The 63,422-nt window shown below is 36.5% G+C and overlaps 1 long non-coding RNA gene across 1 annotated transcript; it reads right to left on the bottom strand.

Annotated features, from left to right (window-relative positions):
- Positions 1 to 30,051: 30,051 nt before the first annotated feature.
- On the bottom strand, positions 30,052 to 44,312 carry LOC122351403. The gene is made up of 3 exons (XR_006251751.1): positions 44,265 to 44,312; positions 32,602 to 32,704; positions 30,052 to 30,118 (listed from the first exon to the last, which is right to left on the bottom strand). It is a non-coding gene; the product is annotated as an uncharacterized LOC122351403 (long non-coding RNA).
- Between the last annotated feature and the right edge of the window lie 19,110 nt (positions 44,313 to 63,422).

Raw genomic sequence — 63,422 nt, 5'->3', positions numbered from 1 at the left:
CGTTATGCATAATCTAAATATTTCAATGTATGCTGCGTGGTCGTTAAATGGCTTCACATTATTATTGAACATTTGTGGCTATGTCTTTATAAATATCTTAACTTCTGCCAATTGCATCAGGATGAGTCAGGAAAGTATTATTAAAGAGAGATATTGCTTCTTGTTATTTCCTCTCAATGGAAATGGAAGGTCAAGTCAAGTTGAGTGTATTTTAGAGAATACAGCATTGATCGTCTTACCAAATGAACACGAAACTGTTCTATGCACACAAAAATAAACATTCTGAATATACATTCTATTTTCGAAACATAGTATGCCTTCTGAACACAATATTGTTTATGTGTTTCTGACTACCTGATATCGTGGCATTAACGTATCAATAAGCACATATCACTGCAGATTCCAAAAAGAAGAAACACTAGAGGCAGTAAAACTCAGACACATTTTATTTACATAGTTTCAATTAATAAAGCGTGATTTTCAAACCGTTACTTAAAGAATATCATGTTATGACAATATTAATAAGCTGGGATATTTGAAAACTGATGCTTTTAAACATTAGCATATCCAGCTTCATATATATGGATATATATTCATATCTGTCTTTTCATAGACGTTTGTTCAGTAGCTCAGTACAGAGATGTACTTGTACAAATGCATTTTTAGAATAGTTTTGCATTTGTTAACACTATAGGTTTTGAGTTGGATTTAGTGTAGGGCATATTTTTAAAATGACAGAGCATCAACTTTTAGCAAAGGTCTACGTATATTTCAGTTCTGAAACGTGGCAACACATACCTATTTCAACGTAACAAAAATGTGCCAGGGCTTACATATTGTACCCGTGTTTTTGCGCCACTCAGTGGATATTTCTCTTTGAAACTGTGGCGAAACGTCCAGTAAGCAAGTAAAAACAGTGTTGCACAAAAAGCGCACAGAGGTACATGTTTTTATGCGACCAGGGTTGTTTGACTACATTCAGATCAGTTTGTTTGGTCCTAATTTAAGATGTATGATGTCCTTGCTTCATTTATGGCTGTATTTATTGTTTAACACTCTAGATCTGAGCAAGCACCTCTTTAAATTCTCGACATGATTGTTGCTTAGATGACTAATGATTGAGTCAGTACATTCAAACACATCAGGACTGACAGCAGAATTGATTGAAATGCATGCAGTATAGGTTGTTTTCCTCATTAGTAAAGTTTGGTTCATGGAGAAATGGATAGTACTTTTGACATTATGCAACTGAAATTACATGCACTTGAATAAGATAGACTCTAATCTTATCAGTGGCCTGTATATACATAAAACTGTTTCGCTCTCATGGGTCTCACTTGTTTCAAATAACATTATTACTAATACTACTACTAATAATAAAAGTCCTAATAAAAGGTTTTCTTTATATAGCACTTTTTTCTGTGCTGTATAAATCATTAAATGGACAAGCAAATAGCAAAACCTTTGAAGTGTACTAACACCGTAACTTTAAGGTAAACACTAAAGACAACGCTAAACACTAAAGACAATGTAAAATGATCATTCATAAAGATTTTATGAACTACAGCAGTTCATAAAATCTGCATTAACGAAACCTCAAAAATTAATCAGATTCCAATATCCAGTGCATATGACTACTGTGAAAGCCGGGAACGTAAAAAAATGTGCCAAAAATTAGCATTTGTCACATTCCTTGACGGTAAAAAGAAACTTGTTACTGGGAATATAATAAATATAATACATTTAAATATAATAAATTCTTAAAATAGCTGTAGTTCAGCAACACTTGTGTCAAACATGCTTGCCAACAAATTACATCATATTTAATATCTGTAATATAGCAATAAGTTACCTAAAAAATGTAAAACAGCAGCGGTTGGAAGACTGGAATAAAAATACTGGAAAATGCACCATTGAATCGAAACAGAATTCCTGCGGTGGAATGCCTTTTTTGTGCTGTCTTTCTTATATTCTGGTGATATCATCCTTATCACAGCAGACAAGCTACATTAGCATACATATTGTGCCTCCATTCAGAGTCTCTAGGGAGAGCAAACATGTATGTTAAAAATACATCACCTCAGTCTGAATCAGTCTGCGGCCTTATGTCGAGACTCCTGAATCTAGAAGAAGTAGAGTGATCCTCTTAACATACAGGCAGTGACACTGATGAGCTCAGAAACAATTTCAGAAAAAAATGAACACAGGCCAGTTCTGTACATAAATTACAGAGAAAGGGTGGTGCTGTTTTGCTAAGGTGAATAAAAGTGATTTATAATTTGTTTTAAAATCTTACATTCATCACTGAGGGAATGTTCATCTGAGGGGAAAAAAGCAGATGTATAATCTCTATCAATATTCAGAGTGTGTATGTCAGAGTAACAGATTAATGTTTTGCTACTTGAACAAGAAAAACAAATCAATTGTGACGCTGAAGCATAATAAAGTGAGTGGGGGAGACACCAAAAATTAATCAACGATATTGATTGTCTAAAAGCCATTTCACATTCATGGCAACACACAAAGCAGACAGTCTTTCGCATCAAAAGGTTTTAATAAATGTCTTGCCTTACGAATTTAAAGTATATTTATATTTAATATATACTTAAAATTACATCTATATTAGAATAAATAATTACATAAATATTTAAATAATATTTCATTAATACTTTGCCTTAATGTAAGTATAATTCAATTCTATAATACTACAATACTACAATTATTACATAAATATTCTAATAAGATAAATAATTGAATATTAAAATAAATACATTTTTTAATAACCTCTTGCCTTACGTTTAAGTATATTTAAATGTGTTAGAATGAATATACTTCATAATATAATACATCATATCCCTTCTTCAGCTGGGCAAGCAAGGTCTCTCATGAAGATGTCTAAGGGTATACTTTAAATTGCTTGTATTTTTGATCAACATTTCGGAGTATTCTCCTTTCCATCTCCTGGGGTGTTTTGTCAGCATTTATAGAGGTGAAACTGGTGTGGAGAAACCCCAACCCCTCGTCCTCTAGGGATGGGTTTTGTAACGCATGCGCTAGTTTTGTCATTGTTTAATATCCATACTCCATGAGTAAAGCCAGCATAAGAAACCTGCCAACTGCCATGCTATTCTGGAAAAACCTAAATCCTTTCAAGTGGTTTAAAATTCAAATTGCACCAAATCATTCATTACATGCGCGTGATTCAGTGAATGCTCCCAGAAAGCATTTTTAGAGGCGAGTGAGACAAATGTGATGTAAGACGCAGTAACCCAATACAAAGCTAAAAGATTTGTATGTGTTCTGTTTACTGAGCATTGTCACATATTTGGTGGATTCTCCAGCACGTTTCAGAGTTTCGTCTCAGCTATCTAAATTATGCATGGCAGGGTGAGATAAATAAAATGTTCCTTTTTTTAACAAACCATTGAAAATTAGAAATTGCACCAGCAGAGTGCAAGTCAAACTTACTCAAAACTCAACTCTTATCATACGTTTCCAATTAATAACATCTGTGCTCGTAAGTAAACCTCCTCATCTCTGCTGGGATCTGTCCTATAACAGTTTACTGGCTGTTATTCAGACTTCTTACCATGAGTCCAGGCTTAAAATCGTCCCTTTCCTCTGAGGCAGCAGGGATTTTTATCGTTTCTGCATCAACATGATAGCATCTCCCCCAGAGCTCTGCCCTATCTTAGTTCATCTCATCCATCTACCACTGAAGGGAGTGCTGATCTTCCCGGCTGGAGTGTTTGGAGGTGTTCATGCACAGCTGTGGATAATGGAATATTTGCACCTCCCAAAACAAACATACTGACCACAGATGTACATTGCAATATCACCCCGGGCAAAACAGCAAAAAAAATAAAAATCTAATACTTAAAGAGCTTTTACTAAACACCAATAAGATCTAGTAGCATCCATCAGTGACAAATCTGCTGACAGATTTAACTTCCTTTTATTTGTAATGTCTCTCTCAAGGTGCAGTGTCTTTCTTCTTAGATTATGATGGATCAATATGAGTTGAGATTTATGTTTAGCGATGTCCAAATACACTTTTTGTTGTGAAAGTGCTCTGTAATTACGGGGTTCCTCGGTGTCTGCTATAGGAGCTGAGGCCCAGTGCTGTCTTTAAAATGCCTCTCATTGAAGTAAGATCTAAATACTTCATGTAACCTATATATAATCATGGTTAGTTTTCATCCCTTGCCAACAAGACTGTTCTGGTATTCATTCAAAGGACTGGCAGCTGATGCAATAAATAAATAATCCAGGTAATTTACAAATCAATAATTCATTATAGTTGATAACCAATAAATCACTAATGTTCAAATTTTATACCATCCGTTTTGCATTCACATAAACATACATTTTTATAAACAAGCCATTTAAAGGCTAAAATGAGTTTGATATCATATTTTGACATTTGGTAAAGAACACATCCAGTGGTGGTAACTAACAAATGACATTCAGTTGCTGCATTCATTTTTTTTTTTAAAAACACACACACCTATTTTGGTGAGTTAATGTAAAAACATAAGCTAAATTATTTAAAAAAAAACATGGTTGAAAAAAAGACATTTCTCAAAATATTTTCAATTTAGAGTAAATCATATAGGTTTAGAACAACATGAGGTTGTGTAAAAGATCGTGAAACACTGAATTTTCATTTTTGTGTGACTTGTTACCCAAGTCAGTGTTCAACAACAGCAAAGATAACCTAAGCGTTAAAAGGGTTAAATTAATTAAATAATAAAAATAAATGTGTATTTATATAACCAGGATCGTTCAATCGTGCAACCTCCAGAAAATTAAAAAACTACCTTAATCTATCAGCTTTCTGAGTGTGCAACATCCTGGGTCAGTGCTATAAGGTATAATGGCACTAGAATTCTCTTCAATTAATGGTAATGAAGTGTGGATAAAGATCAGAGCTGGAAACTCATATTGAAACTGAAGAGAAAGAGATATGTGATCTGTGGAATGGATGGCTTTCTGTATTATCATTGTGCCCATGTGCAATGCACTTAACCCTAGGTTACTCCAGAGGCTGTGCTCCCTATCAAGTGTACTGTAAATTGCATTGGATAAAAAGCATCTGCACATAATCTAATAATAACCTTTCTATATTGCCAGCAGCTAACAAAGTGTCCAGTACCAAGAGTGGAAAAATTCAGTAAATATGCAAATCAAGGAGCTTTCTGAATAGGCTATAGATGTCGTGTTGTAACACAAGCAGCACACTACGTCGAACAGTCGTGGTATTCGAATCCCAGAAGAGGACGTGACAGAGAGGAATATATCAAGTGACAGGAAGTGAGAAAATAACTATATTAAAGATGAAAGAGCTCCAACTGCATGTCTTTTCAAGCTCAGTGTGCCTGCTCTTAAATGAAACACCACAAGCTATGAATACAGCACATATGTGTAAGTCAATAAAATGAATTGACTGGAGAGTAAAAGCACTTAGAAGAATTCAATATGCAAGATGATCAACTGTGTGCACTAAAGTGGCACATATAATTTCACAACTCGATTCAAACAGCTCTTATATTATGATCTTTCACTTCTCTTCATCAGAAGAAAATAAATACAGTTAAGCTATGGAATCAATGTACTGCAGAAATATTTATTTCATCTCTAGGCTATTTTTATTTGGTTTGCTAGTAAGCATATCTAAACATTTATTAAACGAGATGGATTGCTTAACTCTCAAATACCTGAGTCTAGAATATGGTCACAGCATGATTTAGGCGTCCGATATTTATATTGCGTTCAAACGATTAATCACGATTAAAGTTTTTGTTTACATAATATATGGATGTGCACTGTGTGTATTTATTATATACGTATAAAAGCACACACATACACCTTATATTTTGGAAATATTTACAAGTATATATGTATATTTAAAATATAAACCATTTTTTTTCTTAAAAATATACATGCAAGTGTTTGTATTTATATATACTAAATAAATATACACAGTAAACACACATATATTATGTTAAATAAAAACTTTTATTTCTATGTGATTAATCATTTGACAGCACTAATTTATATATATATATATATTATAATTTATATATAATATATATATTATTTATTATATTACAATTTATAGGTAAAAATTTGTAAAATAACCCCACTGCTTCTCATTACCTTGACTGCGCATTACCTCATTTTACGTTAGGCAAAATTGTGTCAGAACTGTGTAAAATAATAACTTGTTTCAGAGAACATTGAAGTAAATCATTGTTTTTATCCCACTTTTATCCCACAAATTCCCACTTGTTTCAAGCATAAATCTCACAAAAACAATTTGCCAGTGGGGCTCTTAATTCAACACACATTCTTATATTATATTATCTGTAAACAAGCATTATAATATGCAATTTTCCTTCAAGTAAATGGAACTTGTTTTAAAGATGTTTAAATAGATATTTGTACTGGAAACAAGCCACAAATACTAAAATGGTTCGTCACAGTAATGTTTTTTTTTTTTTCCAATTCGGTCCAGTTGACTAGTTCTAATATACCAAATGGTAATTGTGGAAACCTGTGTCGGTACGAAAATAGCAGCACTCATAAGCTCAGAGCAAATCAGCCCTTTATGAATATACTTTGAGCTGTGGCAACGATTACACCAGTCAGCTAAGTAAAGCGGCAATTACCTGACATCCCCAAGAGATCTGGAAAAATACCCACTTGCGAACGTGGCACAACAAACCCATTTCATAATTGTCATTGTATCTGTTCATACAACAATTACCACCGCGTTAATGAAATCATCATCACTAAATGATCTCAATGGGCACAGCTACTACACTGATGGGGGATTTGTGGCATATGCCTGATGGCAATAAATTTTCCAACAAAAACATGCTTGGGGAAAGAAAAGATATACTTTGCCTGCTTATGCAACAACATGTGTCTACTGATGTACAGCGGGTGCATGAAGTGGGACGGTACTCACAGGAACAGAATACTAGCGATTCTGGGCTACTCTGTTCAGTACTGGTAATTATTCTTAGACGCCGCCAGCTCTCATAAACTATCGGCACTCTCTTCTGTTCTTGCTTGACAAGACAGTCTGGCCTATTGCTCCCACTAGACAAAGACTGTTAGTCACACAAGCCAGAGATTTAACTTTTATTGCTAAAGCTGGTGCATACTGTAGCTTAATCTTGGGAAATCCTATCCATTCACAGACTACACACACATAGGAAGTAATAAACAGGTGCCTGTATATTAAACTATAATAGTCAATCGAAAGGAAATTTTGATTGCTGATGCAGATATCTTAGAAAGAATGGTGTCTGAAAAGACCAAAAATATATTTCATTTAAGGATAACGAATAACATAACACAAGCAATTTAAACTCGGTAGTAAAAAATAAGCTGTAAAAATAAATAGATTTATATTTTAGATGGCAACTTTATTTGCTTTTGAATGTATGTGAGTCAAAGACAAATGAGTTTATTACTGCTTTAATTTGTTTGTTTAGTTTTTCAAACCAAAATATATAATCACACATTTTTAGCTGATTCGCTAAATTTACTCACTAAAATGTTTATTTAATGTAACAGTCTTGTCAGGCATTTTTACAACAAAAATCAGTTTATGACAAATTAACAGATGATTTTATTTCGCCCCAAATACTAATAAAGTTGTAATTTAAATGTTTTTTTGCAATTGTCAGTAGGATTTTTAGTTTTTTTGCAAATTTAAAACGCAGTACAATTTAATATGTTTCCTTATTCTTTTATACATTTTAATAAGTACAAGTCCGAATAAGAAAGTTTGAATTTTCACAAAAAATACTGTGTTATACTCAATGACAATATAACATTATTTAAATGATGTATTTATTTCATTAACAGTTTGTTCTCTAAAATTTTTTTGGAAACCATAAAAGTATACACTTACATTTAATGTGGTTTCTATGGACATAAAAATCACTTTTGTGGATTTCTTTAGGTGCGGAAATCTCAATGTCTTGGACGTACGTATGTGTGTGTGTCTGTAGTATAAATATTAAAATAATATTTTCCCACTTCAAGCTCAGCGTACAGCCATGTAGCGAGCAAGATTGATTGTACAAATATCCGTTGAGTAGTTACTGCGACTGGAATATGATTTTGTGGAATATCCACTTCAAATGTCATTTCATTAAGTGCAGATGCAGCTCTTCTTGTGATTTTCAATACAGCATCTAGGATTTGGGGCTTAATAGATGCTAAAAAAAAAAGCCAGCGACATAAGCAGAGGTCACAGGAGACTGATGGTGCAGTAATGGGGGAGATAGAGAGGGAAAGACACAGGGAATCAGATGGCAGCGTGTTCAGGACTGAGTGCCTTCCTTGGTATTGACAGCAGATCAATGCCTGTGGTCGTGTATAGGGGGTATGTGCGGATATAAACAATACAGCCAAATGCTGTGTTGAAGGTGACTGTTTGAAGATGACCCCAATGCTGCTGGAAAGCATCCACCTCTCATGCCCTTTGTGCTCAGCGAGCATAAGATATCACGTTCAAACACAGAAAGGAGGCGTCAGCCTTCAATCCCGCGACAAAATCAAGAGGAGGAGAGAAACAGAAATCAATGCAAGACAACCTAGAAGAAAACAGGAAGCTACTCACTATCTCTCCCTGATGCAACCAATACCTAAAGTGATAGCCTGCTTGGGCTGCAGTCCCAGGCTCAGACAGACTGATCAATGCCTGGTGTCCCGCATTAACTCCAGGACCCACGTCTCTTCTGCCAGACTGAACACGATACTCTGTGGTCAAAGAGTTTCATCTTACAATTCATCTCGCAACAATGAAAATGTTTGATCGTGAGAATCCATCTCCAGTCTAGACTTGGGCATACACAGAAACTCTTTCCCACAGAGGGTTACTGAACGGTTCCTTTCAGTCAATTTTACTACAAGAAAAATGTTGCGATTTTCACAGTTCAGTAATCATGGTTGTGAGGTGGTTTGTTAAATACTTGGTGCACTGTTATTAGGCATGCACAGATTAAAAATCTGTTTTGGAATTAGATGCACATCGGTTGTTGATTGGACCAATCTAACTTGCAGTTGATGTATAATGGGGAAGGGTTTAACAACATGTCCTGCTTTCTAAATAAAAGAGCCAATCACTAAATGATAAAGTCACTTAATGACTGTAGCTGTTGTTAGAAGCTCCATTCACATAGAATCACGACACTCATGACTAAAAATAGTCTTTTCTGACTAAATTTGAGCATTTATGAGCATTTCAATATAATGCAGTTTTTCGAGATTTCAAGATTTTCTCATTTAGACAGGACTTGGTTCCGGAATAGCTGCCTGGAAGCACTGCAAAAATATCCACTGAGTGAACAGACTTTCCTTAAAAGGGACTTTGTTTCTATCGAGGGGGAATTTTGCAACTTTGGTTGTATGGACAAAAATGTTCATCAAAAGACTTGCATTCCACCAGCTGTTTATATCAATAGAGCACAGTTACGCATTTGTCATTTTGGACACTTTACAACTCATACAAATTTATAGTATTTATGTCTTCAAAAGTGCCAATTAGACCTCAGATGAACTGCATTCCTGACCGTGGGTGGCAAATCAAGGCTTGTATTAAACAACATAATTCATATGGATTTCCTTTATTGTTTGAATCCTCATAGTTTCGATGGCATGGACTTTTTCTCAGATTACAAATTTCATATGACATGACATGGATACGTAAACAATGACAGATTTTTTTGGTATAAACTAATCCATTAAAAGGTACAATCAGAGGAAAAAATAGTTACACTTTTACCATTATTACAATTTCACTCCACAGGAAAACAAAGCGTAAAAAGCTTTGAATATCGTGTCTTTAAAAGAATATGACAAATGTGTGGGACATTTTGGAAGCACCCCCTTAGGCCTGTAGATTTTTGTCTTTTTCCTCAAAGCAATGGATATCACATAAAAGAAGTGTCAAAAAGAGAAACAATTGGTTCAAATTGAACATCTAATTCAGATGTGCCAAAGGTACACCCAGGCCACACAGTCATTGGCATGTAAAGTGGCTGCAGACTTGCTAGGTGGCAGCGACCCATCCTTGGTAATGGAGGAAGAAACAGCCAGCCAGTGTGCACTAGACAGATGGTTCCCCTCCCAGAATACATCTCATTTAATGATCTCATTCTAGTGGGTGTCATGCTCTCCAGCTTTGCTGTTGCTGGCAATTCTCAGCCTGAGTGGAATCATCTATGTATCATATAATTATAACGACCTGCGTCCGGCCCCGCGTTGTCACGCTGGATCTCATGAAAGTAAATGGAGCTTTATGGCGATAATGCTAGAGTGAACATATTCCTTGTCTCCCTCGTCGCCAAGCACTAAAATGTTTTGCCCGTGGTTAACCATCATAAAAACAGAAGAATAAAGTATGGAATGAGGAAAAATAATGGCTTGATACACTTATGTAGCTCCCTTCTTAAACAAAGTAATTACACACTCCAGTCGGCATGCTGTTGAAATGACACACAGTACATACCACTCCGTAATACATATTTGCATAGAGAAAATATCACCGGCCATCAACAAAGGTGGACTCGGGTGGCTTTTAAGTCCTGTTTGCTCAAGAATTGCTATTTGCAGTTTGATTTCTCCGTCTTTTCCGACTGCCAAGTTGCTCCCCCACCCCAGCCCCACCATCCTCACCCGCAAAATGCATCAGCCTTCCTATTTGTCTTGGTAATAGCTCTAGGTAAAGCTTTTACTCTCCACACAAATTACCACTATAATATGCTCTGTTAATCTATCTAGTCAGGCCTCAAATTTAAAAAGGGACATTTCGCTGAATGGAGGAATTTTCAATTGCCGGCAGATATTAGATTATTTTCTTCTTGATGGCCTGATGTGCTCTTTTTTTCATTCGGATTTTGGCTCAGTAATGGGCTTGTGTGGATATTTCATTCACCACACTCTATGCAGCTGACTGCTGAATAGGCAGGAAATGGATGTGATTTTATGGCAATTGACTGAATCAATAATCTCCATTTGTGGCTGCGCATTGTTGTGGTACGTCTTACTGCAAATGAAACCTTTATGAGAAGACAACTGAATAATAGCTGCTTTCTCAAAAGCGGCACTGTAAAACCTCTTTTTAACCTTCTTTCGACATGCGGCAAGTTTCACAAGCACACTTTATATGATTCAAATAGATATAACAAGAGGCTCCTACAAAACTGCTTTCATTTACATATGTATTCATGCTAGAGAGGGAAATGGGCACATTTGCATTGCGTGTATACTATTCTGTTTCATCCCTAATTCTTCAAATCCCTTCATAAACAGGATACTTGTAACTCCTAATCCACATCGTACAGGAATCCCAGCAAAGAGCACTAATCTTAAATGCAACAAAAGCTGACTACAAAGCCCTTTCATACTGCAAGCTCTGCATTAGTCTTTCAGTACATACGGTTGACAAAATGCCTTTTAATTTTCGGTGGTGGCCAAGAACAAGCAAGACAGGGCAAGGACAGTTGTTTTATTACTCCATCAAAACTACCAAAAGATAGATATAAGATATAAACCCAAACCAATCCAATCCAACCTAGTCAAACAAACCAAATCAAGATGAAGAAAAATAACAGATTAAACGGGCTTACTATAAATAAATAAATCTGCCCTGCTAACGAAGTAAAAAGACAAAAGAACTGTATCAAACTACCGATTGTTCCCAAATAACACTAGCCTCTATATATACGTATGTAGCCTCTAAAAAAACAAGAATTAAAGGCACTTCAACAATTAAACCCAAAATAACTATAGTATTGACAACAAAACATACATCTTATCATTAACTAACATAATACATAGATATATACATAAAATAGATGAACAAATATAACAATGAAATTAAATTAAATGAAGGATCCTCCTCAGAGTCAGAACAATGATAGTACAGTCCAATATCCTCTGGTACAGTACAAGTTAGGGAACTGAAGCCCCGCCTCTCCCTTTGTTCGGTAACATATGAGCTGCATTTCACACCACTTTTAGACACGCAATCGCAAAGTTTGCATCAGTGGGATGTCTTAAAATGAAGCTCAAAGAGGCTGCATTTATGTGATAAAAAAACAGAAAATCTGTAATACTGTAAAGTATTATTACAATTTCAATCTGTTTTCTATTTGAACATATTTAACAATTTTATTTTGTTTCTATGATTACAAAACATAATTACTCCAGTCTTCAGTCACATGATCCTTCAGAAATCATTTTAATATGCTGACTTGCTTATTAATGTTGAAAACAATTGCGCTGCTTAATATTTTTTGTCAAAATCATGACAATTTTATCCGGCTTCTTTGATAAATATAAACTTCAAAAACACATAATTTTTTAGAAGTAGATTTTTTGTAACATTTTAAATGCCTCTATCTTTTCTGAATACAATAAACGTAAAAAAAAAAAGTGTACATATCCCTAGATTTACTGGTAAAATAAACCTGGTAAAGAATTTGATATTAAAATTTATATTAAAAATATAATGAGCAAAACAAAGTGTGCCTAGAGAACTATTTAGGCTTTAACAGCACCAACTTCCAAGTAATATCATTGTGTTTTTGTGTCATTTGAAGGACCAAGAGCCCCAGGAGAAATTCCATTGACATTTAAAAGGGAAACTTTTAAAGAAAATCCATATAATCATGTGTGGTTATATACAGCGAATAAGCCACACTCTGCAAAGTCAGATATGCCGCTCCAGTGTGGTGTGTAATATATGCAGGGGTTACACTGAGGCAGCTATGGAGCTAAATAGGAAATGATGGTGGTACTGTGGAACATCAATCAGCGTTCCTCCGCCAAGAGTGCATATGCTGCATCTTCGGTGTGGCCGACTACAGTGATGAGAACAACTTTTGTGCTGTGAGCTGACAGGTAAGACTGAGCGCATGCAAAAGTGTCAGGAGAGAGAGGGAAAGAAAACGAGTGACAGAAACAAAGACTGAGGGCCCGTGAAAGACTGTCTCTGTACATCATCAGCGCGCTTCATTTCCAGCACTTTGCTGGCGAGACGCGTGAAGCTGTCAGGAATCTTTACAAATAAGAGTGCGTTCTGAATCAAGATTGGACCACTCGGGCCCCTGGGCCCTCAGGACTGAGGAAGGGGAGAAAAGAAAGATAGTCAGAGCAAAGAACAAGTCAGAACAGACAGGCTTTGCCGCAGCAGGGCGAATTGGAAGCGAGGTAGCTCCTGGACACACTTTCAGGCTTCTAAGAGGCAGTTTTTATTCTATATTGATTTTCAAATGCTTTTCTTGCTGTCTTGTTATCCCAGTTCCAAACAATAGGGCGTTTTATCCAGAGACCACCAGGGTTAGATCAGCTCGCTCTCTGGTTTGAAATGCACCGGGTCTTATAGATCTCACCGATCTATGCTTCACAACACGAATGATCTGCAACACCAGTCTGTTCACTCTTGCTAAGTGAAGCGTTTTAGGCATTTTGAGGTATCGATGAAATACGGAAAAATGTGAATCGTTTTCCCAGCAGAATCCAATATTAAAGCACACAGATCTATTGGCGTCAGGCCTTTCCTCAAGTACAAAAAGACTGAGTCATAATCTAAAACATGCATGAATTATTTTGCTTCATTAACCTCATATCTCGACTCAAACAAAGTGATGTTCGGCAGATCACCATTTTTACTAGACAACAGAGAACATGCTCTTCCACCAGCTTGTTCCCAGGGGGTAAAGAGCCAGATACCCTACTGTTTGATCATAGTTAAGATGTCATCCAGTCTGTAAAGCAGTCTGATCCATTACACATCCTCCAGATATAAAACAGCCTGATGAAATACTTAATGTCTGTGCCTTGCATTGTCTCCATCTTCTTTTTCATTAAAATGATCTATTTTTACTTTCTTCGCCATTCAATAACCTGGTATCAATGCACTGTCTCCCCAATGACATTTCCCTCAGTAAAATCTGAAAAACTGTTGAGAAAGCCAGTGTACTATGAATGCTCATTGCTCTTTTATTGATCCCATCTTGCCCAGGCTCATGCAGATTCGAGCCTGGCTTTCTCCCTGCAGCAACCAAAGGAGTCATACTTTTTGCCACTGCCGATTTTGTCCCCACTGCTTTATGAAATAGCTTGCAGCAGGGATGCGTCTAATGTAGAGGAAACATCCACTATTGTCGAGGTTTTCCATTTAGTTTTTGTATGTTATAACAACGGTTATCAATACTGATGGAATCAACTACTGGAATCAGCTATTCTGCAGCTCTCATTCCATTCGAAAGAAACCACAAAACAAAATGCAAATGTCCCTGCTCCAAATATACTAACAGCTGCATTGCTGAGGTTAAAGTGCCCCTATTATGCCATTTTTAAGGCGCCTACAATAGGTTTACATGCATGCAAGGTGGAAAAAAGGCTTTTGTTTTCTAAAAATATGTGTATAAAATATGAATTATATGCGTTCGTACCAGTTCTAAGCTTTAACTCTGCAGATGGCCCAGTCTGTTGTGACTGGTCTACCGTGTACAGCGTGTCAGAAACGATAGGCCCATTGCCATGGTTCTGTATTTTGAACATGCAATTATTTATCATACTAACAGGTTTTGATTCAGAGAAGTACCAAATAAACTGGGTACTAAACCATTGTTGTGTGTATCCTGTGCTGAACTCCCTGAGATTAGAGAAGCAGTCGTCAATAAAATTAAGTGTTTCTGGCCGGGGTCATTCTAATACCAACGACTCATTTAGGCTAAAGAGTAGATTCTTCATTTTGTGAGACAATGACTTTATTTATTGTGCACTTACAACTTTGCATATGATTTACATTCACATACAGCTACATTAGATACTGCATAAAAGGCAATAATGGAAATGGCATAACAAGAACTCAACCACAATGTCACAATCTAACACTTCTAAAATTCTAACAATAAATAATAACAAAACAAATGAATCAATGAATCAATATTACTTACCATTGCATATATATTTAGCAACACTTTTTGATCTAAAGTTGTACTAAAGATTTATAAATTAACAATGAATGACAATAAATAAAAAATCTCTCTATCTACCGTTGTTCATTGTATTATATATAAATAAAATATTGTTTACAAACTGAACAAGAACAAATCTTCTGCAACAGATCAGAGATCTGCTACAGATCTCGGGATCTCAGGAACTTTTTATTAATTTAAATCACTAAAATAGAAGCCTAAACATATTAAATTGTGTATACTCTAATGAATATTCATTAGCTAAACAGTTGTGATGTCACAACCAGTGCATCTGTCCCACCTCACAACTGTTCTCAACTACTTTTTAAAACCAAGTGACACCCAAGTTAGGAACAATGACAGAATTTGCCAAAACAGCAGCTGTTCCCTTGTACAATGGCTGTATAAATAAGCAGAAGGTCACCGGCGGTGAGATAAATTTTGTATCTGCTGTAATACAGGAAAGCTCTTCGTCCTAATCTAGCAGACAGAGCAATCACAACAGTGCAGTAGACAATCCTCTCCAAATAAATGCTGCATGAGTGTGTCTGAGCTGTGGAGGAACTGTTCTGGTTTTGAACATCCATCTACAAGAACATGTATTATTTTCAGTCTCTCACACACCACTGCATGACAGGCGTGCTGCTGCGCTACAATTCTGAAGGCAGTTCATGAAAATTGACTGCAATGTGCTCCTTTTCACTTCAGTTCAACTCAGTAGAGGAGGTGAAGCACTTTAAATTCATGTGAAGGGCAGTCACTCTCCCTGTGTGTGGTATAAAATTGCATAACAGTAATTTATCAGGTGCCATCTCTTGGAGACAGAAACGAGGGCCGGTCACGTGATCTATCAGCAGCTGGTGGATCCTCCCCCACACTCTCTCCGCTGCACGCGCAGCCATCAGTGCCATATAAATCACCTCCGAGACACCGGGCCGTTTTTCATTTCTAGTAAAGTGGCCATTTTGTAGCAAACTCCAAGCATGAGCAATTTGCACACTGGAATATGAGTTTGTGTCATTCGCGGACGGATTGATTAAGTGAGCGAAAGACCGCCCACCTTCCACTGAGCGGTGTACATCAACCTCGGTGGATCTGCTGGGCCCGGGAAAGAAGAGGAAAGGACCTTTGGAGAATTCCAGGCGAGGTTAAATGCATTTTAATGGGTCTCATTCACGCTGTACTTCAAAAGAACGTGATTTCAGGTGCAGAACCACTGGCCAGTGCTGGCTGAAGGCGAGGCGCTCAATTTCGCCTGAGTAGCCAAACGATTCGATCTAATTATGCTTGTTGCGGTAGAGCACTTGAGAAAACCCAGTGGGGATTCTACACACATTTCAACACCACAAACACCTTGAGATTTAGGTGCGAGAAAGACTGCACCAGTCTTCTCATCAGGGAGCCCAACTACGCTAATCAACATGTTGCTAGCGTGAAATACATTATCTGCATTCAACAGATAAGCTTTAACTCTTCATTTTGTAGGGTCAGTATAGTACTTTTTTGTGAAGTTATACCGTGCCTCACTGTAACCAATTTCACAATGATTTCCATAAAATGTAACAGTGCTATTAGCAACAGTGCTAACGCTTATGAGATGAAACACAGCATGATAGCATCTGAAGAGAAATGCCGACTAGTTCAGCCTGTACCCAAAGCCACCTTACTTCAAAAAGTGACATTAAAAATTATTTTGAATGCCTTCATATCTTTTAAAATGACATTTTAAAAATTCCTTTAATATTGATAATACTATTCCTTTAATTGAAGTCATACAGTGGAATAAATTACATTAAATTGAATCAGTGAAAATTAAAAAATGCTGCTTAGCTCAATCAATACCCTCATCTATGCCATGCTTCAGATAAGGTGTATGTCGGTTTGCAATGTTCTGAACGCCTATGCACAGTTGTTCTCTTACCATGCACTCATTGTACAATAACCCTGCAATGATATCAAATCCATTTGAGTTAAAAACTGAAGCAGTTAATTTTCCTGTGCATGTGCTAATTATCGGGAGGTGGGCACTCTGCGCTGCAGCAGACACATCATTAAGTTTTAACAGGACCAAAGGTTATCCAGCCTCCAGCGATTCAGACAGATTGGCAAGGTGTGGACACTTAAAACACATCCATTCCATCTGAGATTAAGTTTACACTGAGCGCCTCCCCCTGCTTCTCGGTAGAGTGCTAATGAAGTCTCTATTTAGTGAGATCATCTATTTCAGTGACACCTGCTAAAAGAGCCTGCCGCCTTTGTGCCTCTAAGCAACAGCTCAGGGCAGCAATTCCTGCTATGACCCACAGAGGGCCAGTTCATGTCCCGTTTTAATTAATAAAAGCCATTGATTGATGGTAATGATCAATGGTTAACACACATCTTTGATTTTATGGCTTCGGCAAATGAAGTGTCACTGATAAAACTTAATATGATGGATTTCTTAAGTGGGTGAGGCAGTGGAGCGAGTTAGAATCATCATTCTCAGAAAAACATTTTGATTGCATTCAAATGTGAACTTCTGGATTCTCTCATTTCGTTCTGTGCTATTAGCTGCTGCCTGCTAAGAGCAACTGCTGAAATTCAACGTTCAGGACAGAAGCGTCATGCCTACGTGCCCCCTCCAATTTTAAGAGTCAAGTGGAAATTCAACGTAACTTCCAAAAAAATATACTGTACGTTTCACAATCCATAACTCAAAAAGCTGTAATGATATGAAATATTTTTTGATTCTTTTTTATTTTTATACATTAATCTGCATTTAATAATACTTTAGAAAATATATTATTGCCATCAATGTCAAAAACAAACAAAAATAATCTCTCTGAAAAACAAATTTCTTATAATTGTCTTGGCTTTCACATTTTATTTTTTTTAGCATCCATGCTAAACAAAAGCTTAAATTTCCTTTAAATAAAAAAAAAAATAAAGTGTATTAAAAATTTTATGTGAATAATATAATATAATATAATATAATATAATATAATATAATATAATATAATATAATATAATATCATTTATGGTCCATGACACCCCTGTCCTGATTGAACTTGAACCTCTCAAAGACAAAAAAAAAAACAAACAAACAAAAAAAAAAAAAACTCTGTTGATATTTATTGGCATGTTAAAAGGCATCTCAGATTCACTATTGCGAGCTGGGGTGAAGGGAAAGATCCTGGATTTATTTCTAATTTTTTAATCAATAAACTTCTAAAACAACATTCCCTCAACTGATGCTTTCTGTTTTATCTGTACTCCCCCCTCTGACACAAAAGAGTAGAGAGTCGCAGTGTAGGCGGCAAAACAACATCAATCCTGGTACGGTGCCAGGATCTGTCTTTATACCAGCACCCATGAAAGCAGACTGAGGCACAGAGGCTCAGACCAGAGGCTATCTATGTGACTTTGGTGTGATCAAAAAAACTCTTAAGTACATGCATAAAAGCATACATTGATTTTCAAACACTCTGATACAAGCATAAAGGAAACAGTTGTAAAGAAAAATCTATGAAATATGCAGCACAGCACACACAAAACTCTTTTTCTTTGATATTTTAGTTGTAGACCTTGATCAGAAAGCAACAGGAAGCCCCGATCGGCTGCGCTTCCATGTACCCATCTCTAATTGATGCTCTGAGACTCTGAGAGATCTTAATTTTGGGATAACCCAGAGCATAACATTGACTTAAACAAGAAGCAGAAAGATAGGTTAACATCACCTGAAGCTGCCATGGTGTTTTTACCAGGTGCATTGTCCAAATGTTGGTCACTGCATGCTTGTGTTGATTTTCTGCACTAATGATTTTTTCATGAGTCTTTGAAGCTATTTTTGAACCTCACTTTGAAATCCTGCACTCCAATCAAGATCCACAAGTGCTTAATGCATAATGGGCTTCATTAAAAGAGGAATTTGATGACAGAGAACTTTCCACTGAGCATGCTCAGTAGGGGTCTTCTCAATTACAGACCAACTTTACAAGTACAGTGTTAAACAAAACAGTCCAGCTAATGGAATTAGAATTAATGGGTAGTTCTGTAGAGGGATAGAGACCTAAAAATGAAAATTCTACCATGATTTACTTCCCTGCTCGACACAATTGTTGTTTTTTCTTCTGTATTGTGGCCAAGTGGAACAGAACAAAAAACAAAACAAAACAAAATAAAAAGTAGGACGGGGATTCTATTCATCTGTTGTTAATTGGATGGAGGCAGTTCACCCTTTGCCTGCAGTTCGACTGACATGTGACATGACTAATAATAATGCCAAATCTTCCAACAAACAAACCAGAGATAAGAGTTGGTCATATTGGTAGACTTAAACTGTTTTGATATCTTTCCACTGATAAAACTAAATAAATTCTGATGTACATTCATGTTTATTTTGTGCTTTAAGTAAATATGAAACGATTGGTTCACATGCTACTTATACTGAGGTGCTACAGCACATCTGTCACAACACATTAAAAGCCACAAATGGTCAAATAAAGCTATAGCTTGAACTGAGCAGCAAAACTATCTTTAATGTGCGATTACTTTAGTTTGACTATTATATTATATATTTTTAATTTTCATACAGGTACATATAATTAAAACATTATGTTATTAAGCTCAGACTCTGATATTACAGCAGACAGTCTTGACGGTTCACATAATTTGGCTCTTGACTGTATTATTGTTATTTTATTTTTTTATCCTACAGATCACAGACATTCGGACTGGAATAGTTTTCTCACAGGATCACTGAGTTTGCGGAAAAACAGTAGGTAATTTGCTCTGGAATTAGAGAGGTTGTGTGGGAAAAACACAGGCATGGCAAATAGAGAGGGGAATAAAATCGCCAAGTAGCCTGTGAAACACAAATTTCTCTAACAACTAAAAAAAAAAAATTGTCCCGTTCAAATAGGGCTGTTGTGATAGTTTTATTATAAATGCACAGAGAAGAGTGACCAGTACATTCTTCAATCTTTCTTGACAAAGGGAGAAATGAAGGCGTATAGTTTTGGAGCAACCTAAAAGATTTTTAGGTGAACTGGTTCTTTAATGAGGACTTCTGAACTTTTGTCACTTTGTGTTCAGCAGAAGTTCCTCATACAGGCCTGCTGTGATGAGCGCCGTACTGACGGGCAGTTCGAAGCGGTGTGAGATCTCCCAGTGTGGCCATCTTCCAGCTGGATGCTGCAGACTCTTACAGCCAATCTGTCAGCATTTACATCCCAGGGCAGTTCATCTCGCTCTTGCTCTTTCTTTCCTTCTCATCTCAGTCTATCTTGTGTTTCTTTACTTGTCTGCTCCCTCACGCTTTTTTCCCCCCTTTTACCCACAATCTCGCTCCCTCTCTTCATCTTGCTTTGCTCAATCTGTCTCTTTCACACCACGGATTCATGAGCAGGTTTTTTTTTAAGAGTTATTGTACTGCTGGTCCTCTCTTCTCTGTTCCTCTCAGTTCACAGCCTTTTAGAGCAGACGTATGAAAAATCATGACAATTGAGCCAAAGGAGTTTCCACAAACAGCACAAAACGAGTGATAACTGGTCTGGCTGTGTAGCTGCGGGGCTGAGTGAAGGCCTGGCTCTCTGAGTGAGTAATTGCTCAGGCTCTCTGGCCGAATTGAGGGCCTTGCGCAAGCTGTCTGTTATGTGATGTAGGAGTCAAATGGCATGTCTGTGTGCGCGAGTGTGCACGAGGAGGAAAAAAAAAATATGAGAGAGAAATGGAGAATGTGTGAGAGAGAGAGAAACAGAAAGAGACAAAAAACTGTGAGGAGAACAAAGGGTGAAATGATACATTACAGTACATGCCATGTTGTAACTGCAGGGCTTCTATAGCCTGGCTCACTAAGGATTCAGCCCTCCTCTCTCTCATTAAGACATCAGTGTAATTTGGCAAATGTAGCATGACGACATGCGGCAAGTAATATCCTAATGATCGCACAATGGGCTTCACAGAGCCTGCAGAATGTCATCAATCTCAGCCCACAACACTGATGACAGATCACTGGAGAAAGGCAAACAATTATATAAAACAGCATAGTTACCAATCAAATGATAATGCACACAGTACTGCGCATCCAGACATGCCTATTTCTAAACAAGATACAAATTAATATTTCCTGAATCCTGTTAATTAGATGTTTGTGAGTGGTGTAAACACTGATGGGGTGGGATTGGTTTGTCACAAAGCTAGTGAGTTGAGGAATGCAAACATGAATGCAAATACCGTCCAAAACTTCGGGGGCGCTACATTATCCACATTATTAGTGCATAATCAAATTAATATACAGTACATCTGCAACCACTTCCACCATGCTTTGATGCCAGTGGCAGCAGGACAAACCAAAAATATTAATACTTAGAAAACTCCAAAAACTGTATTTCCCAGTCTTTCTGTCTCTCCTTGATTTGTGTTGATCTCAGAACTCTTGCTTTATAAATATTTACAGCGATAGCATCGACCAACATGCCGGTCGGCCCCATCTTTGTGTCTGAATGACTACAGAACAAAGAGGAGAGAGAGAGAGGGAGAGAGGAAAAGAGAGAGAGTTGGTAGAGCATATATCTTTCCATGCCTCGCTGCCCACTAACAAGTTTAATGCTTCCACAAAAACAAAGGTGCTCAGTTACTGTCTACACTACAGAGGGAAGTCAAAGAAAATGTATCCTGGGGGCAAAAGCAAAGGTAAAATACAGCAGTACAGGTGAAATACTGTGGGTCCAAGCAGTCTCTGTACTGTTAAACAAAAGACAATTTTCACAACACTGTTTTGATTTGCAACCTTTGTTTTAGAGCTGTTTTAGTGACAGAGGATCCATCTCTCTGTATATCACTAATCGCAGTCCGAAGTCATTGCTGTTGTACGTAAAACAGCGACAATAGGATAATCTATGTATTTTAGACGAAATTCATACTGGTGTCACGACTAAATAATGACAATTTTCACTTAAGGGTAAAATGTCCCTTTAAGAGCACAGTCGGCATTACAGTACGTGGAAGGCATACATTAAGTTAATAGCATATCGTCACCCCTGCCATAAAGATAACGGTGCTCATGGGACAAGTGTCTCCCTTCTAGAGGTCCTGAGAGGGTGTGACTTCTTTTTCGACCAGCAAATGACATAATGTCTCCATTTGAGAATAGCTGAGTCTACACATTACACTTTACAATCGTATCCACACCATTTTCATTTTAAAGTATCCCCAACATGGCTGAATTTTTTGCATTAGAGGATTAAGAATCCGTTCAAAAATGAACATTTGGTATTTTTTAGTATAAAAGTAAACCTTCCAGTTCAGCACAGTGCTTAAATTGGGATGTCAGGGGCAAGGAATCCATTTATTGCCCTGAACATTTCCATTTAAAAATGACTTGGGTGATGAATGTAAGACTCACGGCGTGTGCAGATGGCCCCAACATGACGGACTACTCAAATGCACACTGCATTTATCAGACTTTTCTTGGGGAATATTTTTTCTCTCGCCCCCTCTCTCTCTCTTGAGCACAGCTCAACCTTGCCCCTGAAGCTTTACGCCTTATGCCTTATGTTGTAACTCTGTCTTTAACCTCGTTCCCCAACTGCAGGCGACTGATAAGAGCAGATGAGACCCAGGCTCTAAGGAATTCCTGCCACACCACTGAACTCAAACTGCTGCCCAATGCAAAATGCAGCGTGAGCTTAGCACAGTCCCGCCATCTGCTCCCAGCCTGAGCCTTTCGTCAGGCCTCTGAAAACCCCTCGATTGCATGAATTTTCTTCAAGAATATCACGACTAATATCAAAAACCAGATGCTCAGGTATGTCCTGGGAATCTTTAGCTCAATATTAACTGAAAATTCAACCGTTTATTTTGCAGAGCTGCTGCTTAGAGGGGAGAATTTGCTAGGAACGATTATTGCCTGCTGACAGACTTTTATTCAAATGCACTGCTTCTGCATTGTTATACAAGCAAGTTTGGTAACACTTTATTTTGATAGTCCACTTTAGACATTCTACCAACAGAAACTACAGTCATTAGAGTTTTAGAAGACTGTCTGCTTAACCTTCTAATGCTTTATTTTGATCAGTCCACAACACACAACTTTTCAAGTATATGTCAACTTGTTCTACTAACCCTAAACCTACCTTAACAGTCTAAAATGAGAGTTGGTAGTCACAAAGTTGCAAATTATTGAGAATTAGTTGACATGTCATTGCCATGAAGTTACAAAGTTACTTATAGTTAGAAGAATGTTTAAAGTGGACTATCAAAATAAAGTTTAACCACAAGAACAATAAAGCAAATCAGGTAATTAACAAAACAATGAATACCAGCAGACTAGGGCTGCATGATAAATGACAATTTCTTTCATTAAACTCTAGATGGTGCAGCCTGATAAGTTCTTAATATAACTGATGATATTCACAGCATTAAAAGACTGTGATTGGTTCGTATTGCATATGCAGCCAATGAGCTTACTGCTCACTGGTCAGCATCCACTTAAACATTTTGAAGCCCTCCATCTTCCCCAGCTCCACCTATATAGATCTGCTATTATTTTATATGCTATATATGCAGAGGCAGACAGTTCACCGTATTAATTGTGCTGATTTTTGTGAATATATGTGCAGTAACATACATAAAAAGGTGGTTTGTTTGTGCTGTAAATACTAACAGCACTACAGACTGTCCTTGAACAAATGAACAAAAGAAAACAATCAAGGATTCAGATATCTGCAAATTGTATAATCTTGCTTCTCATGTAAACATATATGTTTAGATATTTTTACTGGCAAACAAGTCGTATCGAGATTGCATCAAAAGTTGTGCAATTACTTTGGTTCCTCAGTGGTTTCCTTTTTCTGTATAGTGGATGTAGATCATTAAAATAGGACACCAGTGGGCATTAGAAGTTGATATGAGGTGTGCATTGTGTGTGAGAGCTGATGGCAGTGGTGAGGCTTTATCAGAGAAATGAGCAGATGTGAGGGCTGTCTGTGTATTGATCTACTCCTCTAAGAGAGGTTTGTTGCTGGCTCCTAAAATCCTTCTGTAATAAGAGGGGAGCAGGGGAGAAGAAGAGCATTGACTGAGATTGCAGGTAAAGAGCACTGCAATATTACGAAGAAAAGAAAATTACAAAATAAAATGTTTTTTTTTTTAATAATTCTTAGATCAGTTAATTAACATTTAAAATACAACCAAAGATCTACTTAATTACTATTGGTCGTTTTGTTTGTTATACTCCGCTATTAAGAATGTCTATTAAATTCAGATTTATTACAATGTATTATAATTTTCTTAAAAACAAGCATAGCAGGTTGGATTAATGCATGTTTTATTCAAAATGAAATCCAACCGCATTAACTGTTAATTATAATGGCCAATCAAGTAGGCACTGCAATGAGGAAATTAATTATTCCAAGTAATAAAAGGCAAATGCATGCACTGTGACATGAGCAATTAATGAGGTTGCTGTATTTAAAACATTTGACCCTTTTTTTAAACTGCTGTTGATTCTGTCTTCGCATAGGCTTATTTTGTGAAGTAAGACCCCACAAGTATTGATATTGTTTGTGGTAGAAGCAAGATAAATCACACTGGAAATTTTAAAACCATGTAAATTAGGTGAACAATTTAAACAGGAATCTTTTTAAGCTTATTCCACTAAAGAAATCTTCAGAGAGGTTCTTAATCTAAATTGGCAATTGTTAGACTGAAAGTGGATTTGTTATGTTAACTTGACATTTTAAGTTTAGTATTTATTTAAATTAATTAAGTAAAAGAATTAAGCTTAAAAGCTCTCACTTTTAAGTCCTCTGAAAACCTATTTTTAAAAGGAGGAGGAGAACATGAGAGAATCAGGGACTAGAGAATGAAAAGCAGATGAGCAGTGGCATCAAGGACTCATGCATGCAAGCGTTACTTTTACAGTGTCGCTCTGCCTGAAGGCACAGGCCTCCCCGCTGCCCAGCACAGCTTGTAGATCAATTAAACAGTGCTCTGCTCCCATTCATCACCACACTAGAGTGACAGTACCAAGCTCTTCTATGGGCTTCTCCCTTTCTCTCTGCAGGATTCTTAGGGCAGGGAATAGCCCCATAATTCTGCAAACACTGTTTAATCCTGCTTACACATCTGTAGGATGCCAGGCCTCCTGTGTACAGCTAGATCCACCACAGGGCAAAACATTTGCATTAAATCAAACACGCATATGCCCAAGCAACCATTTAGCACAGTAATGCGTAAGCAGTGGTGCATAGGCGTTGTTCCCTTTTAATTGGTTATAATATTAGACAAGCTTTAATAAATAATAAAAAGACATGTTGACTACAACGTTTTTATCTTTACTACAGCCCTATCAAGGCATCACTTCAGCAAAATCCAGCTTATGATGAGCATTGTCACTATTTATTGATGTCATTTTTAAACCAAAGCTGAACCAAAGTATCAGTATCTGGCATTTAAAAGTTTAAAGCCTGTAGAAACTGTAAAAACTGTAGAAATCACTATATCCTTCTATTGTTACCTCAAAGTAACAAATACATTGTATTTACAAATAAAAGGCAATAAAATAATAACGATAATGAAGAAATTGCTTTTTTTAAATGAAGCAAAGGTTTTTTTGGTCTTACTATGTTCACTATTTGTATTAATCTCCTTATTTGAAACACCATATGTAAGATGTGTTATTATCTATTGTTAAGCATCAATGTTCTATCTAAAGTGAAATTTAAAAAAATTATAAAATAGATTCATTTATATATATTATTATATATATTATTCAGACATTCAGTATTCAGACATCAGGAAACTTACACTCTATTTTGATATTCCACTTTAGACATTTTTCTACTTAAAAATAACTCTATAACTACGTCAACCAATTATCATTAATTTATAGCTAAATGTCTACTAACTGTTAAGGTATGTATAAGGTTAGTAGAATAAGCTGACATACATAAAGTTTATCATAGTCAGTATGTTGTACAGTATGTTGTGAACCAATCAAGATAAAGTGTTAGAAGATATTAAGCATACAGTGTACTAATACTCTAATGATTGCTAGTCACATAGAGTTACTTTTAGTTTGAAGTGGACTATCAAAAAAGTGTTACTGTCAATTTCACTAAAATAAACAATTGCCTTTGAATAATCTAATGGAAGCACATTGAGCAGATCTCATGGCACACGTAGCTTGGTGCAATTTTTTTAAGTACATATCACTGCAGTTTCCAAAAGAAATTAACTCTAGAAGAGTTTGATAAAGCATAATTTTCGCAGAATTACTTGAAGAATATCGTGTTATGATTTCAAAACAATATTTATATGCTGGGGTATTTGAAAGCTGATGCTTTTGAATGTTAACATCACACATATCCAGCTTTATATCTATGGGTTTTTTAATATACGGTAGGTTTGTTTGGTAACTCAGGGTGACACGATATTTTAATTCTGAACCGCTACAATCCATACCTATATCAATGTAATAAAAACGTGACAGGGTTCATGTATTGAACCTGTGTTTCAGTGCCACTCAGTGGACATTTCTCTTTGAAACTAAGGTGAAAGGTGCAGTAAGGCACAGAGGTACATATTTATGAGTCCAGGTTGAATTACTTAGGTATAATGTCTGAATAGTTTCACCCACTTTCACTGAAAATGAATACATAAGGATATAATACAAGAAAAGTGAAATGTATTTAAATACTGCTTTTATAATATGTCTGATAAAGGGTTTATTTATCCATCCATCAATCCTCCTCCACTTATCCGGTTCCGGGCTGAGATGGCAGCAGGCTAATAAGACTGACTATACAGTTTGTCCTTTTCCTCACCCACCCAGCTCCTCCTGGGTCCTCCGTTAATTCATATATAGGAGCATAAATATAGAACATTGAAAAAATGTAAGTCTTAATTTCTGTTTAGCAAAATCTTTCCAAGTACCCCCTGGGACAGACATACCACTGGTTGGGAACGACTGTGTTAGACTAATGTTTACTGATGATATTCACATGAGGATGCTTCATCCTGGCTTGAATGATTCACACAGTTTGAGGCGTTTAGATTAAACAAAGACAGAAAGCCTGTTTTACAAGTCTGTGGATAGATTTAGGTGTTTGGAAATCGCTGACCTGACAGAAAAAGATGAAATATTGCGCTCTCAGCTTTGTTTGAGCCAGATACTCCTGGGAAGAGAGATCTCCATCTAACTTGCTCCCAATTACATCTTCATGCTTGTGGCAGAGAAAAAAAAAAAAAACAAAGCTCACCAGCAAATACTGTGCAATAAGAAAGATTAGGTTGATTCTTGCGTCATATATCACAGATGTTTGAAATGGGCACGAGGTAAGGGGCGAAAGGCAAGTGTTTAACATGCCGGGCAAATGTCACTGTGTCTTTAACCCGGAGTGGAAAGAGAGAGAGACCAGCGAGAGACCACCGCCACAGATGGTATCCAGCGGCCTGCAAAATGTCAATGGGTTTTAACCTCGTTTGACAAAAGCAGAGCATATCCTCCCAGAGTATGATCCTTCAGTAAATGTCAGGGAGGCATTTCAGCATCTCTCACTGTCCCTAGAGACACAGCATACAATACACAGCAACAACACGGGCACAAGCAGCGACCGGCGCCAACCAGTGTAAACAGATCTAGTTGCGTAGTCATAGCCTTCAAATGTAAAAGGTGAAGAAGCCTATAAAAACGCATCTAAGGTTTAGCTACGGCTTAAGGTCAGAGGTGGGGGCATTTTTGCTATATCTTATCGCATGTGGCATAAATGAGTGTTTGATGGACTGTGATAATGGGGTCTATAAATAACTGCTCCCATCTGTTCATCTATCAGCCTGTGCCTCATAGCAACACATATTAGACAGACCTTTGCTCCAAGAATAAAAATACAGTGCTGCCTAACTGGAGGAAAAAAGAGTATTGTAGTATTATTCTTTTCTTTGTTTTATGAATGTCATGAGCTGAGGTACTAAATACCTGAGAAAGGTGGGAGGCGGTTGGTCAAAGGATGTCACGACCTCTGGTAATAGATCAGCATGTCAGACATATCAGACTACCTCTCACTATCAGACGTTGAATGCCTCGGCTGCAAACGGTTTTCTCCTTGTGTAAGGACATCGGTCTGTCTGAGACTGCTGCAGCGGGGCTCTCATATACTTTTAGCGTCTTGAGATAAAAAAAAAAAAGAGCTGAGGATCTTTTACATTCTCTGTCTAGCCCTTTGTTGGTTATGTTGAAGCCTTGTTGTTTGGGGTGTAATGGCTGAAACTAGGAGGGTATCAGTTAACACACACACACACACACACACACGCAAGGCCGGGATGTTGCAGCCACTGCTGAGATGGCATTGTATTTCAGAGAACGCTGTAAACAGCACTTTTCAGAACAGCCAAGAACAGCACTCATAAGGGCAACACTGACCTCAGACAATAGAGCAAAGCCAGAAGGAAAAACTTGTTTACTTATATATTTTTATAGTATACATTTATGCATTTGGTAGAAACTTTTGTCAAAAGTGAATAACATTGCACAGGTAAACAGGTATATAATTCAGTGCATGAATTCCCTGAGAATCAAACCCATGACCTTGGTGTTGCTAGCCCCATGCTCTATGATTTACATAAACTCTAGAAAAAGAGGAATATTCAGGAAATATGCAGTAGCAAACTCATCATATTCTTGTAGCTCAGACAGTGTCGCATGGCAATGCCAAGCATGGGTTCAATACCTAGGGAATGCATGAACTGATGCAAATGGGCTTTTGATTTTTGCTTCCTTGTTTCATATACCACACAGCTAACAGATTTTAGCTGTTGTGAAGTCATGTTTTTATATCAGCTTTTCCTTCTCAATAAAGTTAGGCCCTTTTTATCCAGGAGAAATTCTAAAACAGCTATCCATCTTGACTTGATTATTATACCTCACTGTACTGTGGCTTTCATTTCTCATCTTCAGTTGGTTCAAAATTCAGCCATTAGACTCCTCGAAGGGAAGCAAAAATATGACCATATAACTCCTATTTCAATGTCCCTTTACTGGCTCCCTGTCAAGTACAGGATTGGTTTTAAAATCGTATTATTGTCCATAAAGCCCTCAGCAACCTCGTATCTCAAGACTTAAATGATTAATTGCTTCAGTACCCTGATAGCACACGTACATCTCAGAGATGTCTATTTGACGTCTGCATTTACATCTCCAAACGTATTATTTAAAGTGTTTGCTCATCTGCAGTACATCTATAGTACGTCTATCAGAAGTCTTTAAGATGCTGAAAGACGTCCGTCAGAGGTTTTTAGACAGCAGATGCTTGTGACCTTGGCCTTCTCGTGGTTAATTAGGTTAAGTAGGTTTAGGGGCGGGGTTAGTTGCAAGTCATTTGTACAATGAATGAGCTCAAATTGTGCAACTCGTAAATATGTGCGATTTAACAAAATGAATTATTAGCAATATGAATTTGCACATGTAAGATCATACAAATTCATACAAATTTGCCACCTTGTATAATATGTATAACTGCCGTGAGATCGGGCTGGCAAAATGCATAAATATAAATGTACTGTGGCTAACAGTCTGAGGTTAGTGTTAAAGAAAATGTCAAGGTTAAGCTAGGATTAGACCTTAGTTAAATTAGGACAAGCTCAAACAACCCTTTTGGTATAGGAAAATGCTTAAACTGGTCTGTGAAATCAGAAATGATTGTTTAAAGCACTTCATCTATGGTCATCTTACTTCTACCAGGCCTAAGCAATATTTGCTTAAAAATGAAATAAAAATGTGCACAGTCCAAAGGAGAGAAAAAATTGCTTGTAAAATTATTACTTGATTTATCAGTGATATTCACCAATAAATTGCATGGCTTGCTCCAGTATCAGCATTATTTTACTGCTTTAAACTGTCATTTCTATGCAGCTAAAATCACCAAATGGTGCAAAAAATGACTATAATAAACCACAATCATTTTTAAAAGGCTGAAAGGTAAAGTGAGATAAATGAAAATGTAAATGTAACCTGGATGGGGAAAGTGGAAGATCAATGATTCACGGTCGTGCCGTCAGCACCTGCACACCGCCTCCATCATTAGGATCTAAGCAAAATGTTCCCAACCAGGTCACTAAAATCAGAAAGCCTGCAGAGAAGAAAAAAATATATAAGGAATAGCAAATCAATTAATTGATCACTTGATTGACGGCTCCTTGTCAAAAGATCAACGAGCAGCAACTAACAGAATTAGTAAAATAACAAACATTTTCAGACAGGTTTCTCGGTCACTTGTCAGTCAAACAAACAAACAAGCCAATCCCCAAATTCACATCATCATTTGAGCCTATTCTAATAGCTGCTTTTAACCTCTTGAACTCCGCACCCCTCCAGAACCGACAAATTGCTTCATCAGAGTTACGGTTAAAACTCTAAAGCAGTGACCTAGACATATTTGGCATCATTTACGTAAATCACTTAAATCACTTTTTCATTTATGTTACATAAAATAACCTAATAAGGTCTAAATTTGAAATTTGAATTTCTGTATGCTTGATCAATACACAATACTCTCAAAAGTAGGAAAATAGAAACCTCTAGAGGTTGCTTTGCCTCCCTACAATTTAATATTAATATAATAATTAATTGTTTATAAACGATATAAAGACAATTCTTTTTTTCAGTTAACTGCCTTATAGATGAAGGAAGATGGACCAAATAAATCTCAAATAACATACCTTAAAAAATAATTTTTATAATAATAGAAATTTTGATTATTTATTTGAATTTATCGTAAAATTCTAAAACAAAATCTAATATACATGAATTATTCCAGACGTTTGTTGAAATGTAGTCTATTCTCTGTAAAATTAGACCATTTTTATCAATTTACTTTTTATCAAAATATGTGATTATGGCACCGTTTTAAATTTAGGTATGCAGCAGAGCTGAAGGGGTTAAAATACAGAGACAGGGTCAGTGGATCAGCTTCAAATCTGCATATCAGAGTGAATTTAAATTTACATTTAAAATACATTCAAGCATTTAATCTTTTATAATATTATAATATCATAAAATGTCACAAAATTTTACAAGGTTTTACTGTATCTCTGATAAATGCAGCCTTGTTAAGCATACAAGACTTATTAAATAAAATCACAAACACATACACACACACATTTTTCTTGATGAACCAAAGGAACACAACTCAGGAAAAACTTTTCAGATCACTTTCAGTAGCAGCAATGGAATGATAAATGCATTAAGCATAGATTAATCTAATGCTCATCTTTTGCTAAACATTCTGTTGCATTAGTGATGGTGTTTTTCATGGTGTTTTTTTTTCCAATTAAAAACCGAGCTAGAAACACGAAAATGTTAGCCTGTCCATTTTTTAGACTAAAATCACTTGCACATCACATCAAAATTAACATCACATTATAATTATGAATTTTGAATCCAGAAGACAGCACAAGCAAAGGTGTAGTACAGAACCACAGTGAACCCAAGAACAAACACAAGCTCAAGCCACTTCATCGGGGAACACTTCTAAAACCATATTTTTAAATATACTGTTACTGTGTGCAGAACCGTAAGCTACTTACTACTTTTGTTTACACAGAGAAAAAAACATGAAAGGAGATAATGGTAATACCTCAAAGGCATGAAAGGGGCATGGCCATTGTCTTTGATTTGGGTATTAGGGATGGAAAATTAATTGTTACACTTCACCCGAGCAATAAACCTAAATCTCAAAGAGAAAACTGAAGGTTTGTGGGTCTATTAATGTAAATATTAAAACCCCAGTTTTGTGACCCTGATAAAAAAAAAGACAGAAAAGGCAGCGATACTCTTTCTGATCCTGAACAAATAAAGACTGAGAACAGAGTTGTAAAATATACTGTAATTGGCCCAGACATGCTCATTAAAACCACAATAAACAAATGTAAAAATACCCATTTAATCAAGGACAACTTTGTCACAGATTTATTATTCATTATAGACAGAGAGGGAAAGAAATGCTTAAAAATGTTAATAAAGAACATAACAGCATAATGTCAAGCACAAAAATAATCTGCATATCTTTTGAAAAGTCACACACAATTCAGTGTTGAAAACAGTAATGAGAGCCAACTCTCAATCGACTTTCAGGCTGATCTAGAACTAGTCATAATTTAAAAAAAATGTCAGTTAAATCTGTGATATTATTTGGAATAAGCTTGTTATAAAATGTCAGTCAGTTTGGCACACATAACACAGTTTTTTCCCTCTAAAAAAAGAACCATTATCAAGTTATCAACAAAAAAATGTGAACAACTGCACTGAAGAAAAACATTATTTCAGAGGGCATATAAATTAAATAAATGATTCAAAAAAGTTTTGAAATAGAGGGGATGGTATTTAATCCAGTTAATGAAATTGTGTTGTGTATCTCTCTAAAACTTCCATCTCATGAAATCTTTCCAGAGGCTTATTTCGGAGGTGACCTCGTAACCATGCGGGACTGATGAAAACATTTATTGCTTTCTGAATCTGAGCTCTGCCTCGCAAGTCTCACAAAGCTTATCATATAGTACACAAATCCACAGAGAGATAATTAAAATATCTTCACAAGGAGGCGGCAGCCCTCACCTGACCCTGTCAAGAGCTGCATATCAATGCTTTTGACGTCTGTTCTCCCTCGTGCACAGATGCCGTTCAACTTGGGGGATCTGCACAGTTGTAATGAGGTGGTCTGCAAAAAAACAAAAAAAAAAAAAACATAAGAATCATTTACTTACATTTAAGGCAGACAGGTTAAGAGTCAACAGTGTGAATCACGCTTTCAGCTAACTTTAAAAATTCATAAAGACGGCTTTTGAGATTACATGCTGTGAAAACATCAAGTGCAGAGGCTTCTAAACAAGGACACAGACAGATTTAAGACTTGATCAAGAGAAATACATTTGCAATAGGAGTCCTTCAGTATGTTTATGACTCCTACGGACTATGCATGGGTCTCCAGGGAGAGGACCCACCAGCAAATCTTTTGACGCTAGGTATACAAACACACACAACTGAACTGCCTATTACAACCACGTGTATTGTGTTATTTCAAGACATCAAACCTGGACAGAAAGATCCAAAGGACACGAATAGAATCATTTACAGCGGATTGTGTTTGTTTCCGAAGGCACTCTTCTTCCCATCAAGAAAATGTGCTTTTCTAACGTGACAAAATGGCCCAATGAAGAATCCATAATTGTAGCCTGCTGCCATAATAATGTCCTATAAGCAGTTTCAGGTATAACTTGCAAGCTGTGGTGAGAAAGTCACTAAGCAAAAGCCTTCGAGCCCTGCTTGATTAGGCATCGTTCCACTCCGTAATGCCTTTTAATGGAGTTTTTACATGGCTGTTCTGCATGCATATCAGAGGCGGCTATAAGACGGGAGTTACTTTAATGGCTCATCAGACCCACTCTGAGCCCCACTTGACCTGAGGAGCTACTGTGTATTAAAAGTAATTTGGTTTAATGATGCAAAAGGAGTTGTCTTATTGGATTTCTTTCATCTGTCAAACCTGTGGTTTTGATGATATTGCATCTCTTTTACCCCTGTATGGCTCTCGAACTTCAAAGGCCTTTCAAAGTCACCTGGCGTTAGTGACTGCTTTTGTGATGATCAGATACGCTCTGATGTTACAGACAAAAAAAGTTAATCTTCAAGGGCAGGAATCTAAATTAAAAAACGAAACATAAGGGAAAAGTGCTGTGAATGTCCCAAATGCCCATCATTAAAACAGATCATCAGTGTGACAATTAATATAAATCAGCAGCTTATGCATTTGTTAATTAAGACATTCAGCAGGTATAAAAGAACATCTAATCCAGTCATTGGAGTGTTAGGAAGTGGTGGTGCGCCACCTAATCTCGAGGGCCCCCTGTGAACAGGGGCTTGGCAAAATTCACAAATGAAGAATTAAGAACCCCTTTTTTCCTTTACTTTCTGTGGTAAAATATCTTCATCTTCCTGTATGAAGGATAAATCTGGTGGGTTTTAGTCAGTACTAATCAGAAAATTGAAGATCGTTGTACATAAGTCTGAATCCACAGACTCTAGAATGAAACTCCTTTCTATAACACATCTTTTTCACCACAGGAAAGCCGTTTACCTATAGCAAAAAGCACTCCTAAATCTTTACAATGTGGAGCTAATCAATATCCGACTATGAGATTACTGTTGGACATGATTGAGAATCTGTGTAAATACATTTAGTCCGCCTCTGTGTGACATAAAAAAAAGTCTGTAAACACACAGCATATTTGCTGCTTAGATGCAGCTTCTATGCAGAGCACCGTAGAAATCGCTCTAGACAGGCCAATTTAACCGTAACATAATTGGCTCATAACGCCGTGAGGGGGTGCTTCATACGTCAGGGTTTGGCAGCAATGAAACAACCACTAAAAAAAGGACGAAGATCATCACGAGAGGGTGCACCGTATTGCCCATGTGTAGATAATGACAAATTGCTACAAACAAGCCATTAGTCTTCAGAAGTTCGGAACAGAAGCCTTTGTCAAGGTATTGTATGAACAGATAAAGTCTTGACTCCAGACTTTAAAGAGCTAAGTGGGTATATGAAAACAACTCAGGATCAAGCATCGCCATGCTCTCTGAGTGAGATGAGAGATAGCGTATCAGTTCATCAGAGCCATTAAACAGTGCAGAGGAATAAGCCAAATCTGATCTTTATCTTAAGCGGATCTTTAGCGTGACGACAATATGGAAATATCCCTCGGCAAAGACAAAAAGAGGGAATAAGAATGTCACCTTCATGGTAACATGTGCTCAGATATTTGCCTCTGGAAGAAAAGCACAGTCTTGCTCCTCTGATCCACAAGAAACTTAAGAGACATTAGGACGAAAGGAGGTGTTCAGACCTCCCGACACTGTAGTCAGTGCTGATTTAGAAGATCTATTAGGACCTGACAGGCATGTAACTGCAAGTGCAGTCATTAATTTTCATTTAGTCCCCTGAATATACCCTCTCTGTTCATTTAATGATGAGAAACGATCCACTTTTTCAAGGATTGTGGTTAATTTGGTTGATTTAATATTGATATATTGTCACCATGGGCCAACCCCATGCCTTTGTGGGCGTAAAGTCTATTTCCTATAGTTGTCTACCGGATACATACAAAAGACCGCTTGAAAACAGATACTAAATTAATTCAATTACACAATTTCAAACAGACTGTCATTAGTTAAATGAAGATATTTGTGTTGTAATCTCTCCCTCCGCCTTTATGTTCTGCCATTTTGGAGCATTTGCAGCTTGCGGTAGTCCTCCAGTGAGACTTTATCTAATTCCCTGTGTTTGCGTACCAAAACGCAAATCCTTGACCATATTTTATTGATTTGCTTTGAAGGCCATACATCGCGGTGAAAAATAGCTAATGGGCACATCAGCATAGACTAATGCAGTTATGCTCATTCTAGTGAGAATAATTACAGATTCTGTCATCTCTTGCCAAAGGCACTGTTCAATGCAACCAAGCTAGCCTCCCTGTGGAGCCCCCCACATATGCAACAGTTATTTTAGCACACAGTCAAGTAAAACAGAGATGCAGATTGTGAGAATTTATGCGGTACAGAACAAATAATATTCAGATACTTGCATATGAAAATGTACTCGTCTGACATGAGGATATCACTGTGATCCAGATGGATTTAGCATGGTTTTCTATTAATTCTTATTTATTAGTGTCATATTTTAGCTTATAAAATCTTCATGCGTTGCAGATTTCTACAGATGCCTTGCCCCTGCATATTTGTTGCTTAAATAATTAATATATTCTTTTCCACAATACTGCAACGCTTTCACTCATGTTTAATGTATTTTACCATATTTAATGCCAAATGCTGTATATGGTTATCTCACAGAAAATTAAACATTTCATGTGGACCTAAAGCCGTGGATCCGATTAGAATTTCAGACACTGCAGAGAATGAAATATAAACAAATCGTGTGGCATCTTTTTTAAGAACATAAATTCAACAAAAACAACAATAAATGAAAAATGTAGGAATGATACAATCTACTCCACTTTCCTCCAAACATTACAAATCTGAAACTTTTAAGTTTTTGCCCTTAACATAACTGCAGGTTAGAGGTCACTAAACTTAAACTTTGGAGCACAATGTGTGTTTCCAGGTCTTTTGCTTTTGCATGTATATGAATGGAAGTCACAAATTCCCATATTAAAAAGTTGCTCAATAAAGGTCTCTCTGTATAAATAATGTTAGAACTAAAAAGAAAAGAAAAGAATGCACAAAAAATGCATAGAAATCAACTCAAATCACTTATTAAAGACTTTAGTCTCAAATTCAGATATATTGGATATTCTCTGGAAACAAAATTCAATAATTTGGAGGTGGCGACACTGAATGCCCTAATGTTGACAGTTTAAAGTGGGGTATAATAAGAGAACTCTACTGAAGGACCTAGGCGAGTAAAAAAGGAGTAGGGGTGAAGGAGATCAGAGATAATGTGGAACAAGGCAATGGAGAGCTTTGAATGTGATAAGGAGGATTTTATATTGAATATGATATGTAACAGGCTAGTGTAGACTGCAGAGGAGACAAGGATGATATGAGAAGACTATTTTTTTGAAAAGGTGAGAACCCTTGCAACAGAATTTTGAATTTACTGGGGCTTATTAAGTAATTTATTAGGAAGACCAAAAAAGAGAGCATTATTTACTGCAATACTTGATGAGATTAATATATGATCCAAGATTTCAGCATCAATAGAGCTATGGTATGCAGTCTGGAAATGCTGTGGAGATATAGAAAGTATAGTCTGTGAGAGAAGAAGGAAAGAGTGGAATTGTGGACAGTAGCAGTTTCGACCAGGACACCATCAATATCCCGTAACAGATTGCTCTTCTGATATTTATATTGACAATTACAAAATTCGACTATGTATAAAACAATTTCTTTAAATTCTAGGTACATAAATGTCTCTCTAAAATGCCTTATCTAGGTAAGCACCAACCAAACCTGATTAATAGAGATTTCTGCTTGTCAAATCAATTAATTATGACTGACGGACAAAAAGGGCTGGGCGAAAAGTGCACCACAAACAACAAGTATTTCATTATATAGGGCATTTTTTTCCATTAGGCCCTGCACTTACTGCCCCAGTAGTCTGTAATCTCGCTGCTTGTCTCAACCGGAGTAAAAAAGACATTTTAGAGGCTCTTTGCAGCACAGTGGTAAGTAAATAGCAGCGATGGGTGACGAGCAGTGGACAGCAGATGAACTGGAAGTCAGGCAATTCACTACTGTAGAAATCACAGAAATTAACATTTCATTTCCCCAGCTACATTATACATCACCCTATTCCCTATACATCTAAATTAAATGCAGCTCACATTTGTTCATGCCAGGTCTCAACCCACTACGGTTCAAAATGTAGTTCTACATCAGTCTAAAAAAGAAATTCATCACCGTGGAAGTAAAAGCTGCACTCATTTCATAAACACAGCCGATTCACATAGATGTAGGTCAAACCGTAATACTGACTGTATAATAAATTGTCCTCTTAAATGTCAACTCCCCTTTGTTTATAGTGCACTAAGACAAAAATAAATATTCTTCAGCACACCACCAAATTGCCCACAGAGGGACTCGCATCCACCTTTCCACATCTGAAGAGCGCTAGCATGCACGCTAGCAGCTGTCCTCTAAACAGCAGGGGCTAGAATAGCACAACCCAGGGCTAGAGTCATTAACTGAAGCACAGCGGTTAGCTAGGTCAGAGAGATGTGAAGGGCAAGGTCCTCATCCTAGAGATCCCCAGCATTGTGATGACTCCACACTTTCATGCAGTCAGTGGGTATAGGCACCCTATCAATGGCAGATGAAGCTAATACGTTCACTGTAATATTTTAAAAGGCTTGATAAGTCCCGCACTTAATGCAACGCTTGATTTCGCTGCCAAGCAGGCAAGGTTTATCCACACTGCAGATGTGGTTTCACTGGCGGACTTAATAGCTTTAAGTGGCTTGGTATTATTCCCATTCAATGTGCTGACTAAGCCACGGGCAGAATTCCTCAACTGTTCCAGGATCCCCCCCTGAAGCAAAGCTTCTAATGTAATTAAAGGGTAAAAGCTTTTGAAAACAAATTCTACTCTGTCATGATTAAGAGTTGGCAAACCTGTTTACATTGAAATATCGTCTATGTTTAAAGGCAGCTGAGAGACAAAACACTTCCATTAACTCATCCTTAAGCAAACGGTCTGTGTTTTCCATTTGAGGAGCACTGCATGGGCATCTAGGGAAAACGCAGCTAACTATCACTCCATGACATCACCGAAAGCTACAGCAGCCCTCGCTCATACAAACCTCTCCTCAGAGACGACTTAAGCTCGCAGATCAATTGAAACAATGAATATGTATTTGTAGCAGATCAGTCACTGCCACTTGTACAGCTTGAATGAGAAAATTAAAAGTTGGTGGTGAGGGTGAGGGGTGGGGAACAAACAGGCGAAAATGGCTTACTTGGATGGCGTTCAAATAATGTTACTGGGGATACTAGAGGAAGACGCAGAGTCTGGTTTTTGGCAGCGGCGGCTGTTACAAAATCCTTTCTAAGTCTAATCACCTGAATAAATGAGATGGATATTGATTTGTTTATATTAGCATTTTGAGTCTCGTAGGGTCATTGATTTGGCGGACAGAAAAAGGTTCTGGGGTCAGTTTCAATTAGCATATGGAAGTCGCTTGGTTATTCAGTGTTTATAACGCTTCAAAACAATACTCTGAGGACTTTATCAGGACTTTAAACAAATGCTCCTCTGGGCAGTTAGTTCAAATAAAATATGAAACAATTGGCTTGGATTTTGACAACGCAATAGATCAGCCACTTACTGTAATGACTTCCAAGAGTGAAACTATTTTAGCAAGTGATTTTTGGGATTCTGACCAGGAGGAATACAATATACTGTATTGTCATAAAACTTTTTTACACAAGGCATTTACATAAACAGTAAGGCACACTTAATGCTTATAAATATGAGTCATAAGCCTGGTGAGCTGCTTCAATAGCTTTTTAAAAAAATATTTGTATTAAATCGATTAAATACATTTAACATGTGACAAAATACTTTTAATATTTTTGCTATTCTTTTGAACATTTTTTTAAAAACATTCTGACCGCTTTCACAAAATGTAACTTTTTTTAACGACAATAATAATGTTACTTGAGCACCAAATCAGCATATCAGGATGATTTCTCAAGGATCAAGGCTGCTGAACATTCTGCTTTTACAGAATGTAGTTTTATCAAATAAATGCACCACTGGAGAGCATAAGAGACATTTATTTCAGAAATATTTTTACAAAACCTGCATGGATATTCATGGTACAAACAAATTGTGAAAAAATTTGTTTCTCAATTAATTAATCATTACGGCCCTGTTTCACAAACAGGGCTTAGCCTAAACCACGATTAGGACGCAATTCAATTTCAACATTTAAGTATTAAAAAAAAAAAAAAAAAACATTACTGGTCCAAAGACAAAACAAAGGCACTGACATGTTTTAAGATCAGTCAGTTCCTTTTAGTTGAAACAGCTCAGATTTACATTTTAGTCTAGGACTAGTCTTAAACCTGGGGCCTCATTTATAAAGTGTAAAGCTTAAATCCACACCAACGCTATTTATAAAAAAAACATCTTTGTTTTTGTCCAGCGCCACATCAGGGTCTGCTCTTTTTATTGTCAAAGTATTGCAGGTTTTTGAAAATGTAGGCTGTTCTTGCATATTTAAATGTTAATGACATTAATTAGGAGTTGTTTGCTGAAACCATTTATTTGCGTGCAAGTTCAAGATCATTTGCATAGATTTTACATCTGATAGAGAGGTGTACGCATGTTTTCTGTTTGTACATTTATGCTATGAATCGCATGTACACATATCTGTGAAATCAGGGGAAAGATCATTCCTTGATTTTATTATTTTTTACTGAGTTAGTTGCAAATTGCTCTGCAGGATATTGAGTTATTTTAGACTATCGTTTCTGTCAACACATGAGTATGACTATGTTGCTGCTTCTGTAAGAAGTTTACTAGGCTTTGGAATGTATGGAAAGTATATTGTCCTGTTACCCAGTGGGTGAAACCAGTCGGATGGTTCTCTCAATAAATGATAAGCTGGAGGAAACATAAACTGGGCTGAGAAAGTAGATTTTCTCTATTCTTTCTCGGGGCTGAGTGAAAACTCATTCCTGAAATCCTTCAGGGACATTTCAAGCATGAGATATGCAATATCAATAGCCCTCATCTCTTAACTGAGAGCAATAAACTTCTTCCTATTATTGCTGTGTCAGCAAAAAAAAAAACCAGGGAGAGACTCATTATGAAGTATTTATATGTATGACATTATTATTATTTCATTCATGGCATTAATATCCTTTGTGATTTCCCCACCAGCTGGCTTTTTCCAGATAACCACCCAAAACGGCAGCAATAATATCCCTCAACTGGCTGAATCAAGACATTTTTTGAACATAAAATTGTTCCATAAATGAAATTAAAACTTGCCAGGGGTTTGTAGATGAAGAATCTCTCCTAACACATTTCTCAAAACAAGTAAAAGGTGATCAAATGAATGACATACGAAACTCTGATTCAGGCTCACAGAAACGACTTCTCTCAAGCAAAATAGCACACAAAAACACATCTGGGGACACACACCTAAACACAGCTCATCCTGGTAATGAACCAAATCAGAGAGAGGAGGAGGCTACTAATTAAGCTGCAGAATTGTTCTGTAGAGACGCTCACATTAATTAAAATGACATGACATCAAAATCTGCATCTGTCATGTATCGTTGAAAAGCATGCGTTACCACTTATATATCAAAACATAATCATGTTAAAGCTTTTAATAGTTATAACAGTTTTATATACGTTCAAGTGACAAAAAAGTTGACCGAAAGCGACAAGAACCATTCAGACATTCATTAACAATCGCGCAATACGAAAGGTCAACGAAAGGTCAATTCATTAAGCTTGAGCCATTTGTGTACAATCTTGATTTGAGAGCTCTCAAAAAAGAATGTCATTAACATTATCCAATATTGTAATGGGTTCAAAACCCAATTAGAGACATCGCTAATGCAAGCATTGGGATTCCAGTCAAATTTAATCATCTCTTCTTAACCAGGTAAGCACTGAGAACAAGTACAGTCAAGTATTATGAAAGATCATTTCCACCACATAAGAAAAATTAAAAAATCATGGTTATATAAATCACGGAAACACTTTATTTTGACATTGCACTAACTATATGTAATTTTGTAACTACATGTCAACTAATTTTCATTCATTTGCAACTGCTTGTCTACTAACTCCTAGAGTAGACTGTTAGTGTAGGTTTAAGGTTAGTAGAATAAGTTGACATATACTTGGAACGTTTCTTATAGTCAATATGTTGTGGACCCATCAAAATAATAATAGTGTTAGAAGATATTAAGCAGACAATACTCCAATGACTGCCAGTTCACGTGTAGTTGTAAAGTTACTTACCGTTAGAACATCTAAAGTGGGCTATCAAAATAAAGTGTTACCTAAATTATAATTACCACATAAGTCAAAATGTTCAAATTAAGAAGTTCAAAATTTTAGCTTCTCATAATTTTGACTTTTTATCTCATAATTATCACTGAGCATCTCATTAAGACTTTTAATGTCATCGTTATTTACCAAGCATGAGTTCATTTCTTACCTGAAAGAAAATACAGACGAGGGAGACCGGCAACAATGTGCTCTTCTCCACCAGGGACTAAATGCAAATGTTTTGACAAGCATGAATTTTAAATCTACTCACTTATTGGCACATTTATACAGTAACTGACACAAAGGCAATTTTGAGTGACTCATCTCTTCCTCACACTTAATAAACTGTCTTACAGGTTTGGTGGACTACATGAGATGTTCTCCTTAAGAGCTGCATTTTTGTACCTGATCAAATAAAATCAGAAGTTTAAGATATAACTACATAGGATAGTACAAGATATAACTTATTTACATGTTTTAAAATAATGGTTCGCCCTACAAGGAATATTCTGTTATTATTTACTCCCCCTCAGGTCATTCCAAACATTTTTTTTTCTATGCCTTGAATGCAATTAATCCAAATTTTTTATTAATTTTTTTAGCAATAAGTTTGCTCTATATCATGAGCATTTAAATGATTACTCGCTATCAATTCCAATCATTTATCAGCTAATGTTAGCTTAAAACAAACATTGCTACTTCAGGAACTTCAAAGCTTATTAGTGTATTCTTGTCACGTGACGACAGGAACACCAATACAGTTAAATATTATTGGCATAATATCACAATACATTACATTATAGTATTTTAATATATATATTATTTAAAAGTGTGTTTTAAGAAAGTATAAAAGCCTGAAATAGATTTTGTAACAAAAAGTTCAAAAAGTATTTTATCTGTTCTTCCAAAAAAAAGCTTTAATCAAAACATTAGCATGCGTCCCATACATCCATGGACCTGATTATAATGTGAATCAACAAGACAACATTTAGCCATGTCTGATTATATCATAATTACTTACTAAGCAACTGAGGCATTTTAAGGCGATATGAACTTAATCAAGGCATTCTAAGCAGTACCTCCTGTGAAGGATGCCCTTGCTACACAGCAGATGGTAAATACATGCATGACTTCACAGAAAATCTCCTGAACCTTAATGAATTTTAGCCTCAGATGATCTTAGCAAAAATGTAATTTCACCACTGACCCAAAAGCAGCCAGATCATCTACATCTGTTCGCTGTCCAGTCATTTCCTCCCTTTTCATCATCATCAACACACCATCAGTGTTAAGAAGACTCTCGAGTAATCACAAACAAATATTTATACATAGAATACACTGTTTGTACATTATGTCCAATATGTGATTAAGAAGATGTGGTAACAGCCCGTAGTCACAATTATTTTGCATTGGAGAATGCATTATCAAAACCATAATTATTGAGAAGAGGAGGCAAGCGTCTCAAGAGCACTCAGAGAGCACATTTACATGGAGATAAAACATCACCCCTGACATTCCTGAACAGGGACTTTCACATTACCGCTATACCGTCACCTTGAACTGTGAACAGTCTCTTTCAGACAGCACTTGCAACCTGATGCCAATAACGAGCGTCAGCCTTATGAAGAATTTAGTTTAAACAGCATGTCCAAAACAAGTCAAGGTGAGGAAGAATTTTATCTTCTTTGTTTTGTTTTGATTTTTACCCTACATGTAGATTAATTTATTTGGTTTAACACCACAGCCTGCGACATTAATATAAAATGTACAGTAGTTAGTGTGGAATGTGGCACAATTAGATGATAGATTAATGTGGTCTTATCATGTACAATCAGAAAATTTTAGGTCTAACCAGTGCAATAAGCAGCAAGGACATTTATAAATATAAATTACAAAGATAAATATGTACAAATTAAATTACAGATGAGAAGGGGGAATTTACAGTTTATGTGTAACCTGATCGTTATCCAATCAGAATTTGGCGTTATGGACATTTGGAGGTTTTTGGAACCTGCATGATACACAATGTCATTATTTTTTTATTTTTTGTTATTGTTTTATTGTAAATATACATGATACCATTAAATTAAGACAATCAGTGGCATGCACAGACCTTCTGTGGTGCAAGGGTCAAAGAGGGAGCTAAAAAAAAAAAACATATTCAAATGCATTTTTGTACAGATTTTAAACTTATTTACCTGCATTTAAATCAGTATCCGTCTTTGTGCTGTCTTTTAAACATATGAATGACTTCCTCAACCAAAAATAAGGAGATGATCATATTACTAAATATAATTGACTTTTAAACAAAAAAAGTGAGGATCAATAAGTCAGTCATGATGAATCATGTTTATTTTTGTTAATATTGCGAACTTTATGTTTGTATTACATGTATGAAAGTGTTAGGTATCCTCAAATCAGAGACATGAATGTTTTGCACGTTAGAGTTGGACGCGGAATTAGATTTAATTTCATTAAATGCATTTTATCGAGCTAATGGCATGAGAACGTGCTAAGCTAGCGCAGTTTCATGGCCTTGGATAAAACAAATGCCGTGATTGTCAATGTCAGAAATGTGGCAGCAATCGTGTGATGCTCATGTTTTGATTAAGCATAACTGGCGTTGCTGCTGCATTCGCTAAGTTTACAATAGCATTATGGCAGGATAAACGTCCATTTTCCGAGTTACCTGTCTGCTGTTCGTGTTTTGAAGTCTTCCGCATAGCGTTGAAACGGCAAATCCGCCTGCTGCTCCACCTCCGCTTGGCGCCGCCACTGAAGACAATCAAAGAAAAATAATGCAGGACCTGCGCGTCGAAAAAGTATGCTAAAGGGAGCACCTTGAGCGTAAAAAAGCGACGCCAGGTGGTCCTGTCCAAGTTTCAATATGTGACGAGCTGGGATTGAGAACACTTTTATGTTAAAAATCACAACAAACAAACTTTGAATCTCGCTACTTTTACTGTATGAGTCAGAATATGATTTGTAAGATGCGTCAATAAGGCGCTAAAGAACCCTTGCCTGGCCCTCAAAGATTTCCAGTCACTAGACCTCCATAACAAAGGTTCCTTTGATCTACTGCAAGAAAAATTAAAATAATGAAAAATCGTATCAGCGCGGGGTTAGCATTTAACAATCTGGTTCGTACCCTTTATCTGGCCCTGGTCAAATTGCATTTTGCAGCACACAATCTGGTTATTCAAAAATGGAGAAAAGAGTGCAAAGAAAAAAAGCTCTTGTCATCACCATTGCTCATCATCTTATTGTCAGGGTATGGAGCCAATCCCCGTCCATGACCTTTAGCTGTGCAGGTGGCTTATGCTAGTCCTCCATGGAAACTCTCAGCTTGTTATTTCAAAGTAAACACAGCATAATCAAATTGATTGTGTGTTTTTTGCATTTGGCGCTGTGGGGTACATTAAGTATTAATGATGAACAGACTTGCCTTCAAATGTGTACCATCGGCTTAATGTGTGAGTATATGCTAGCATTTGAAATATGTTACACGTGGATGCCAAAAAGTGATATTGTCCAAGAAAAACTCATCGAAATACTAAAAATGACGACGCCACTCAGTTTGAGCTAGCAAGTGTGGGTGTGTAGGGGAGCACAGGCAGAGCGGGCTGCAAATAACTTTTGTGGTGTCCATTGTTATGGCAGTATGTTTACAGTGATAGCTGCCCTGAGGGCTGGAGGAGTGGGCAGCTGCTGAGACCTGTCCACCAACAGCATGTCAAACCTCCATCTGATACCTCCCCATGTCTGCTTGCTTCCCCACTGGGTAATTGAAATGCTCAGCCACCAGCAATCTTATTGGATTCTCCTCTGCCAAACATCTCACTCACTTTTCTGTGAGAAAGCCAGTGCCAAAGCTTGTTTTCCTGATTTGTTTCCTTGCTGCTCCTTTCCCCTTCACCTTGTTTTGGTTGCAGAGCCTTCAGCTTGGACATGATGAGCTCTGTGTGTGGTTCAGCAGCACAGGTATCCCAGCAGACTCTCTCATTCCCTCTCCATGCCTTGTTAGGACTGTGCTGTCTCAAGGCCTTGTGTTGTCTGACAATGTCTTGATTTATTGGACTGTCTGTTCCTGGGGTTTCATCACTGTCTTTCAATTGCCATTACCAAGCAGGTTTATTTCAGGAAAGTGCTTTCTCTGATCTTTAGGTTCAACTGTCTTTACATATCTCTGCTTCACTTCTCTTGAGAGTTTTAGAAGCAAAAGCATTGGAAAGATAGTTGAACCCATTTCTCTTGTAAGGTACAGTGGTTATACAGTAGCAGGTACGAAGCCTGCAACGTTTAGCAGACTTCCATCATTACTGAAAAAGTAGATAAAGTAAGATAAAACAAGCTTTAAAATATTTCTTAAATGAATTCAACAACTATTTCTTTACCTTGTAGGACCTAAATGTGTGAGAATGCAAATTAATAACATTTTATTGTCATTTTCTTAAGAATATAATTTTATTATGTTATAGCAAGCTCTAAAATATATTATTGTGTAGAAATTATGAGTAGAAAGATATCCTTAAAAATCATTATTGTAGTGTTTTACCTTAAATTTTACTAGCTTTTTTAATCTTAGATTTAGGGGATTGAATCTTAAGGATTTAAAATTATTTGATTACACTAATTCAAAATTCATAGAATATACTCTATTGACCATTCTGTTCAGCATTTAGCACAATTTAGTGTATCTTATCAGTTTTGCTTTATTTCGTGGCCGCAAAAATAACACAAAACCTGGTATTGGTTTCTTTCCTGATTCTGAGCAGGGTAGCTTTAAGATCTGGGCAAAGCTTGACTCTACAATACACACACACACACACACACACACACAAGACAACAATTTTTTATAATTGCATTCACGCCCCGGGACACAGATCCTCTTTTGTGCATAAATTAGCCTGCACTGACATGAGGGTCCAGTAACCCACAAGGGAAAAACATCTCTGCAAGTTTATAAAGTTTCCTACCATTCATATAATACCAAATATCGAACACTCATTCACACCATGAAATGGCAAGTGTCGCAAGCTTTCATTCAACACCAAACTCAAATATCTTGCACACATTTCAAACACTATCTATTAAAAGGTTATGCATAGCACAATTTCATAATGATATCAAACATATACAAGGCCTATAGGAAATTATTTGGTAACCTACATGTATTTGCTCTAATAGCAATGGAAATAAATGATTCTCTTGAAGAAATCCTCGCAAGTTTAAGTGTCTCAGGTCAGAAAGGTTCCAGCTGTGGAGGCCTGGGGAGGTCTGTGATTCTTCTGCAGCTTGGCTGTTCACTGAGGTACACATTATCTTTAACCTTTACCAAGGAAATCAGAAAAGTCATGCAAATTAACATTTAGCTCCTAAAACCTCTGGAATCTTGTTATTTAATTTATAGAGACCTTTCAATATTGTTGTGGACGATGAAGGTATCTGTGTTCAGCTCTGTAGCTCTTCCATACCACCCTCAGTAAACCGTCCATATGCGGGTTTTAAATGGAACATTAAATAAAAGTTTATTTATTTATTAGACTGATTATCCACAAATCATGAGGATAAAGCAATGACCATATCTAAAATTAAAATGCAAATGTTTTAAATCCAGTATGACTAAGCCAGAACATGTTTCCGTCTCACTTATTCCTCAAACGGCTTACTGTGTATGAAGTAAGGGAGGGACAAGTTTGGCCAGCGATGTGACGTGTTTCCAGAACAAAGAGAACACAGTAACCTGCAGAGAAAAACACACAGACTGTTGGATTTCCATTTCAAGCTGAACATTTTTTCTCTTAATTTTTGCAAAGATAGGAATAAAAAAGAATACAAATTATACAAGGCATATTTAATGAAAACTATAAATGGTATTGAGTTACATCTGAAAAATCTTTACATTTAATTCTGACACAATACCATTTAATCCTCATCCACATCTAGTTCTGTGGATAAGGCTTAAAAGTACTTTATAGTTGATTACATTACTGTATGCTAGATGTTACAGGTGGAACTTAAAGCGATAGTTCACCCAAAAGAGAGAAGAAATTGATGAATATAGATGTTACTTTTTGTACTCTTTGCACACAATCAAACTTTTGAGTAAACTATCCCTTTTCACCTGTTCATTTCCACATGCTTTCCGCCATGTAGTGTGAATAAATGTTTATACACATCTGGTGCTATTTATCTCAAAAATTAAAAGCTGACTGAACTAGGTCATTATGGCCTACTTAAAGGGTTTAAAATTTTAATCAAGCGAAACAGACACCGGAAACTATCCGTAAGCTCGATATTGAGCTTCAGTGGTTACAAAAAATGCTGCATGTTTTGAAAATTTAGCATTTCTGAAAATGTTAAGTGCATTTTCAAAGGGAGCTGGTTTATCAGGTCTCTGGAGAGCTCTGTATTCGCTGAGCAGAAAAACGTTTGCGCTGAGGTGTTTTCTCGCATTCGCACAGAGTGAGAGGTAAAACGATTTTACACTACAAGGAAGAGAAGGGTGAATTCTCAACACCCCAACCCCCCAACCCAGCATGAACCCAGACTAGCGGCATCCCAAAATGCCCTTGTTGTGCCGGGATTCATTTTATCACTGTGGAAGATTATCATCTTTTCATTTCCTCCGTGAATGCAATTCTCGAATGCTGGCAACTTGTGATTGCCACAGCACAAAGTGAAAGGTCAACATTGAAGTGGTTAAGAGAGATAGATGAGAATATTTCAGTGATGGAATATTTCCATGTAATGTAAATTTCACATTTACCAGTGTGTTTTTCTTTGTATGACACGGAGCTGGTTGGAAACGTTGAGTGCAACTTGAGATATCCAGTTAGGGCAAGCAACTCAATAAATCACTACTATTGATCTCAAAAGAAGCCGCTGGTCTGTGGTTATCACAAGGAGGGCAGCTCATCGATTTGTGTTGACTCTACGTTTGAAAATGTTTGAAAATAAAATGCGTTCTACAGATATCTGATGAATTGGCCACCGTTTACAAATATGCTATAAGAAATGAGACCGTGCTAAAATGCAAAATAAAATAGCTTCCAGACACATGCATCACCATCGTCATAGCAAGGTGCTGCTAAATATACACCACTCTTCTTTAGTCGATGAAACCCACAGCGCAGCTTTTCTAATGGGATCTTCAAGGAACGTTCTGGGTTTGTAAGAGCTATCAGCAACATTTGTGAATATTCATTACAGTCCCTTCATCAAACAAGACAAAACGTTTACAGCAATCCACTAAATCTTTGTTTACATTTAAGTTGTCAAGTTATATTTTAAAAAAAGAATATCACTAAAATATTTGTGTTGTGAGTGTCACATTATTGTGGGAGGTAATAGTAGCCAAGTATCTAAATCAGTTTTGCTTTAGTATAATTTATATACTATTGTAGAATGTAATAATATTTTGAATTATCCTTTATTTGTTTATTTTTTTATTTACATTTTAATGTATTACAGCCTTATTTTTTTTTCAGTTTAGCCATTTCAGTACCTTTCATCCAGTAGTTTCGTCTAATATTTAAATTTCAGCTTCATTTCAATGACGGAAAACAATCTGTAGAACAATAACTATAATGATCTAAACAAATTACTTCTTAAGTGCAGTCCTGTGAACTTTTTCCTTGTCTTTTTTTTTTTTTTTTGATGAGCATCAATAAATACACAATACTTCCTTTAATTAATCATGAAAACTATGTTCACATTTTTGTGTTTACAAACAGCATTTTGTAATGAGATATCCCAAAATGTACAATAGTTCCTCTAGTAAACAGTGGTTTGTACATAATTACAAAACATCCCTTTCTGGCATCTTGTGAAAATGTTACTGGCCAATGTTGTCATGACAACAGAGTAGAAAGACGGCATATAACTTTACGCAGACAGGGTCAGTAACCGATTCTATTCTCTGTTATGTATTTTAGGTTAATTTCTGTGATTCTTTTTTAATCCAAGGGACATCAAAATAATTTTCAATCAACATTACTGTACGTCATAAATACAGTTGATAGCTCAAAATGTACTGAACCCTTAAGGTCAAAGAGACAGGCTCCGTAATTGTTAAACGATGTCTAGTAAAGCTTATGTAAGCCCATAAAATGGAGGGTTCTGGGACATGGGTGACGTAGCGGAGCTGCATAATGAGATTAGCATCCTCTTTGTGTTTGATGCAACTCAATCAAGCAGATCCCCAAGGTTTATGACTCTATTACTGCCTGTGACATGGGCAGAGAAGAGCCGGGGTCCTGTCCCCGTGTCTCTGGCATCAGACGCTCAGCCTGTGATGAACTAGCCGGTTTGGAGGACATCAGATAACAGAAGAGGACTGATAGAAAGAATAATAGCATACAACCTCCTGTTTAATGCTTTTATTTGACAGTGAAAAAAGAGCTAGACAGATGAATGATCCTAGAGAGGACACTACTGTGAGTGAATGCTGTGGGATCAGCTTTTGAGTTTTTAGTTTAAGGGGGAAAGAAAGAACCACCAGTTAAGGCCTGTTCACACTAAGAACAATAACTATAACCAAGTTTTAAATATTATTCTTTCTATTTTGTGGGCAAAAAGTCCATTGTGTATTGTCAAGGAAACAAGCAGATTGTCGTATTTATGTGAAATTCTTAATTCGTGGAGGGACGTAGATTGAAATGTGTGATTTTAGCCAAAAAAAAACAATTCAGTCATAGTAAATGTTACTTTCAACAATTAGCAATATATTACTGGAATCAAAGGTTTATCTGTTAAAATGATTAATAATAAGCAGAAGGTAGCGTGAATTAGCAATGAATATCTGTATTTTTAATAACTAATGTTAAAAATTATTAAATACTGTAACAGATGTATTGCTCAATGCTATTAAATATTAGTGGAAGAAATATAGCTTAAATATAGCTGAATATTTTAAATATTATTTTAAAACCCAGTTCAGGTTTTAAAAAGTTATTTTGTATTTTGTCTACTCTTTTGAGCAGTTTTATGATAATCATCTGTCAGAAAAAAAATAGTAATTCAGTGTCAATGACAATTTACTGGAACTTTAAACAAAACAAAACACAATAGCCAAGTCTTTTAACCTATAGTTTATGAGTTCATAACTGGGTGGATATTAGTCTTCTATTTCATAGATTTTGTTTGGTAGATACATTTCTTTGCATGAGCTTCACCAATATCATTGTTCAAATGTTTTAACTCTCCCTGTCAGGCAAAAAGTTCATTTAAATGCTTTCTACTCCAAATTTCAGGAATTTCAGCCCATCAATCTTTTTTTAATCCATAAAAAATCTCAACTATTTCAATCAACGGTTCCATGTCAGTGCTTTACAGAAGCGCCAAGATAGAAATGTCCCCAGTTTTCTTTTCAGAAAGCTGGGTGTCTTAATCCTCGAACGGGCCGTGCATAAAACAAAAAAAGTTTTCTACCCAGCAAGAAACACATTTGGCATGACGTTTCAGCAGGCAGCTGCTTAACAATTCAAGAACGGAGCCATTTATTATTTTTCCATTCTAAAAATGCCCATATTACACATGTTAATGTTATGGTAAGCATATGGGCAAAAGAACACCTAAACAAATGTTCCTCCTTATGAATAATGACACAGAGCTTGTAAAGGTGTGCTGTAATCTAGCGGGAATAGCTAAGTGACATTGTCCCCATGGCTCCAAACACGCAGAGCTGTTTCCTGGGTAGTTCATTCACAGCTACTGCAAAGATGATGAGCTCACAGTATGGGCTAAACAGCACTCTCACTTCAGCTGCCATCCTCTGAATTACATCATAAATCACTCATAAGTGGGGAACAAAAACGTTCTTGTGTTTCAAGCATAAAGCACCGGTGTTAGGTTGATGGGAGTTACGCCGCTGAAATGGGAGTTTTTCACCTTGCAGAAAAGTCATTTTATGGGCAAAATAAGAGATTCCGAGCACAGTCTATTTACCGGACGCTGAGAAACAGATGAGCAGTACTGCGTAAGGAGCTTAAGTGGAAAAAACTGAGAAGTCAGTGGTCTGTTGAGGAAAGCTCATCATAAACTTGGTCAGTTCTCCCACCCTCTCAAGACCCAGAGTGCCAAAGAACTGCTAGACAGTTTAAGAGGCTTACCTCCTCATCAAACACACACACATAAATCTAGATGCATGAGTGCATACACTTCAGACCAGCATACAAATGTGTGATTTACATCCCCCGTTTGAATTTTAAGGACAAAGCGATTAGAAGCACTAAAGCACGACCCATAACAGAAGTGGCAATTATGAGGAAAACTAATTAGCAGATGTGTGTAGGTAAACAGGATTGAGAATCTATAAGACTCACTCACCTTCTAGCAAATGAAAGCACAGCTGAGATACAATTACTGATGGATGAGTCTGCTGTTAATCTGTGGGCTTGAAGGATTAATGATGATTAAAGGGTTAACACATTCGCCCCCATTTTTAACCCAACTCTTAGTCCCAACAAAGAACTCACATATAAATCACTGATCTGCTGTAAGTTAATCAATAAGTGCTAACTGTAAAAGGCATTAGCATTTTACATTATTCAGTGCATTGTATGCGTGTGGAAGGTTGTGCTGATGTTATTTATGACATTATCCATTATTGACATTAGCCATTTTTCACACACAGGCCCCTTTGTTTATCATATATGGCTGTTTCTTCAACTTTTGTGCCCCAGAGGACGATTTTTTATTAAAATTAACACTGTTATATAAGGATCGCATTAAAACTGTCCTACTTCTCAAGTTCCGGACAAAGACATTCAATCTTAAAATGAGAAATTATGCATTATTACTGGTTTAAAACTATGATAATGTAAACAAATTGTGAAGTAAACTATTTCAATATTTATTGTTTGAAAATGATTTTCCAAAAATAAGAACAAACAATTTTTTACCATGGTAAGTTAAGTGTCAGTGAAAATTAATTCTGATAATACTGAAGTAAATATAAAAGACTGTGGCATGATTTAAAAAAAATTACTTTTTTTTTGTATGTATGGTACTTTGATATTTATAATAACTTAAATAAATTTTATTGGCAAAATATGTATATATGGTTGTTACAAATAATACCTTTTAGGTAAAAAAAAATATCACTATTAAATATATATGCTATGAACTTCTTCATTCAAAAATGTGCATATTATTACATATTGCCTTGTATAGGAAACATATAGGACAATATTCCTCTTGATATATGGCAACGTGTCGTATGTGACCCTAGACCACAAAACCAGTCAAAAGGTTTATTCATGAAATTGAGATTTATACATAATCTAAAAAGCTGAATGAATAAGCTTTCATTAATGCATGCTTTGTTAGGAATTTTATTTGCTAAGATACGGCTATATCAAAAATTGGGGTGCAAAATATAAAAATATTGAGAAAAGCACATTTTAAATTGTCCAAATTAAGTTTGTAGCAATCCATTACTAATAAAAAATGAAGCTTTGATATATTTAGAGTAGGAGATTTACAGCTGGTTTTGTTGGCAATTTTATTCTAAAAGTATTTAAAAATCACTTCCGATGTATTATTACACACAAACCATTATTTAGGGTGCAGTGAAGACAGAGTTTTCTCCTTCCGTATGCATAAACATAATTTTTAGCAGACAAATTCAGCAAAAGTGCGAAATTAAATTCAATGAAGCGAAAGCATGAAAAAAGTGTTTCATTGAAACTTTACAAGGCCAAAAGTGCCTGGAGTTGAAGAAACGCTCACATATGGAAATGCCTTTGCATTTATATATTTAGTTAATCTCTCAGTATATGTGAAACTCTCTCTATCCGTTTCTGTGTTTGTGAAGGATGACTCCGTTAGGTAGAGAAATCCCTAAATGACTTAACTTTCAGAGACGTGAAATAGCCATTGGAATTAATCTAATGATGAGTGGTGGGGAATTATCTGCAGAGAGAGGAGAAATGCATTGCTGAGAACTATATTATGCAAAGAACATAGACTTATTTGATGTAGAGAGAGAGCTAGAGCATCTTCTATGCTAATCTGTCTTGACTTGCCATGTGGATATCTGAGTGTTTTAACTGCAAGGACATTTTTAACACTCGCAAACTTTCTGTTCTGTTTTCCTCTGTTGCTATAGAGACAAACACTTTGAAATGGCTTTACAGAAGAAAGCTCCGGTGAACTCCGCGTACACCTGACAATGAAACCAGAGAAGGTGTATGTTCTCTGGGAGATATACAAGCGATTGTACTCTGAAAGTGTGGTCATTGACCTTGCGATGAAAGCCCACTTCTCCATGAGCCAGAGTACAAAATGACATGCTTGAAAAACAGCACTGTTCAGGCACTTCAGCCGGAAGCTGCGACCTTACAGACACTATATACCAAATATATCTTAATTAAAGGTGACAAAATAAGGAGTTCTCACAGTAATGCATCCACTTAAAGGACAAGCAAAATAACCTTTATGTTGCCGGCTTGCTCTTTGGCTATGCACATCGGCATGAAAATAAATTATGCGTCCGGCCGTCATTAGCTACAGCCGATTTTGAAACACCTCTCGAGTTTGTGTAGTCGGTTAAAGTAGAACAGCCATCGCTGGAGGATCTCGGCAAACAAATTATGCAAAGTCGAAATGCCACAGGAAGCCTTAACCTACGTTTACCCCAAGGCTCTGAGCTGCACACTGCATACTGAGGGAAAAAAAAACCAAGCAAACAACCAAAATAACATAGACATTTCTAGGCACTTCTTTGTGTATGCATGCTTGCACACACATAATGTGAGAGAGGGAGAGTGACTGAGAGCGTGTGAGAAAAGGGGTGTTAACCTCTACAACGGTGAACTAGAAATGAAAGTACTGCCTTGCCTCCTCGCATTCAGCTGAAGACTAGATGGGTGGCAATACATATCAGCACAAAAGCTCCAGATGAGTTGCTTTTGACACATTAATTGCTTTTGGTATAGTATGTCCTTCTTGGTGCAAGTTGTGATAGAAATTACTCTTGAGAAAAACCACTCAAATATTTGAGGTCGGTAGGACTTTTTCACGTTTTTGAAAGAATTGTAGTTCTAGACTAAACATAAATAATAAATACATGTTCTTAAAAATGAATAAAATCTGAAATTGAGCCTCAGAATATGTTGCAAACCTGCAATATTAAAATGTGTTAATAACTGAATTCATATTTCCTTTAGACTGAGGCTTATTTGTTTCACTTTTGGTGTGAGAGGGCTTTTAAAATCTATATTTTTTATATTGAAAAAATTCAAGTAAGCCCTGCTCTGATGAGAAAAATTAACTTGGTAATGTAACACATTATTTTCCATAAAAAGTAACTAGAGACTCATTGTAAAGCGTTAGATTTAAAAGTAACTTTATATATATATCCATACATATATATATATATATATATATATATATATATATATATATATATATATATATATATATATATATATATATAATTGTATATAACTTAGACACACATTCTTACAAATGTTAATATTTTCTCAAACTCATTGTGTAATATGTATAATTGTTTTTTTCACAGGGCACAGCAAAGCTGAACATGTTCACAATGAGAAATGAGTAGCAACGTTTATTATACTGCAAAACAATAGAATATTATACTTTAAATATTAAAAAGTAAATATCTGTATTCCTTTACGGCTTTTTATAATTACATAATGTCCTTCATTTTATATGCAGCTTCAACATGCTTTTAGTTTTAGTACTTTTTGGCTTATAGGATTACTGTCAATGGGTTTATAATTCATTTTGACTATAATATAATGTAGATAATTCTGTTAAAGTATAATACAGATGTATTTTAAGACAGCATGTCTAATAGTCTTTCTAATTGGTCATTTCAGAGGTCAGTAATGGAAAAGATATCAGTGCTCATCTATCGATTATACTCTACCTGAAGACCACAAACATTCAGCACGCAGTTTGAATTTAGAAATTCTTAATTCTCCATGGCAACATCTACCTCATAGTCTCACGACTTACAGAGCTATAAAGAGAAACCAATAAAGTCACCACACTTTTCATTGTTATTTCTTAGTGTTCACTTTTTATTTCTTTAAAAGCTTCGCTGATGCCTCTCAGCAGATTTAGCACAAGGGCAAGATGTTCACAAAAAGTTCAGAGCTAACATATTTAACAGCAAACGTTCTGATAGAAAGTGTCCAGATGGGATTTGAGCTCCTACCTCGCAGTAGTTACACCTACAAAATACGGAGCAATGTACAAAGGAGTAGAGAAGTGAGCGGTGCACGTCGATAAGCATTAAACTTGAGTCATTACACAGCTACACAACAAGGGCACTTCTACCATTTCCGAGAATTATCATGGCTCTGTGAGCTCAGGGAAAGCGTTGTTTGTTTGCCATACATCATTTGGGTCTTTTGAATGATTGTATTTTGTTCTGTTTTGACCATTTTCTGCCTTTGTACTCGCACAGGCTCAGCAGGGACAGATAAGAGCTAAATGCGCAGCTCCAATCAGAAGTATCTTGTCGTGCCTCACACGCAGTGACCTGGCCTGTGGAGATGTCATTCACTTATCAGGAAGGAGAAAGCAGAAGTCTCTTTCTCTCTCTCAATCTCTACCTGCCGAGGCCTGACAGAACACAGAGGTGTATGGGGAGTCGGGCTCTGCTGATAACAGCCCAACTTCACATGTCGGCAAATAGGTTTCCATTTCGCTTTTGCAGTTCACTGGTGCTTATCCACATAAACATTCCAGCAGCTCATGTAGGTAAGAAATGTAAAGAGAGAGAGAGAAGGATGTACAGAAAGAGAGACAGTGACTGAGTAGGTCAAATTTAGGGGTGCACGGTTCTTCTGAAGCAGGAAAAATGATGGTTAACAATGCGCTGAAACACAGTCTTAGTCTCTTTTCAAATCTCTCTCAAATGACAGACTAGAAGCTGCACATTCTGATGGCACAATCCTCCTGACAGCTTCCAGCTCTGGCTTAGAGGGTGATTGCACTTTCCCAGAAAAGAAGACCAGAGAAGGAAATTGCCGCTCCAAATCCATGTTTGGCTCCATCTGGCAAGACCACCATGCAGGTGGCAAAGGTAAGGATTGACTTTGCATGACTTCTTAAACAGTTACGGTTCTTATTGAAGAACTCTTGTTTTCATTTTTTGGTTTATGTATTTTATTGTATTTTATTTTGCAGCTTTTGGATAGTTATTTTTGCTATTACGGCATAAGTCAGAAGAATTCAATCAAGACAGATCAAATAAAACGAATCATGTGGACATATACTATTGTTTAAAACTTTCTTTAAAAGGACATATTGAATTGATTGAAAGTTACATTGAAGATCTTTTCATTTCTTACAATAAAAGGATAATTTAATCGAATGCTGCTTTTGACACTCTTTTTTAAATTGATTATAATAAGCTGTGTTTCTTGAGCACCAAATCAGCATATTGCAATGACTTCTGAAGCATCGTGTGACACTGAAGACTTAAGTAACGACTGCTTAAAATGATATATTTAAACAGAAAACAGTTCTACAATATTACAGTTTTTTCTTGCATTTCTTTATTTTTGATCATTGTAAGTCTGCCTCTGCGAGCATGAGCACAAACAAATAAATAAACTTACCAAACGTTCTTAACCCTGGTTATTATCCACTTTTTACAGTTCAAAACATATTTGGACACCTTGGTCACATTTCAAAATGCTAAATATAAATTCAAAGGGCATTTATCAGAGAAAAGGAAACAAAAATCAAGATATCCGGACTTTATCTGGTTGTCAAACATGCAAGCAGAGACTGAGCAGAGAGCGTGCCTTGATATTTTGTAATCTAATGCAATGAAATTCCTAGATGCAAGAAGTCAAATATTCATCAATCTGCAAAAACAGTAAGAAGTTAGTCAGGAGGATGATGAATGCTTATGATTCTCTCGCAACTTGCCACAGATGGAGTGGAACATCCATAAATCGATTCTGTTGTTAAACATAAATGAAAAACAAAAGACATATCACCAAATGCATTAGATCTCTTCAATAATCTATTCATTTCTAACCTCTGTGGAATGAGCTTAAAAATCAAAGCGTGCGACTTGGCATGCACTTACTTGACGAGGAGGCTCGGTTGCTGCAGCAACGACAATTATAACAGTCATCGCACGAGGGATGCTTATGTTTCTCAGTCTTCAACTTGAGCAGCTGTACACATTCTGCATACGTTCTCTGTCATTTCCCACTGCGTTTCAGCATAACATCATCTAGCTGAGTATTTCTCAACCATTTTGAGATAATTAAGTGGTCGGCCTTCCAGTAAGCCATTAAGAAAATCACACAAGCATCAATACTCTAATTCTAAGCCTTAAGGCAAAAGGCCATTGATTCTGTCACTTCCCATGGCAGGGGACTCTACGGAGGCCTGACTTCTCTTGAAACAGATCTTGCCTAAAGTTTTCACTTCATGGCAAGGTTTGCAAAAGGCAATTGTGTTTGTGATGTTCAAAATAAAAGCAATCTGCTTTGGATCACAGAGTTTGACCTGAATTTGATTCCCCTAGCTTGCTGTAGACGCTTCTGTTTGAAACGCGGCTCAACTTCAAACTGTCAAAATGCACCAGCACTTGAGGAGCTGGAGATTGTGCTGTATTATTTCTAAATCCGTATCCAGGAGAGAGCAGATGATCCACATTTTAGCACGAAATGCCCAATGTGTTTAAAATGCAAGACATTAAGACACAAATAGAGCAGAACCGTAAACACTGTGAACATTGAAATGTCATCTTAATCTCTTTAAGCTTCAGTTCTCCAAACAAATACTCAAGCCTCAAAAGGAATTTACCCTGAATTTGTGTGTGATGTTCGAGGAGGAGGTTTATTTTTTTATGAGATGAAGCCGTGGGAGTGCAGACGACCTCAATGAAATGGAAACGAGCCCAAACTGCATCTGGAGGTTTGGCGCGTTCTTGAGGAGCTGACGGGCTTCAATCTGGAATGAAAGTCTTAGACAAATGTTTAATGCATTTATTATGATTCGGGGTGATTGTCTCCATCACCTCTTCTTCCGCTCTGCTTTCGACGACGGCTCTTCAATCATTCAGCCGATTGCGAAATACAACGCAAAGTTAATACGCTTAAAATATGGAGAGAGCCAGCAAAATGCATTCCAGCCAAATTGTTCTTATCTCTAACTCCAATGCATCAGAGGACTCTTTCATCGTTTTTAAAATGCGTCTGACAGCTGAAAAACCTAATTGCTTAGGTCCCTCGTCATCTCATTAAGAATCATAGGTGCATCTTAGAAAAAAAGTTAAATGCGTTATTAGTTGGGCTGGCAGGAGATGGAGAGCGAGCGGCTTCACTGAGGGCTTGGCATCAGGTTCACGCTCGCACTGAATGAGTTTCTCTCTTCAATCAAAGAACAATAAATTTGAACAAGGCTGACTACCCAGACAGCTGACAGACAACCGCCATCACCTAATTGGTGGCAGAGGTCTTTTATTCAGAGTGAGGCCGTATAAATCACTCTCTCATAATAAAAGAAAAGGCATCTGAGATTTTTAGGGAGGGAAATGCATCCTGAGTGGCCATTGTTAGAGGACTATACGTGCGCTTCAGAAGCCTCGTGTTCCGCAGATTATTGTCCTGGTCGTTTGAGCACATACCGGGCCATTCACTTCAACCTCTCTACAGCTACTGAGAGGCAGTGGTGAGAGGAAAAGAAAGAAATAAAATGGATTGATGGATGGGACAACGATTGATAGGAAACTTAAGATGGCTTTCTTTTTGTCTTCCTTTCACCTGAAGAGCAGGTTAGTGTGTTGGAGCGCGAGTGGGGGAATCGAAGACCCCTGACATCAGCAAACACAGATATGGCTAAAGTGCAGTGATTGCTGACTCAGGACCAGTGAGTGACATCTTTTAAGTGCACAGGGGGATGCTTTTAAAAGCATTGGCGCTGGAGAGGAGAGAATAAGATGTGACTCTCACCACATCACTGGCTGTAGGGTTTTTTGGGGGGTACGGTTGCGCCTCTCTAGGGGGTATTTTGTTTTGTGACACACCTGGTCCATATATAGCAAAGCTTTTGCCACAGCACTGCCCTTCTGTTCAAAGGGGTCACTTTTAGGGTTGTCAGCGTTAGCAGAAAAAAAATAAGAAACGCTGATAATTGTTTTTAGAGTCCTTATATCACATATAACATTAGAGATTCAAGCAAATCATTGGCGGGGACAACTGATGAATGATACGAAAAAATAATTGTCTACAGTATATGTTTGTCTACAAAAATATGCTTGACTGAATTAGGTGCTAAAATTCATTTCAAATGCAATCACTTAGATTTTGTCTCACTGACAAATGTCAAACCAAACTGTCAAACACTGTTACATACATGTCAGTCTGGCTCCTGCCTTTCCTAGTGCAAATAACACTAGAACTGTGACTGTACATTAACACTCAGATGGATTTCATTGTTATTTTTAGGTATTCATAGATAACACTCTCAATATTCTCATTTTTTTATGATCGAATGTACATAATGACAGGATCTAAAATGTTAAATGTATTTATGTTTGCTTTAGAAACAAACATATTTACTAATTCTTTACATCAAATGTATATAATCTTTTATATTTACATTGTACTATATAGTGTTTTAGTTTGAAACTGTCAAATTATGCAAATATGTTAAATTAATTTGATGATCAGTGATAACAATTAATTAACTGGTTGATTAAATGAAATTCACCAATTCATTTCACGTGTTCAATGTGAATCTAAATGGGATCGTAAAAATGTGCATGTTGTGCGCTCCACGAAACCTGCAAAAAGCCAACAGCCAACTTCCAGCGTTAAAGGCGCAGCATGTAAGATTGACAGCTAGCAGTTGAAATTGGTACTGCGCAAAACAAAGGCATTCCACCCCGTAATGCACATTTCAGAGTAGAATTACTGGCTATAGCATTACATTTCAGAAAAACAGCAATATAAACATAACATGATTCCATGACAGCTATATGCAGTGTTTTCTGACAACTGGAAGTGGTCAGGATCATACAGACTAAAGGTGCAGTATATAATATTGCCAGCTAGTGGTGAAATGTGTACTGCCTCGAATCTGCCTGAAACACACATTTAAGAGTACTGCCCATGGCATTATTTTTCAGAGAAACAGCTATGTAAACATAACACGTTTCCTAAACGACTTACATATAACACCTATAAATGTAGCATCTGTGAAGTGTAAGAAATGTGTATGTGCTTCACGCCCGATAAGTTTCTTCACCCTAAACTGTCGTTTTTTAACCCTGACATGTTTTCACGACTGAATCAAACGCAAGAATTTTCTGTCGTTTAGGCTTAAGACATGAAAAAATGTGACGAATTATGGCCTGTTTGAATATGAGCTCATTCTGTGTCGTAAGAACGGGTCAGCAGCCTTAGTCAGACTGAAAATGTACTGCAAAAGGGGAAAAGTGGGTAGAATGCTAGCTCAGACAAAGATATTGCTTACCTGCGGTTGTGAAGAAGTTATTAGACTGTGGATAAGAAGTGCTCTTCTGTGGTAACAGTGAGCACTCACACAGATAATGCCATTCACTGTAAACAGAGTAGCAAGCAATATTCTGAAGCAAGCCCCATAAAACAAGAGTGAGTTGAAACGCTACGCATGTCAACGATTATCAGCAATCTCACCTACTGTTTTTTAGCGTAATTACCAGATGGTGAGGCTAATTAATTCCCATCCCTTGAGAGGAACATTATGTTTTTACAATCTTATAAAACCAATTCAGAATCGTGGGTTGCCGAAGAGAGCAGAAATTTCTTCCTCTGAATATCAAATGAAGTACCCCTGAGAGCTGTGGGCTTCTTTCGGTCCCTAGAGCGAAGGCCAGATCATTTCTTATGCCTTTACATAAACATCACTATGTTCAGAAATTAAAATGTGAGAACTCACTGCGTGCCCTGTGGGAATTTAAATCAATGTACAACACCCAATCAAGCTGTAAAGAAGAACTGCTTAATGAATACCACACCAGGACATCTAAGCAAGCGGACATGTGACATTCTAACACAAAGCAACTTATACTTTCTATGGGGACAATCCCACCTGAGTATCTTGGCCTTAGTGCCTCAAACACACAATTGTTCAAGAATCAATCCTTGCGGATGTAATTTAGTATTGTGTGACTTTTTTTTATGTTATTGTAGGTACTGTATCTGTATCTACTGTATCTTCTTAATAGGTTAAATCAGAAAATATAACAAAAATTAAAACAGTGATAGTTCAGGAATCTAAAATACATTCAGCATGTAAAACTTGACTGTCTCATTTGTCAAAAAGTCATATGTGAATGATTACTCCATATTAGAACTCTTTACATTGTAGCAGACAGGGAGAAATATTTTACACTGGTAAAACATCTACAGTTTATTAATATAAATTTACAAAGCAATCTGTAAATATTAGTCTGACAAAGTTTTGTTTGAAAGTTTACAAACCTTGAAAGTTTATGTGCTTACGGGTGGAGTGAACGATCAACAGACAAAAATACAATGGCAGAACAATACAAAGAGTGACAGAATGATAGATCGAACAATAGAGTTTAAATAATTTATATAGTTATACATACATATATATATATATATATATATATATATATACATACATATATATATACATATACATACATATACATATATACATACATACATACATACACATACATACATACATATATATATATATATATATATATATATATATATATATATATATATATATATATATATATATATATATATATATATACACACACACACGCATACATATATGCACATACATATATACACATGCAGTGTTGCATTCTGGATGCACAGCTGCACTCCCATGGTGGCGTGCTTTGAGATTAGGTTGAAACTGCTGACTTGCTTTTTTGATCATCCAACGTCATCAATCTGATGAAAGAGGTTACACACACATACACATACAAAAAATCAGCTGCACAACAATACTGAGTGCTTACTCGCATGATCTCACTCACATTGTTATTATCTGATTAAATCAAAGGTACTAGATCTCAGATGAGATCTCACATCTGTCTTCTGATCAAATTATCTGTCTATCTGTGAATGTGCATTAACGCTACACTGCAGAATGCAAGAGAGAACACACTTCCACAGATAATGGCAAACATAATTTATATTATAGCTCTATAATGGAGGAATGATATATTATTTAATTAAATCTCTCTCTTTACTAGTTTTTCAGAAATTACAACGTGTTCATTACCATATACAGTATAAATTAATTAGCAGAAACCAGGGGAAAAAAAACAGAAAATAACTTCTTTCCACAATCTCTTCTGAAACTCTCTTTTATAGTTTTTTATTATTTTATAAATTTGCTGTTCTCTGTAATCAAACTTTTCTCTCGTATAAATGGCCAAATACTGAAATTGATTAATGGAGAAATTTATTTTCCTCAATGCAAGTTTGTAAAATCATTCAAATTGAACCACTAACATCTTTAACCACTATGACGGAGTCAAAAGTCGGCATATAAAAAAAAGTTGTTATCATCTTTTTTTCTCTAATGCAATTTACACCGGATTGTAAAAGCTTCTTGAATGGGACAAAAATGTAAGGCAGGATTTTTGTATATAGGGAAATGTTTGGATTATATGAATGACATGGACGAAATTCCCAGCTGTTGGATGAGTTTATTGATGTCATGATGTATGTTAATGTTTTTGATTAAATATTAGAAGGGCATGAAAAAAAAAATATAGAGGTTACTTGAAAAAAACCATTTTGATTGAATGCTAAAACCGAACAGATGCAAGTTTCATTAGCCAAGCTAAAATGACTTAAACATA

Source organism: Puntigrus tetrazona, chromosome 9, assembly GCF_018831695.1.
Source record: "Puntigrus tetrazona isolate hp1 chromosome 9, ASM1883169v1, whole genome shotgun sequence".
Lineage (NCBI taxonomy): Eukaryota > Metazoa > Chordata > Actinopteri > Cypriniformes > Cyprinidae > Puntigrus > Puntigrus tetrazona.
The sequence above is the reverse complement of the archived record's forward strand: the minus strand, read 5'-3'. Positions and strand labels throughout refer to the sequence as shown.